The sequence below is a fragment of the Oryza brachyantha genome, chromosome 2 (genome assembly GCF_000231095.2).
Source record: "Oryza brachyantha chromosome 2, ObraRS2, whole genome shotgun sequence".
Classification (NCBI taxonomy): Eukaryota; Viridiplantae; Streptophyta; class Magnoliopsida; order Poales; family Poaceae; genus Oryza; species Oryza brachyantha.
Genome location: NC_023164.2, coordinates 11,137,286 through 11,209,374, shown reverse-complemented (window position 1 = coordinate 11,209,374; position 72,089 = coordinate 11,137,286). Strand labels below are relative to the sequence as shown.

At 42.8% G+C, this 72,089-nt stretch overlaps 2 protein-coding genes and 1 pseudogene across 2 annotated transcripts in view; all 3 read left to right on the top strand.

The window, feature by feature from the left end:
* LOC102720025 (probable long-chain-alcohol O-fatty-acyltransferase 5) overlaps positions 1–426 on the top strand; it is a 1,436-nt gene extending 1,010 nt beyond the window's left edge. The window contains exon 2 of the mRNA XM_006648543.3: positions 1–426. This exon is cut by the window's left edge and continues 875 nt beyond it. Coding sequence (XP_006648606.2) covers positions 1–168 — 168 coding nt within the window. The 3' untranslated portion in view covers positions 169–426.
* Positions 427–40,075: 39,649 nt separating this feature from the next.
* On the top strand, positions 40,076–41,101 carry LOC102720859. The gene has a single exon (XM_040521287.1). The coding sequence runs from the start codon at positions 40,155–40,157 to the stop codon at positions 40,839–40,841; it is 687 nt and encodes a 228-aa protein (XP_040377221.1). The 5' UTR covers positions 40,076–40,154; the 3' UTR covers positions 40,842–41,101.
* Positions 41,102–50,231: 9,130 nt separating this feature from the next.
* LOC102721143 lies at positions 50,232–54,487 on the top strand (annotated as a pseudogene).
* The last annotated feature ends 17,602 nt before the right edge of the window (positions 54,488–72,089 follow it).

The following is a 72,089-nucleotide window of genomic DNA, read 5'->3' as shown; positions in this document are numbered from 1 at the left end:
GCCGTGGCGACGGTGCTCGTCGTGGGGTTCGTCGCAGTCACGGCGTTCTCGCTCTTCTTCCCGGCGATCTTCGGGGATGGGGTGGATGACATTTTTCTCGCCGAGTTCGGCGCGTTGGGCTCATCTTTCGTGTTCTGTGGACAGCGGCTCTTGGGGCACGACCACTAGTGCAACAATGCTATACAACGACTAGCGTCAGTCTCGCTATACGTACGATCTAATTGTACTACCTGCATATGAATAAAACACTGTCACCATTGATTATGCAAAGAGGGTGCAAAGAGGGTTAAGTGAGTGGCACTGTAGCCTTTGACCAATTGAGTTGTATGTAAGTTGGATGGTGTAGAGTCGTATCCACAGTAATTTTTAGTGCGCAAAAGGGCCAGTCATCTCATCCATTTCAAGGGTCACTACTAATTGTGCACGTGCGAGGCACGTTTTGACATATGAATTAATTACAAAAATAAATGATCCACGGTATCCATTCCTAGTTGACTACCCGTCTCCCTCCTATATAAATTCATCATAACAGCGAAATATCATTTGTGTATAGGATGCGCAATTTGGAATATCAAACAATATAAAATCCATAATAGTTCACCAAATTGTTTTACAAACATGTGAGTTTCACATTTATTGATTCAAAGAAAGGACATACAATTCTACTACCAAGAAATATATTCCAACACTGCAACATATAGTAACCCCTAATAGTAATGACCAACTGACTCGCTCTCCATAGCAGCCATCATAGAAAGTGCAATATTGCAGGCATCGAAAAATTGTTTTGGACGGTAATGACCAGATAATACTCTCCATTCATGAATGATCATAAGTTGCTCTTTTCCGCATAGAGGTAAATGTATAATAAAGTAAATACATATGCTTCACTGATGCATCTGAATCAAAGTCCATCAAGCGTGCGGGTTGTGCTTTTGTCCGTGTATAGAAACAAAAGAAAGGGAAAGATGTCAATAGATCTATAGGACCAAAAACTACAGTTTTCCATCAAAATTACATAAATTTTGTCATAAAATTTACAACTCATATGAGATTCATGTTTCTACGCAAGAATAAGACCCTACAAGGATATATACAATTGAACACCGTACCATATCCGATGCATGTGTAACTGAAACCAACAGACATTTTTCTACAATACTTCTTCTAAAAATAGAAAACTTGCAGAGAGATACAGAGCAAAGCAACATAAGATCTTGCAATACCTTGAGCTTCAGCTAGTATGGGAGTGACATAGGCACCAAACACCATTTATGAGCACTTCAATAAGAAGAATGTTATATCAGGGTTGGATCTATACTGCCTTCGGAGAGATCTTTGGCATAAGACGACATTGACTTAACATCATTTAAGCACTTGAAAGCATTCATGTTGAGCCGACCCATTGCCATTATGAGTCCTAAGAAATGGCCATGAAAAAATTCCGAACTAAATGTTTTTATCAAGAATTCTTAACTAAACTTAATAATGGGATTAAAAATAAGTAGAATCATGCAAGTAAATCATATGAATTTTGAAGAGCAATTACGGTAATTCATTTTCAGGATACTTTTGCATCTGTTCTTTACATCATGCGAACGGAGAAAATCTCACATGAGGAGCAGTCATAATATCAAGCATGAAATGACATCTTAGTTATGGAAGAGATTGGCAACCCAACATACCATACATTGCATTTACAGAATATCAGAAAAAAAAACTCTTAGATTCTCTAAAACAATTTGAAACAAAATGAAATTGTCATATATTACTTTTACTTGCAGAAAAGGTCTTCCTAGGAACTATTACACTTAAAAAAACTGCATATCTCCATAAGTTCACTCATAAAAGGGAGGTCCAGAACTTCTCCCAAAACTTATGCAAGTTCATACCTTCTATGTAGTCCTGAAACTCATTTTGAACACAAAAGAAAGATCGTCCAATGGATCCAACTAATATTGGAAAGTATCATATTCTTGTCAGGTTATGATCTTCTTATCTTCGTAGGTTTATAAATATCTTATAGTTCAGGTTCATATAATTAACATGAAAGAGAATAAAAACTTCTAAAGGCAAATGAATTTTTTACTTAAATGGAATAAATTCTCTAGGTAGAGCCTGTATATGCCTTTTTTGCAAGTACATGGCAGAATATGGTACAAGAGAAACAGCTAGAACACAATATGGCTGACTTGCAAGAAACTGGACATTTTGTAGTCGATCATGTCTCCTCGTCAGCTTCCACCTACCGTGTACATGCTTAATCAACTTGCTAGGCTCATATGCAATCAATAATAGAAATGATACCCTAAATGTTCAGAACGGTTTGACAGTTTCACATTGGCTAAGAACATCTCATATACCAGCTTACCTGCACATTTCATTAAAAATGAACTGCGTAATTAATTGATTGAAATATGAACCGCTGATCCAAATTGGGATATCAACACAATGAGAATGAGGATATGTCCTCCTTTTGCATAGTTTCCTGATATGAGCACAGTGAGAATGTGGATATATATCAGATACCACAGCTTGGTTAGTTGACCAGCATGGTTGCATGTAGACATACACAAACATAAAAAGGGTACCCATCCCTTCACTCATACTTTTAAATAAAAAATGTGATGGCAGAAAATGAAACCAAGAGAATAATTAAATAAACCTTAGAACTAAAATGAACTGTCTAGTTTACGAACCTTGGTGTAAGCTGTGAAGAATAGATTTATCGTTGCTGTGGGAAGTAATTTACCAAATTAGAACTAAGGAGACAAAAATTAGGAGAAAAAATTTAGATATTGAAAACAAATTTTAATACTATATTGGTGACAAATGTACTCACTGCTCTAAAACCAGGAAATAGCTAGTATCTTTGTTTGCTAATCAGCATGTATCTCTGTTCAGTTTCCATTGATTTTCTAAAGCATGGGGAAATTTCTATGAGAGAATTGGCATACATGTTGACCATTCTCTATCGCCAGTCAACATAGACATACATTCATTGATTTCCTGCACGTACTACTGCTCATTAAAATTAAAATAATGAGAGCTATCGCTAGGAGCAACAGAGATGAAGCAACTGGTAGCTCACACGGCAGTTGCGATGTCCTCTACTATCCTCTTCATGCGCTATATACCGCACCCTCCCCTGTTTTCCCTCACCATCCACGTCGTCTTCTGCTGCTCCCCTGCTGCAAAGCAGATACATATGGGCAGCTACCACGTGCTGGCTTCTACTTATCTCCAGTACTTTGTAAGGACACTCACACAAAAGCAAATTAGCATTTGTATGAAGAAATCATCATGTTAATTTGTTATAAATACATTTAGAAATTTTGAAGAGCACAAATCTTTTCAAGTAGAGAGATGTAGGAGAATACTCAAGTGCAGAGAGAATGTGCATTTAGTACTTGAATTGAAGCAGTGGACATATTGCTTGCTTCCTAGTACTCGTGCAACAGCCTTCACCAAGAAAGATGCCATATTGCTTGCTAACTCTAGCTCAATATCACATTTCTCTAAGCTTGTGCTTCATGATCTTGTATGGGCTTTCATGAGGGAATTCGCTAGCTTTGGTACTAAAAGTTCTTGTTCTTGCCATAGGCAGCCTATGAAGCACAATCAAGATTGATCAACTGTGCTGCTTCACATATATAAGCAACCTAAACATTGCCAATTAAATAAAAGTTTCGTTTTGCAATAGATGAAAACATAAACATTGCCTGAAAGTTTATCAAACATTTCTAAATCATCATATCACAAATTGAATAATTAAACAATACTATTAGTCATCACCACGTTCAGCCAAGAGGTCAGTTCTTCACTTCTATTCCGACCTTTTCTAGCTTCCCTACAAATTAGAAATGAGTTGTACTATTTAGCACTGAATATGGTCAATGATCTGTAATCAAGAAACATCTGAATATAAACCAAGCAAATCTGAAGATGGAATTATTTTTATCAACAGGGCAGCATCATACTTTGATAGCCATGGTCGCTGGCACTAACAGTAAATAGGCCAACCCAATTACTAAACCCACACGCACACATTCTCTCTGCACTTAGCAAGAAAAGAAGGATGACTGTAAATCCAACAACGGGTATATGCATGTATTCTTGGTTGTCCTAGCAAAACAGGACATGGACATTATAGTATGTGGCAATTACAAGCAAAGTGTTTCATGAACAAGCTAAAAGCACATAGACCTGTGGTTTTGGATTAGAACCGATGAACTTTTGCTTTTCGCCCTCCTCCCGCTGTTGCCGTTAAGAAAATAAAAAACACTAATACATGCAGTAATTAGAATCAACGGACAATCAGTCAAAGTGAGAGGGAGTAATTCGTACCCGAGTTACTGCAAGTTGACCAACCCATTGCCGATAAGCGAAAGGGGATTGATTATAGAGTTTGGCTGAAGGCCATCCATGACGGCAAAGCCTAAGAGGAGTCCGAAGGCAAGACAGTTATAGGATTGGAAGGCGGTCCGGGAGAAGCATTGGGCGGAGCTAGGAGCGGCAGCGATGAGCTCGTCCACGTGATTGTGAGGAGTGCCTGGTGGCGTTACAGAAGGAGCACGATCTAGGGGAGCAGCGAGCAGAAGGAATGGCACTAGGTACGGAGCGGAGGAAACAACGATAGTTTTGCAGGCTACGGTGGTACTTGGCGAGGATTGCGGGAGTTGCACCAATCGCGGGGGGAGGGGGGAGGCGTTCGCCTTGACGTGGGATGTGTCCTTCGTTGGATTGCAAGACAGACCGAGCTAGACCCATTTCGAGCCATATGATGAGGCGATCCAACGACCGTGAAATGGTTGGGATTGTACTGCGTACATTTTGTTAGGTGGAGATAGATAAAAACTAACTCCTTATTTTTATATTAGTATATATATATATAGAAGTATAGATATAGATAAACGATTCGACTGTTGTTGATATTCGGTTAAATTTGGGGCGGACATTGCTCGTGAGTAATTTTCTCTTTTTCCAAACAAATAAATGCAATACTTTTTTAATATAAAATTTCTAGATTGCAGAATTCAAAGTTTGTTTCCAGTCTGGCCCGTCTCGCCAATGTTGGTGGTTTCATCGGATTTTGTTGTTAATCATAAAGAGATATATAATCACCGTCATGTCTCCCCAAGCGAAACGTAACAGAATAATGATTATTTCCGTGACATGTGGAAATGAACAAAAAGTTTTATTAAGAATAATCCCCAAAACCAACCGGCACGTGTTGACGCTGAAAATAACAATCAACGGTCACACGCATAGGCCTGGGAGTCAATCTCAGACAGCTCCAGTGTAGGAGCTAAATCCTAGAGTGCGCGGGCGTGCCATTCAGTTTGATCCTGCAACTGACAAGATAAGCAGCAAAACAAGCCGATCGGTTATCGAACCAATAGGTGACTAAATATCTAGCAATCGGATGTCTGCGTAGTAGTATTTAGCCGATAGGATGAACGATCGGTTACAAAAGCTTAGATCGGCTAGAAACTTGGTTGAAATAAACTTGAGTTAAATATTAGACCAAATTAATCTGCCAAGTTAGTTATTAATCTTAACCGATCGGACAAGCCACTATAACTAGATCGAACCGAACGTACATAGATCGAACTTAACCAAGACAATATGCAGTCGAGCACGATATAATTATAGGAAACACGAAAATCGATAAGACTAATAAATAAACCGATGAATTACTTGGAATAAACAATGAATCATGTGTTGCGATCGGCTAAAACCAACTTGCATGTAATTCTCATAAGCCGATGTAACATAAATAACTGTCGATCTAACTAAATCAAGCCGATTGGTATAAAAATAATGCAGTAAAACAATCGGCTACGCTATTGATGGGAATATAACGAACATGTAGAACGGCAAAGATCATCAGCTATAAAGGACTGACAAACGACCAAGATCTATAAGATATCTAGCCCAGATTACTAAGAATAATCATAGAAGATCGGACCCAACCGAGACAGTTCAAGATTACACCTAGCAATGTTAGGCTAGATACTAAACAGATCTAAATCACTATCAAGCCAACGAGCCGATGACCGATAACTTATCGGCTAGTACTATGATAAAATGATGAGAAAAATACATCAATCTAATATAAACCATCTGATAAACGAAATCTACTAGCAAACATCAAACCAACGTAGATCGTCCAAAGTGGTCGACCAGATCAACTTAAAACACGAAAGTGATCTAAGTTAAAACTGATACGATAAGTAGCAATCGCACAACTAGATTAGAAGATCGAACCGAACCAAGACAGTTCCAATCTAGTCGATACGATTACCTGTGCCTGGCAGAACGTAGGACTTACCCCTCCGCGGAGATCGAAGCGATGCAGCCCCACGTCAGGTGCCAAGTTCCGCCGGAGTTGAAAACCTCGTACAAGAGGGTGGCGATTTGCTGAGATTTGATTGATTTGATTGTATATGATTTACAATGACCCCGGGCATACATATTTATACCATCGGGTGGATGCTAGGCCGTGTTAGACATACAACTTCTAATAGATAAAAAGAAATAACAAACTCCTATGTAGATTCTATCTCTGACACACAAGTCCCGATAGGACTCTAACAACCTTAGAGATAAAGGAAAAAATCTAAACTAACTCTAATTAACAGATAAAATTAAATTATACGCTCTCTGATTGTTCCCGAATCTATCTGTAACATTATAGGCCTAATCGGACTCTATCTCTTACCCGATCCAGATTCCATCGGCTGAATCCGAGTCGTATTCCGCCTGGTCTTCAATCCGATTGCCCTGTTTCCTATTCGATTTGTTAGAAACAAAGGCACAAACGAGACACGAATTTAACGTGAAAAACCCTTGCGGGAAAAATCACGGACGCCAACCGGCAATAACCACTTTGAGGATATGATTGCAATGCAGGGGAAACAATGAGAACTCTCCTCTTCCGGTGCAGACTACAAGAGTATGTATAAGGGGAAAATCTAGGAGTCCTAATAGGATAAGGCGAAAGATTCCTATTAGAAAACTAATCTGACTCCTAGTAGGAAACAACTGGGAGAAACCTACTAGAAAACTAATCCGAATATAATTCCAGTTACAATTTGGCTCACATATTTAACAATCTCCACCTTGAGACGAATTTTCTCTTGTAGCATCAAAATCATCAATCACCAATAAACACCTCAAATGTCAAATTGATTACGCGCCAAATAGTCTCTTGGACTATACCGTAACACCAACCAAGCTTGAGCAAAGCTCAAACTTAGTGGCAGGAACTGACTTTGTCATCATGTCAGCTGGATTATCATGAGTACTTATCTTGCATACCTTAACATCACCATCAGCAATAACACCTCGAATAAAGTGATATCTGATATCAATGTGCTTAGTTCTCTCATGAAACATCTGATCCTTTGTAAGGCAAATTGCACTTTGACTGTCACAAAATATATTTATGCGAGACGTAACTCCACAAAGCTCAATATATAAGCCTCTGAGCCAAATAGCTTCTTTGCAATCTTCAGAAATAGCCATGTACTCTGCTTCAGTAGTAGATAAGGCAACAGTTGCTTGCAAACTTGCCTTCCAACTAACAGCACAACCTCCAATAGTGAAAACATAACCTGTAAGCGATCTTGTCTTATCCAAATCTCCAGCAAAATCTGAATCCACATAACCAACAAGTCCATCTCTAGACGTCCCAAACTGCAAACAAGCATTAGCAGTACCACGCAGATATTTGAAAATCCATTGAACTACTTTCCAATGCTCTTTGCCAGGATTAGCCATGTATCTACTGACAACACTCAATGCATGTGATAAGTCAGGACGCTAACATACCATGGCATACATAAGTGAACCAACTGCACTTGAATATGGAACTTCAGACATGTACTCAATATCAACTTCTGATTGTGGACAGGAATCTGAAGATAATCTGAAATGTGCAACTAAAGGAGTGCTCACTAGTTTTGCATCATGCATATTAAAGCGACGAAGGACCTTTTCAATATAACCTTTCTGGCTAAGATATAACTTGCAAGACTGTCTTTCTCTGGTAATTTCATTCCAAGAATTTTCTTCGCTGCACCTAAATCCTTCATCTCAAACTCACTACTCAATTGTGCCTTCAACTTTGCTATCTCTGATTTGTCTTTTGCAGCAATCAACATATCATCAACATAAAGAAGCAGATATATAGTTGAACCATTGACCTCTTTGAGATAAACACAACTATCAAATTGTGATCTTTTGAAATTCTGAGAAAGCATGAAAGAGTCAAATCTCTTGTACCATTCCCGAGGTGATTGTTTCAACCCATAAAGAGACTTATCCAAACTACAGATAAGGTTTTCTTTTCTAGAAACAACAAAACCTTCAGGTTGCTCTATATAGATGTCTTCTTCTAACTCACCATGTAAAAATATAGTTTTCACATCTAATTGCTCTAGTTCATAATCATGCATTGCAACAATACCAAGTAAAGTGCGAATTGAACTATGCTTCACAACTGGGGAAAACACATCATTGAAATCAATACCTGGAATCCGGTTATATCCTTTAGCAACTAACCTTGCTTTGTATCTTGCCTCATCAGTTGGAGATAAACCTTCCTTTCTTTTGAAAATCCATTTGCAACGGATAGGTTTCTTCTCCTTTGGCAATTCCACCAATTTCCAAGTTTGATTCTTTTCAAGTGACTCCATCTCATCATGCATGGCAGCTATCCATCTATTGCTATCATCAGAAATAATAGCCTCAAAATATGAAGAAGATTCTGCATTACCTTCGATTTCTTCTGCCACACTCATAGCATAAGCAACTATGTTCGCTTCTTCTATCAATCTTTGAGGGGCATTAATATTTCGTCTAGCTCTGCCTTGTGTAATAGAGTATTTTTGTGACTGCTCAACAACAGAAGAGTCTGACTCTTCACTAACATGTGCATCCTGGTTAATAGCAATATTCTCTTTTTCTGGTGCATGTCCTGAACTGATCAAGCGCTCCACCTGCACGTTTGCTTTCTGCTGACTCTCAACAGGAACATTAGTAGAAGATTTATCATTCAACATAACTAATTCATCGAAAATGACATTTCTACTAATCACAACCTTTTTGGTTTCAGGACACCATAACTTGTAGGCTTTCACACCAGAAGGATAACCAAGAAAAATGCACTTAATAGCTCTAGGCTCCAATTTACCATTATCAACGTGAGCATAAGTAGTACAACCAAATACTTTCAGGTCTGAATAATTAGCTAGGGAACCAGACCACATCTCAATTGGAGTCTTCTTATCGATTGCATAACTGGGTGAGCGATTAATGAGATAACAAGCAGTGGAAGCGGCTTCCGCCCAAAACCGTCTCGGTAAACCTGCATTTGATAGCATGCAACGGGCCTTTGAGATAATTGTTCTGTTCATACGCTCAACTACGACGTTCTGTTGAGGTGTATGAGAAACGGTGTAGTGGCACACAATGCCTTCTGACCTGCAATATGATTTAAATTGCCTAGAACATAACTCCATCCCATTATCAGTACGAAGGATTTTCACCTTCCTTTCAGTCTGTCTTTCGACCATAGTCTTCCACTCCTTAAATACTGAAAATGCTTCAAATTTGTGCTTTAGAAAATAGGGCCAAACTTTTCTCGAATAATCATCAACGATAGTCATCATATAGCGAGCACATCCAAATGACCTCTTATGAGCAGGACCCCATAAGTCAGAATACACATAACCAAGAATACCTTCAGTAGTATGTGTGGATATGGTAAACTTCACCCTCTTGTGTTTGCCAAAGATACAATGCTCACAAAATTTCAACTTTCGGATGTTTTGTCCATCTAGTAATCCTCTCTTACTCAATTCTGCCAAACCAATTTCACTCATATGCCCAAGACGCATATGCCAAAGATCAGTAACACCGGAATTCGATAATGGATCGGTAACCGCAGCAACATTACCTACTATCGTTGTACCTCGTAGATGGTACAAATCGGCAGTTTTAATATCAGCTTTCATCACAACATGAGAGCCTTTTGTTACCTTTAAAATTCCGTCTCCAATGGAATATCCGTATCCTTTGCAATCAAGAGTAGACAGAGATGAGATTTCTCTTCAAACTTGGAGTATGCCGCACATCTGACAATGTTCTAACACAGCCATCAAACATCTTGATCTGTATCGTACCAATGCCCGCAACTTTGCAGGGCGTATTATCACCCATCAAAACATTACCACCTTGTACAGGTTTATAGGTAGCAAACCAATCCCTATTAGGACACATATGATAGGTACATCCAGTATCAAGAAGCCACTGATCACTGGTTTGTACACAACCAGCATAAGCAACCAGTAATTCTGCATCTGGTTTATCATCAGTAGCAACTGTGGCTTTACCTTGCTCTTCTTGCTTACCTTTCGGTTTGTAATTTTCCTTTTGCTTTTCTTTGTTCTGTAGCTTCCAACAATCAGAAATATCATGTCCACCTTTCTTGCAGTATTTGCATGACTTAAACCTGCCTCTGGACTTTGATCTCCCGCGGTAGCTACTAAAACTTTTGTCTCTTGATTTGTTGTTCGTGTTCTTCTGTTGCCTACCCCGAACAACCAAGCTTTCTGCATGTGAATTAGAACCTTCAGAAAGTACCATCTTCTTTATCCTTTCTTTGGCATTCAAAGCATCATAAACTTCTTGCAAAGTTAGAGTATCACGACTATACGAGCTAGTATCTTTGAAATTTGCATATGAGTTAGGCAGCGAGCACAACATAATAAGACCTAAATTCTCTTCATCATACTTTATCTCCATGGACTCAAGGTCAGCAACAATTTCCTTGAAAGTGGAGAGATGATCCATCATAGACTCATCATCTTGCAACTTGTGCAAAAATAGCTTTTGCTTCAGGTGCATCTTGCTGGTCAGATCCTTTGTCATGCATATCTGTTCCAGCTTCAACCACAGCGCGGCGGCTGTCTTCTCCTTAAGCACCTCCTGCAAAATATTATTAGATAGATGAAGATGGATATATGCCATAGCCTTACGGTCTCTTTTCTTCTTATCGTCGGACCAATCACTTGTTCTTTTGTTGTTGAATCCATCAAACGCATCATCCAGATCTTGCTGTGCAAGAATTGCACACATCTTCACTTGCAACAATGAGAATCTTATGTCTCAGTCCAAAAGAGGTAGATCATACTTCAAACTCGCCATTGGGAATAAATCCTGAATCTGCTGGTATTAATTTGTTGAACCCTAGCAGATACGCGAAACTCCAATGCTCGAAACGATACACAATACATGATCTGATAGCTTTCGGGATACACAAGATTGGGTAAATGTAGCAATTAAATCCGAAATGAGGGAAAAAAATGGTACTATACTGTAACTGCTACAGTAAGCAAATTGGATGGATTAATCTGTTTGCTTCTCCTCTGCGTGCGTGAGAGCAGTAGAGATTTGCTTCCTCCGTGCGTGCGCGCGCCTGCTGGGTGAGGATGCCGACTCCGATTTGCTCTCGCCGAATAATGCAATTCGATGGAACGACGACTCCGTAGATTGCCGAGAAAAAACCCGGTCGGCAACAGCAGCGTAACGTAGATTAATCTTCGTGGCTCTGATACCACTTGTTAGAAATAAAGGCACAAACGAGACACGAATTTAACATGGAAAACCCTTGCGGAAAAAACCACGGGCGCCAACCGGCAATAACCACTATGAGGATATGATTACAATACAGGGAAAACAATGGGAACTCTCCTCTTCCCGTGCAGACTACAAGAGTATATATAAGGGGAAAATCTAAGAGTCCTAATAGGATAAGGTGAAAGAATTCTATTAGGAAACTAATCTGACTCCTAGTAGGAAACAACTGGGAGAAACCTACTAGAAAACTAATCCGAATATAATTCCAGTTATAATTCGGATCACATATTTAACAAGATTCAGTCTTTAATCACAGTTTAATCTCCAACGACAATTATCCAAATTCTGGCGTTAACGGCGCGTTATAAAAGAAAGGGAACCACCAAAATGTTTCCTAGCTGAAATGGACAAGGCCAAGCGCAGGTTTCTATGGGCGGAGATAAGGAATTGACCAGGGGAAAATGCAAGGTGAATTGGGCCAAAGTTTGCACCCCTAGGAACAGGTGGGACTGGGAATTCTAAACCTCAAACACTTTGCAAGGGCCCTACGACTAAAGTGGCTTTGGCACCAATAGACGGAGCCGCAAAAACCAAGCAAGCCACTAGGCACACCGTGTGATGGAAGCGATATCGACTTATTTGCCGAGACAACCAAGGTCACGGTGGGGAATGGTCAAAGGGCAAAGTTCTGGACCTCGACCTGGCTAGGGGAAAAACCTCTCAAAGTTATTGCTCCAAACCTCTACAGCCATTTCAAGAAAAAGAACCACACAGTATGTGATGCCCTAGCAGATGGAAACTGGATCCAAGACATCCGATCTGGTTTAGCACAAAGCCTAATAATGGAATTCATGACCATTTGGCTGTAAATTCGAGATAGCGATGCCAACCTCACGCCGGGCATGGAAGACTATATCCTGGAAGCTCACCAAGACAGGCGCGTACTCCGCGATCAGCTTATAGATTGCTTTGCACGCCAACTGATCCACCGGTGGCAATCAAGCGGATCTGGAAGACATGGGGTCATCGAAGTGTAAATTTTTCGCCTGGCTCTTGCTCAAAGATAGAATCTGGACTACTGATCGGTTGCAACGGAGGCAATGGCCGAACAACTACTTTTGTCAGCTTTGCTATAGAAGCTTGGAGTCAGCACAGCACCTCTTCAAAGAATGCTCAATCACAAACCGCATTTGGAGAGTTGGCACCCATCATCAACCAGGGTGCTGCGCAGGATGGGTTACTGAACTCGGACTCTTTTATTAAATGGTGGGAGCACTGTGCGACTGCCCAAAGATAAGAATCAAGCGAAGAGAGGTCAGTGCAGCTGATGATTGCCAGGGAACTATGGTGCGAGCGTAAAAGAAGATTCTTCAACGGACAGGAGATGCAAGCGCAGCAGCTTATTAGCAAGATCAAGGATGAAATCAAACTTTGGGGCATTTGTGGTGCGCAGCACTCAGTGAGAATTTCGGCCCAGTAGATAGGCCTTTCATGGCGCTCTGTAGGAGGACAAGCCCTTGTCTTTTTTTTTTTCATTTTTACCTCCCAAGCCAGACCCCTGGCCCTTGTAAATATTTCTACTTCTTCTTAATATAAACCAGCTCTCTTGGATCTTTGAAAAAAAAAGAACGGATTATAAGGCCATTATCAATGTAAGTTTCATGGATACGATTACCTAGAGTGACATGTCATCTAAAAAGTTTGAAACTAAGATAAAACACCCCTCTCTCATGCATAGTTTCATCTATTGTTGTTTCCTAGGTTACATGCAAGACACAAGCTCTCTAGGTAACAGCGCATAGAAGGTTTCACCTCCATGAAACTCATTTCATCTCTCTCTTCATTAATACTTTGCCACATTATAAAAAATATGTATATGACACCCTATTTATTACACATAAAACTCCATTGAGATGGTTTAAGGAATAATCCTCGAGGCTGGCCACCCGTGCTTCTTAGCGGTGGGAATGGGTCAAGGTCCGTGGGTTCTTTTACAACCCTATTTATTTCTTAAAATTTTTTTAACTTAAAACTCTATACAATTTTATTTTTAACATGTTTTAAACCCGACTCTTAAATTTTATAGATAAAATGGTTGGGTCCATTAGTCCATTACCACGCCCCTACGTGCCGGTCTCCGCTGCGTGTCCCGTGCCGATGGCTGGGTAGCTATCACACCCAGAGTTTTGTCCTAAGCCTTAAATCGTAAAAGAAACCCGTAAACAATAATCGGCTTAATTAACTCAGGAAGAATCTCTCTAAAAGAAATTAATTCAATTAAATCGAGGCTCGCAAATTGACTAACTGGATTTAAATTCAAATTGCAGAAGTATAAAATTTGACCAAACAAATTAATTTAAAACTCGGCAAAAGTGGGGTTTTTCTTTATCCCTCCTTTTTTCCCTTTCTTTTTTCCTTCCTTCTCAAATTGGGCCGAAGTCTAATCTTCCTCCCTTCCTTTCTTTTTCCTTTTTCCTTTTCCTCTCCTTCTTCCCGGGCCGGCCCAGCCGAGCCGGCCCATCTTCCCGCTCGGCCGGCCCAGCCGACCGGCTCCTTCACCCGCTCGCGCCTTCCCCCGCTTTGGCCACCGCCCGGCCCAGCTCGCGCGCCGCGCTCGCCCGCGAGTTCGCGCCGCCTCCCTCCTCCCTCGCGCCACTGACAGGTGGGGCCCACCTGTCAGCGACCGAGCCCGCGCTCGCCCGCGCCGCGCCGAGTCCGAGTCCGCGCCGCCGCCGCAACCGCCGCCGCCGCAACCGCCACCACCGAGACCGCGTCGCGCCCGACTCGGTCTCCAACCTCCGCCCCGCCCTAGCCGGCGCCGCCACCCTATAAATCCCGAGCCGCCGCACGCCGTCGCCCATTTTTCCTCTCCGCACGCTGCCGCCGTCCGCCCGAGCCACCGCTCCCCTCTCTGTACCCCTCTCACCGACTGACGGGGCCCACCCGTCAGCCGTCACCCGCGCCCTCCTCCCTCTCTCCTCCCGTGGGACCCACTCGTCAGCCTCTCCTTTCCCCTCTCTCCCACCGACAAGTGGACCCCACCCGTCAGCGCCTCCTCTCTCCTCGCTGACGTCAGCAGCCCCATTAATTGCGCAATAATTGATTTAGGACTTTTCTGTTTAGCTAAAAAACCCAGAAAACTTCTAAAATTCATAAGTAATTCATCTAGTCTCCGTTTAGGTCCATTCAAATTTCATTAAATTCATAAAATTGTCAAGAATCCATTAAAAATAGTTTCTTTTGCTGTTTCAGTAGAGTTTGTGCTTGTTTTATTTATTTTTATGCTTTGTCGCTTAGATTCGGACCCCGCCGAAGAGCCGGTTTACTTCGAGATCGTCGCTGAAGTTCCCCAGGGACCAGAGCAAGGCAAGTGGCACTCATCTTTGATCATATTGAACCCATTATTGCAAATTCCCCGCTTTGTTTATTCAAATATGCATTGTTTTAATTAAAGTATTTACTGTATGTTACTTTTCGGGTAAACCTTATTATTATGTCGTTGATTATCCAACTTTATACATTGTTAAACCAGAGGTAACTTGATTAGAGTTAGGCCTAGGTTAATGCTTAGCCGTGCTTAGAACAAGTAGCTCATGGGATCACATTTAATCATGCTTAGTTCTGAATAGATGAGATATTGATTCATCACCCGGTTCGGGTTAATGTCAACTAAAATATTGATAATGGTGGGCTGTGGGTGCATGGTTTTGAGAGTCGCACCCATGGTAGTTAAGGACCGGTTCACGGGAAACCCTGAAAGTAATTAAGTGCTAACCACATGCCGAAATGGGTAAGGTGGGATTTGAAGCATGACTTCGAACTATTTGACGTACCGAGGCAAGGGTAGGCGTGATGGAGTATGGACGGGCAATCGTGGTGTAACGAAAGTCTCTGCTGCTTCCAGATCTACCAAGACACAAGAGGGGACTGCCCGACTTGGTGTAAAGGAGGGGGTGAAACCTGAAGTGTGGTGCAATTAAATAGGGAGGGTTATGTGAAGGGTCCTATCACGGTCTCCTTTCTAGTATACCATGGTGGTATGTCGGCGCACGTTCAAGTGTAGTGGAGTCGTGTCTTGTGGGTACAGTAGTGCACCTCTGATCAGAGTATAAACTATTCGAATAGCCGTGCCCACGGTTACGGGCGAGCTCCCAGCTTCACTGTGATTAGTGAACCTCTAATAACTTGAGTAAATTGGTTCTCACTCGGGACTACTGCAACGTGGTGTAACGTTGAGTAGCGGTTGGGCCTGTTGCAACGTGGTGTAACGTTGGACAGTGTTGTGGTACTTTACAACTGTTATTTACTTATTCCTTACTGTATTCAATTACCTGTATTCTTTTTAATCTCGGTCATTTGTTTAACTGCTGCTTTATTGCAACTAACCTTAAGCCTGTCCTTGATAATCCCTATGCATCATTTATCTCCCCTTTTTCGTGTTACTTGTTGAGTACGGTGGTTTGTACTCAGCCTTGCTTAACTTTCCCACCCCAGAGCTGGAAGTTGAGTCCGATGGAGGTGCCTCTCAGGAGTGAGCTGATCTGCCGTCGAAGCTTCGCCTGTGGACTGGAGCCGTACCCGCTGGAGCTAGTCTACCCTTTTTCTTTCCGCTGCATTTCTGCTAGAATAAGTGTAATTTTCAGTTGTTTCTAAGAACGATGGTTATGTAATCAACATTGTCTTTTTGTGTACCCTGGCTGGTCCTGGACAGGGATTTAATACACAATTAAGTTCAGAAATTCGTGTGAGGAATTTCTGGGCGTGACAGTAGCGGACACCGATGGCTTCGTGCCCCTCGTTGTCAGGACCCTGATTTCTGGGAAAAAAAATTTGGTGGAGCTCGGGTGCAGGCTAGCCCCTCTGCACCCCCACCTAGATGGATGCCACATGTTTGCCCCCTATGATCTGATTAATTGCAGCTAATTGCTGCTAGCCCCAGAGGCCCAGATGCAGGGATGGCAACGGGGAATTCCCCGTCGGGGGTTACACCACCAGACCCGTCCCCGCAAAGGAGAATTTTCCCCGTCCCCGTCCCCGTGAAATGCAACAGGGCAACATTTTTCCCCATCACCATACCCGTGCGGGGAATTTTTCCCCGTGGAGCCTCCATCCCCGTCAACAATACAGCAGCAAGACAACAAGATAGCAATTCCAGCTATAGAAGTTCAACCCATCAGCAAGACAGCAACAATTGAATTAATTATACATGAACACAATTCCCAGTTTGCATGGTCACTCATCAACAAGACATGTTGTCCAGGCATAGTGCATGCATAAAAACATAGTTTTGCAGTAGTTCTTTCATGCCAACCGCCAAATATCCAAAAGCATTCCAGTTTGGCACAGTTTACAATTTATCATGGCATATAATAGGGGTTACAACTCATAAAAAGAGACATTAGATTAGACAGTAAAGACTAAATGAGATTGTTTGGAAGGAAATGAGCAAGATCCAAGCCATGTCCGTGCATTCATTTCTTCAAACAAGAGCAAGTCCCTAAATTCCAGAATTAGCAAAAGATATCGAAATTAGTCAAGTACTTGATATGGATATAACAAATAATGTCAGTAGGAGACTAGGAGTTTGATTGCTAATTTTTAGTTGTGAAAAGAATACCTCAATTCCATCTTGGATCTCTTGAAGGCAAGTCCAAAAACTTGTTGCTTCTTCATTATTACCTACAAGATAACAACAATGAGAGTTATTTTGCATCTATTACATTATGAAATCTACGTTAAGCATGATCTATAAATAAAACAACTTATGCACCTTTATACTTATTTCGCAGCCAATCTTGTGAACACATTAAGGCCTCTAAGAGTTCTGGAGTAAGCCGGGTGCGATGCTCACTAAGAACCCTTCCACTTGTGCTAAATGCAGATTCTGATGCAACTGTGCTAACAGGAATAGCAAATATGTCTCGTGCTACCTTCCTCAATGTAGGATAGCATGTTCCAGCCACCTTCCACCAATCAAGAATCTTAAAGTTTTCTGTATTAATTGAAACCAACTCATCATCTAGGTACTTGTCTAGCTCTGATTTAAATCACATTGCTGCTGGCCTCCTACTAGTAACACGTGCTGTGATTGAAGACAATAAATCAGAATTTACAAGTGGAGGAGCCGAAGATTCCGTGTTATCCTCATCATCTTCCGCTTCATACTCCTTCATCAAATCATACAGAGTGTCTTTCACCTCAGCAACTTTTGTTGCACACTCTTCACTTGACTCACCAGTGATGGTCTCAATGAACCCAACGAGGTAGTCAGTCTTAAACCTAGGATCAAGAATGGTGGCCAAGCCCATTGGCCCTTGAATATCTTTCCAGTACTTATCAAACTTCACAATCATTTCAACTGACATTTCCTCTATGGTAGAATCACCACAAACAGCCCACTTCCTAATTTGCTCTTTAGCCTCACAGATTTTAAGTAGCTGAATATTGGAAGTCACATAATTTGTTCCAGAAAATATTGCAGTGATGTCATTAAACAACTTGAGCCTATCAAGTACCTCACTAGCAAAAGCCCACTCTTCTTCACTAGGAGCACAATCATATAGCTTCTCAACCCGTGTTGCACGGTTAAAAACACATGCACAAGGTAAAGCAATACTTAGCATCCTATAGGTGGAATTCCACCTAGTTTTGCAATCAAGGCCTAACTTGTGATCCATTTTAACTTTTATGTGCTTTGCAATTTCCTCAAATTTTTCTACTCTTTTAGGTGTGGCTGTCCAAAAGGCAACACTTTCTCGAACCTTTGCAATTGAATCTTTAATCACATCTAAACCATCCCTCACAATCAAGTTAAGAATATGGGCAGCACAACGCATATGCAATAGTTTCCCCTCTAGCATGAGTTTACTTTTGCCAATCTTTTTGATGAGTTCAGAAATAACCTTATCATTTGTGGTGCAGTTATCAAGAGTTTGATATCTTCTCATCAAGATTCCATTCCACCAATGCTTCATAAAGATGTTCACAAATAACTTCAGCTGTGTGTGGAGCAGGCACATATATGAATCTACAAATGAAATATTGCAGCAAGATTAAAATGTGCAAATTTAAGATGATAACAAGTAGATTCTCATTTGTGAATCATGTACCTCATGATAATGCTTTGAAGCGTCCATGAATCATCAATGAAATGGGCTGTGATAGCCATATAACCTCTTCTTTGATTATCAGAGGTCCACAAATCTGTGGTAATACCCACTCTAGACTTAGCTCCAGCCATATACGCTAGTGCCCTTTTCTTTTCTTCCATATATGTGTCCATAATATCCTTCCTAAATTCAGAAATTAAACAATAGACTCATCAGTTAATCAAACTGCAGAAGTGCAAAACCAAAAATATAATAGATGAACTGAAATTACCTAATAGTGTTTCGAGTCACCATCTTAAATAATGGCTGAAGTGCACTAACAAATCTTCTGAAGCCAATATGATCAACAATAGATAAAGGATACTCATGTAATATAATCATGGCAGCAAGCTCTCTCCTAGCCACAGCTGGATCAAATGTGTATGTATCCACAGATACTTTCCCTCCCTCGATGGAATTGAACCTCAACGAAGATTGTGCAAGTGTCTTAGGTCCCATCTTGATCTTTCTCAATGTGCAAATTTTTAAATGATCATGTAGATGAGAAGTCTCATTGGTGCTCTTCCCTCCAAGTTGCTTGTGGCAGTGAAGGCACTCAGCCTTTACATCGCCACAAACTTTGACCCTCTTGAAATCCTTCCAAACAACAAAAGTAAGCTTCCTCTTTATGCCAAAATTCTCGGCTTCATCTTCCGGCTCATCATCCTCAATTTGTATTGGCTCAGAATCATTAACAGACTCTGCTTGTGGTGGAAGTGACTGTGATTCTTGCTGGCTGCTACTCCCACAACCAGTACCAGCTGTGGAATTTGTGGTAAATCTGACAATTGACAGATAAATATAGATGAATATATCTTTCAACCAAAATCTGAATACTTGAATTGAAAAATCTCTATTATGAATCATACTAAAACTTGATACACATAAATTAATAAATTTGCAACATATACTCCAAACACCTTATCAGGCACCATCTAAAAAAATCAAGCAAGGCGTAAAATAATAAATGGAATCCAATTTACACATTCTAAATTGTTAGGAGCTTAGAATTACAAAAATGGAGCTAAAAAAATATAAAGGGTTTGCGTGAAATCGAACCCCATGGGTTTGAATAAGCGCAGTCCGTCGGCGGAGGTTGATGCTTCTGGAGTTCTTGGAGCAGAAGGAGCTATTGCCTTAGTCAAAGCAGAAGGAGCTCCTGCAATCGCAAGACGGCTTTTTGGCCTTGTGGCGATCCTTTTTATAGGTGGTTTAGGTGGACGACTGCAAGCCTTTGCGCCGGAGCCAAAGGAACCAGATCTGCCCACATTAGCAATGGCAGATCCAGCAACAGGCACGACAGCAGGTGTGGCTGCAGCGTTTATAGCATGCGATGGCTGGTCCAACTACGCATTGGCGTCCCTTATTGTGGATCGCCAAATGTGAGTTAGTGACTCAATGAGATGAGGCAGCCATGCAGGACGAATTTAGTGGACGGGGACATAGTACTATAGGCACACAATCTAGGCAAGGCTGCTGATTTCGGACTTAGGAGTACGAGTGTTAGATGTGCTCACCTTGCATCGTCGTCGGAGCTTAGTGGCTGCGAAGGTGAAGCCATCGTCAATTGTCATGGCGGCGGTGACTCGGCCCCGGGGGCTGGCGGCGGCGACGACTCGGCGTTCGGCGGCCGTCGGTGGCAACGACTCGGCGTCCGGGGGCTGGCGACTCGGCCTCCAGCCAGTGGCGACTCGGCGTCCAGGGGCCCTCGGCGCAGCGACTCGGCGAGTCGGCGTCTAGGGCTGGCGGCGGGGACTACTGAGTACCGAGTGGCGAGAGACGGAGAGAGAGACAGAGAGGGATGAGCGGATCTGTGGATGGGTGGCTAGGGTTTCATTTTTCCTTATATACTTGGCCTCAATTTTATGGGCCATATGGGCCAGGCCATGTGCACATATATATTTCCGGGTCTCCATGGGTAGCGGGTATGGGGAACGGTTAACCATACCCGAACCCGCCAGACCCGACGGGGACTCTTTTGTCTCCATTTAATCCTCCATGGAGGCTTAATTTATACCATCCCCGCCTCCTAATAGGAGAATTCCCCGCGGGGAATCCTCTGACTGATAACCATTGCCATTCCTACCCAGATGCATCGGAGCCGAGCTGTGGCCGTCCCTAGGAGCCGAGCCGTGGCTGCCCTAGACGTCTTTGCGAAAGAATGATCAACGTCGCAGCGTTTTCTTGACTCCGTCGCCGCCGCCGACCTCGTCTCTCACGAAGAAGACAGATTGAAAGATCATGGTGCAACCGCCAGCTTCGTCTTTGCCTGATCGCCTACAAAAGTGTGACGACACGGCCGCCGCAACCGACGTTGCGGCCGCCGTCGCCGACACGGCCACCGTCACCGCCGCGGCCGACGTCGTGGCCACCGTTGACGTCGGACCACCACGGCCGCTGCAACCGACGTCACCCTGGTGGAAGGGATGTCACCAACTACAGGCAAGGGCGCCGCAAGGATAGTCGACCACAACCAACACTCGTCATTCTCGTCATCGTTGTCGATCCCACAGCAGTGTCCCACCTAGACTTATCAATCCAAGAAGCCATCATGGGTGCAGGCCCAACGTCATCCAGTGCTGCCTCAACACGTATTTTCTCGCATGATTTTGGCCATATGGTTACTATGCAGCCGGTGGTGCCATCCACCCTGACGGAGTCGACATCCACGTTGGACATAACTACTAATCAACCCAAAGGCATGGCACAACAAGCACCAGAGGTTTGTGATCTTAATAGAATGTTAGGCACAAAATATTCATATTGTGGATTCATGGTTACATGTATTTGACAGAAAACAGAAAACAGCTGCGAAGAATATGTTTCACTATAGGAGGAGATTCAAAGAATGCAACAGAAAACAGCTGCGAAAATGCTGCTCCTGAGCAATTTGACGTAAGACATGACTTAAACTATATTCACTTATCTGATTTTTATTTAGGTATAAATGCAGTTTGTATGAATAATTTCATATATATGTCACAGGATCTGACCATGGGTGCTAGTGCCATAACACCACATTTTAATATAGATGGGAATTCTTATGCCATGGGTGCTCCATATATCCAAGGAGGATATACAAGTCTGTTAATTGGAGTTGATCAAGCTGCCTCATTGTGCCCAACTGTTAGGAAATTAAATTTTCATGGAGCGCCAAATCATGAAAATATGTAACCTTAAGTTGCTTTGTAATGTCTCCATGAATTATACTACAGATTTGTATCACTTGGAGTAAAGTTTGAATCTGTTGGAAAAAACTGCACTCTGTTGGAATCTGTGAGGAATCTGTCATTTTTTTCTTCATGTGAACTTGTCATTCATTTGAGTGAACCATATTATTTATATGGCTTGCACTGCTCTTTTATCATAAATGAATCATGCATTTTTAAACCAAATCAGAAAATAGGATTGCATACTTGAAACAAAATTATGTATATTTCAGATAAAAAGATACACTTGTACATTGATCCCATGAAATCTTGGTACATATGGACACTCTGTCATTACAAGATATCAAGCTCACAGCCACCATCTAGCATTAGCTAACTTGATCTTCACACAATATCAGGCTCACAGCCACCCTCAAGCATCAATTCACATGTGACAGCATGGTTGTGAACATCTACATTGTTAAAACATTATAATTCAGATTGACACACACTCTGTATCCTGGTGGTGGCTCTCGGCCCTTGCACCCAATACTTGACACATTGCTCCGCTGAGACAGATCAATGTACCCAACATCTTTGCTCTGGTGTACTTGCACTTCCAATTGAACTTCTCAAACCTGTAGAGATCAACAATCAGCACCGTACATATATATAAAATTTTCAACAGATTTTGATTCTTGTGTTCCAGTAAAATTGTGTCCCCGCTATATCAAACTCATTTGGCCCTTCACAATTAGACAGATCAATGTGCCCAATTGTTGCCTCTCTGCTATACTGTGCTGCTATTTGTGGCCTACAAGGTTGCAATTCAGAAATTTTAGTAACATTCTAGTGCTGTATAATAAATATATAGATAAAATTAACATTTTGCTTGTCCCTGCAGTAGCAGCGGCTACTTGTCCCGGTGGCAACCTTGCTCGCTGCTCGGCAACTCAGTGCCTCAGAGGTTCGACAGAAAAAATGGTGTCGGCACTGTCCAATTGCTCTCACGCACACGCAGCGGCGCTTGGTAGTTGGGCAGGCTCGGAGCGGCGAGGGGTTCTATAGGGAGGTGCGGAGGGACATTGCGGCACGCACGCTGGAGCTTGGCAGTCAGGCGGGCTCAGGTGGCGAGGGGCTCTGGACGGAGGTGCGGAGGGACGTCGGGAGCAGTGGACCAGAGGCGTGGAGAGAGGCGACTACGGCGACCGCGATGAGGGAGTAGATCTGGAGCTGAGCCGACGTAGCACCGGAGGCGAGCTGAAGTTGAGCCAACAGCAATTAGCTGCAATTAATCAGATCGTAGGGCGCAGACACGTGGCATCCATCCGGGTGGGGGTGCAGAGGGTCTGGCCTGCACCCGGGCTCCACCAAATTTTTTTCCGATTTCTGCTGCTCGAAAAAACAATCAAATTTAGAAAGTTCAAGCTGCTGGCTACCTAATAGATCATCTAACACAACAACTAAAAGATAAATGAAAAATTGCTGAAATGTTGCACAAATCGAAATAAAATTAGATGGCAGCCACAAGATAGTATAATGGGGAATAAAACTAGGTTTCATTCTTGGATATCCTGATCTGGACTTCTCTGCGGCATCTAAAGAGTACGCTAGGAGGACGAAAAACATATGAGGTGAACATAAGAGCAATGCTAATAATATAACCAGCAAGCCGGTTGTTTCTCTCCCATAGTTTTTTGTGCTTGGGCCAGAACTGGGTGTAAGCTTACAACCTCCTCATCTCTTCCCTCCTATCCATAATTAATATGAGGTGAACATAGTTTCTTGGTGCTTATGTGGCAAATTATTTAATAAGCATAGAAACCATAATTAATATACCATTGATGCTGTCGATATAGCGTGCTATTAGCTCTAACGGACAAGAAACAGTTTACAGGGACGTGGACGCAGACTCCCACACGATATAGCTACTTAACGCTGCTGAAACGGTATCTTACGATCTCAGCCTTGTTGCCCCCCTTCTCCTCGGATTCTGCCTCCTCCTCATCTTCAGAACACTCAACCTCTTTGTTTCTCCACAGCCTCACAGCCTCAGACACTCCCCCGCCCCCATAGCCGTGGACAAAGTGGAACAAGAGGAGAAAGAAAGAAAACAATAGGCTAGGGTTATGATTTTTTTCAGCCGCCGGGGTATCCATCGCTCTCGCTGATCCCATCCATATCAATCTGTCTGATCGGATCAAATGCTGTAAGATGCGTCCTGCGTCGGGCCAGCGTCGCCTCACTCGACCAGGTGTGTGCTTGGTTGGGCCGGTGTGCCGGGGCCTCGATGCTAGCTAGTCAAAAACTCAAAATTCTTAGGACGAATAATTTCTTATTGAAAATTATTGTTTCTAATTATTTCACTCCATAGAAATTTCTTTATATGCTTTCTTGGCCATTTAAAATTTTATTAAAATACATTTGATCACTAAGAAATTTATTTCTAGTCAAATAGAACTAATAGGTTTGCTAGAAAGAATTCATGACATAAAATCATTTATTGACTAACGTTATTTATAGTTTCCTATCAATTTAAATTTGATTGATTTTTTTATGATTATTTATGCCCAACGGTGATATAATTACGAACTTATTGTGCAATTTTCCACGACCCCCATTTCATAATGTGAACAATATATATTTATATATAGATAAATCTAGGTACTATAGTTGTTGTAGACATGGTAGTTGATGTAGCCGAATATTTCTGAAGCTAAAAAAATTAGAGACGGGGATACGATCAGAGATGAGGCACCTTGCAGATGTCAGAGGATGCCATTGAAAACGTTTTTGCATATGTCAGAGAATGACCTTGAGTGATCTTGTAAATGTTAGAGAACGACTGTTGATGTCAGGTTACCAATTTTTGTTTGAACTTTATACACCGTGTAGGATATCATCCTGATAGTGATGTTATGTTGATGCAGTCTTTGCCCGTCGTAGATGACGGGGTCGATGCCATCATCGATGAAACATCTTGTAGAGATTCCTGTCAGAGGACGAAAGTTGTATGTTCATGATTGTGGACGAAACAGCGTCGTGTTGTTGCCATATTGATGTAGACCATCGGCGGTGTATCAATCATGTCACTTCGATGCATGTTGTTGACGGATGTGGAGGTTTGGTGAAGATGTCGGTTGCTTGCTACAGTTCTTGCTCGTTGGTTGATTGACGTTGTCGCTCCTCTGCTTCTGCCGTTTGGATTGGGGGATCTTTCCGTTTGGATTGGGGATCTTGTAGCCAGAAGAAAACTGTATGTGTGCTTCTGTGCTAGAAATTGACAATGCATGGCTGTTGTCCTCACTGTGGAATCGTAGGTCAGAACGTGTTTGCCGACAGGTTGGATGGGCTTGCCGGCGGCGAGTTGCCGCCGGCGTGCTGATATTGACTCGAAATCGATGGCTAGTATTAGGATCTAGGCTCTGATACCTTGAGGAAAATATTAAATAGAGAGAAATACTATGATCTGTTATGTATTGTACTGGCCCTCAGGCATATTTATAGTGTACCTAGAAGATAGAAATCTAGAGTACAGGGTAAATATCCTATGGTAAATCTCTCCGATTTTATCTTTCATCTTTAGAGTTTTTATTCAACTCTATTATATCTAATGGTATGTATCTATATCTCTAACCATCAGAGACTGCATTGCCCCATTATGGATATGTGTGGTGCCCGATGTATTCTTATGTAGCACTGAATCTCTCTTGCTTGACTGTTCGAGAACTTCGTTCTTCAACTGACCTTCTTTGTGGATATCTCTGCAGTAGATAACAAGTCCAGCTAGTCAAGATCTTGCACTATCATTGTTTGGCTTTTTCTACCGACATTATTTGCAAAAAAAATTGTATACATGTTCTCATAATTTAAAACCAAAATCTAAAAATAAATTAAGATAAAAACCTTAACTATAAATTTAAGTTTTGATTTACAACACTAAAGATAACTGAAAAGGTGAGCCTGGTTCTCGTGCTAACACCCACAGTAGCCCTCCTACAGTTGAAGTCAGATGGCCACATGGCGTTTAGAGCAAGTTTAATAGTATAGCTAGCTACTAGCTCTAATTTCTTTATAGCCAATTCATACAATAGTTACCTATAAACCATCATCCTACATGCCATACGCACATTTTGTCTTGGAACCCATGTGCAGCTAGCTACAAATTAGTAGCTCATCTCCCTCCTCTCTCCTCTCTTATCTTTTTAAAATATGTTTATAGCTGGCTTATAGCCTACTATTGTACCTGCTGAATAATGAAGCCTGCCAGTGGGAAACTGATGTCTCGAACGGCGTACCGTTCCTTTAGGCCATTCTCAACCCAATAACTAGCATGGTTCTATAACATTAAATAAATTGCCATCTAGTATGAAAAATGATATGACAAGTGAATAAATGAGGAAAGAGAATGAAAACATGTCTTACATGAGACATGGTTTCTACACAACATTGAAGATATCATGTGAGATAAGTAGCGTTAAATTGAAGTATGGAATAGTAGTGTTTGCATTGGAAGAGTAGTGTCTGGTACTAGTTTCTTGATGACGTGGAGTTTATGAAAACTACATCTAGTGCTATGGGTTGAAAATGCCCTTATTTCTTCTTATTTCATCTTTTTTTTTTCTTGAACAAGTCTTATTTCATCTTGAATAAGTAATAATACTACAACCTGGAACTAGTCTGCACGTACGACAAAATCAGCTGGGCAACCAGACCGTTCCTTTTATTAAGCATGACTACGATTTACGAGTAATCCATCAATATATAACACATTTAATCAAGCTTTGATCTGTGTAGTGACGATCTAGGTCAGTAGAATTATATGACTCATAATTAATTAAGTTCCACAAAAGATGATAACCACACAAAGTTTATCTGATAAGACGAAGGAAACATGCTGACAAGAGGCGTAGGTGGTAATTGGGGCAACTTGATCTAAACAACTCGCTTGTCAGCTTTCGCCGTTGCTCTGTTTAGATTTCATGCAATAACTAAATAATTTGAATAACATGATGTCAACTGAAATATTTAATTACATACTGACTAAATAATAAACATATACTACGTGCTCACTCCATATTTTTATATATGACACTGTTGACTTTTAGGATTATGTTTGACCCTTCGTCTTATTCAAAATTTATATCCAAATATACAAAATTATAATACATACTTAAAGTTTTTATAATAATAAATCATATTATAACAAAATAATTAATAATTATATAATTTTTTTAATAAGATAAATGGTTAAACATAGATCTAAAAGTCAATAACGTAATATAAAAAAAATATGAAGGGAGTACAAACTAATACCGGTTCCAGCTTGCTGTCTTCCGTCGGTACTGATCTAGCTAGGATTTGACCTTGATAGCTATAGAGCGCGAGCTCATAGGCAAAAATCGGAACAGTATTTTGCATCTTTAATTTGCCCTTCAACTTATCTGCAACATAGTGACCACATTATATATGAGCTCTTTTTTTTTATTTTTGCATCCATTATATATGAGCTGTTGATCACTGACTCACTGTGTGTTTGCTGCATGATTCTAAATACTCGCTCTGCAGAAAGTATTGATAACTGTAAAACCGTTAAGCCACATGTAAGTCCTGTAGCAAATGTTCAAACTGAAAACTTCTATCTGAACTTTAACCTGGTAACTGGTTCGGAAATTTTTTGACACAGCTAAAATATTTTCTTTTAAGGTTTCGTATACATAAGAAAGTAGATTAGAATGATCTTACATGTAATAATCCTTATAGTGACATGCATCTGGAAAAAAGTATTATACTACCTCCGATTTTTAATAGACAAAATTGTTAAAATTTATAGTAGTATGCAAAAATGTAAGTTGTGCACAAAGTATAAATAGTTTTAAATTTAGTTTCAAATTTGAATTTTATATTCAAAATTTATCTTAGCTTATGCTTATGCTTAAAGCCATAATTTGTATTTTTAACCTTAAATTAAGAGTTAATTTTGGATGTTTTTATCGTAGTTTATTTTTCAGCCTTTTCTTCTAGATCGCTAAGAAGATGTGCATAAAAGTTCTATTTGTAAAATAGTTTTCATGTGCAAACAATCATTTAGCTTTTCTACATGAAAGACTAATGATGAGACTGTAAGAAACTGATGAGAACACTTCATACTTATTTCTCTTGCTTGAATCATTTTCCTCACTAGTTTTTTTTTTCAATACAGTTGATTGGAAATAATGTTTTGATAAAAGAGTTTATTTCTTATAGAACTGCGGCTATATTCAATTAGAATAATCGTTGAGACCAGTTCTATTTTGTTTTTCTAAAATAAACCTTTTCACGACGAGTGCACAAGCATCGTGGAGTCAAAAGAAAAATAAAGAAATAATAAACCCTTGGTTTTTTATTTGACACCATTAGCTTTTAAATATGACTGCTCATCTTTATTAACTATTTATGTAGATATAAAAAAGGTAAGTTATACTGTAGTAATAAATCGAATTATAATTCATTATTAATAATATATTTCTTAAATAAGACAAATTGTTAGATCTAAAGATTAATAACGATAAATAAAAATTAGCGGGGAGAGTAACTAACGCCAAGTCAGTGACAGTTTGCGTAAGGTAGGGCTTTAGGCTTTAGCGTGTAATGAACGCAAAATTTTTCATCCCAGTTGCACCCCCGTGCCTCGTTTAATTAGGATGGACCAGCACTGCAATTGACTTGTAAAGTCAGAAACAATGGCCATGTTTATTAGTTCCTAAAAAGTTTTCTAAAAACATCATATCAAATCTTTGTACATTTAAACGAAGTATTAAATATTAATAAAAATTTAAACTAATTACACGCTTATGGAGAAAATCGTGAGAATAATGTTTTGGGCCTAATTAGTGCATGATTAGCCGTAAATGCTACAGTAACCAATATGTGCTAATGACGAATTAATTAGGCTCAAAAGATTCGTTTCGTGGTTTCCAGGTGAGCTGTAAAATTTATTTTTTATTCGTGTCTTTAACACCCGATCAAATGTTCGATATGATCCTTTTGCTAAAATGACCTAGTTCGCCGGGTCTGTCTATCCAGCAAGCATATCCTTCTCAGATAAGTACGGCGTCGTGTATCCTCCTAGCTAGCCCTGCCCTTCTCTTGTCGTACATAACGCGCACGGTAGTCCTGTGCTCCTTTTTTTTTGTCTTTTTTATCTTTATAAGTACGTACGCTGCGTTGCTATCAAGCACGACTGTATCCTGTGCCAGACTTTGTCAGCCATCGGGTGTGGTCTACCATAGGTTTCTCATTTGTGCTCTACCACGTACTTCGAATAAGGTCCGGTTTAGTTTAAAAAAAATTTAAAAAACATCACATCAAATTTTTAACATATATTAAAAGTATTAAACGTAGTCTAATTATAAAATAAATTTCAGAATCCGCGTGGAAATCGTGAGACGAATCTTTTGAGTCTAATTAATCTGTTACATGTTAGTTACTGTAGCACTTATGGCTAATCACGTCCTAATTAGGTTTAAAAGATTCGTCTCACGATTTCCCGTATAACTGTGTAATTAGTTTTAATGTTCATATATATTTAATGCTTCATTTACGTATCCAAAGATTCGATGTGATGTTTTCGCGAAAAGTTTTTGCCAACTAAACGGGGCCACCGTAGAAAACAGAGCAATTTTGAGATGTGGGCAAGCTGCAAAATACGAGTATGATTTTATCTCTATCCATGATTAATTTCTTAGCGCATTTAATTAGCATATCAATACTTTACTCCATTTAGTTCGATAATTCTTGGTTGATTGTTTGGTTTTATTACGAAAAAGCCAAATAACATATTTGCAAATTAAAATAATTTATCAATAAAAATTTTATATATGTATATTCTTACTTATCTAAAAATCTAGTCTGTAAAATAAACTTAAGTGAAAAAACCCAAAATATAATCTAAATTTAAGCTCGAAAATTTAAATTTTGGCTTGTAAATCTTGCTTAACTAAATTTATTGGAATATATATATATAAGTTAACTAAATGTTTAGGACTCTTTATGATTCATCTAGCTAGACATGTTTTTATAATGTTTTTAAACTAAATATTTTAGAAGTTATTAATATTCAACATTTTTAGTATTTGACCACATCTTTATCCAAAATGATAGGAACTATGTTACTGGAGGGAGTGTATTGTTTTAATTTTAACCACGACTATAGTTTTTAAATGATTAGGCCATGACTAACAAAAGAACAAAACTAATATATATCGAAAGGTTCCTAGCCTAGAGTATTGATCCAGGATGTGAACGGGTCAACCCACTATTAATACATGATTTGCTCTAGTTCAAATAAACAAATTGATTATTATTTTTAAGGCTAAACAAAACTTAGTCTATGCTTTTAAATTAGAGCGTGTCAAGTATTACCCTAGGAGTCAACCCGTACCAATCCCTATATTAATCCCTCGAAGATATCGATTGACATGGTCGTTTCTCTCTTGCCGTTCCTTAGATTGTCATTTCTTAAGCTGTTTGAAACAGAGTTCCAAGGAAAAGGATAAACGTGTGTGAAATATATTTATAAGGAAAAATGGTGTGAAATGGGGCACTATTTTCGTTTTACACTCAGTGATGATAGTACAACTATATCCGCTCAACACGAGCGGTTTTAGGCCTTATTCGGTTTAAAGGAATTTAAACCCAAAGTGATAGAAAAAGTGAACGAATAGGAATGTATGGCAACACCAATCCATAAATTTCAAGAGGTTTGAGTGGATGAAAATTTTCCTATGATTTCTCTCTATATTCACTAGGAAATGAAAATTTCCTTTGATTTTTCTATAGTTCATTTCTACAAACCGAATGACTTTTAAAATAATTCAATCCTTAGAAATTGAATTCTTTGGTTTTCCTTTAAAACGAATAAGCCCTTATAATTTAGATAAATTGCAAGAGGGATTATATTACATAGCGGATGACGATGCTTGTACGATATTGTCGTGTAGGTTCAATCTGCTGAAAGCTGGTGGAGAAGTTCAAATGCAACACCATTTGTGTACGGTACGGATCATACCAGCTCCAAGTTTTGTTTGAATCTGAAAAAAAAAAGTTGTGTTTCAATCAAACTAAATTATACACGTGGTAGCAAGGTCAGTCGGTCAGCCTATTATGTTCCATAATAAATGAGTGTGCTGTACACATCACTAGGCCAGAAATGCGTTTTACATTTGGACCGAGAACTATGTCGCAGGAAACTTACTTTTCGACCACCTGCAACAACCATCATCATCCAGCGGGGCCTGCAAAACCGCGATGGCAGACAGCGCAAGAGACTCAGTCACATTTGTTAATACCAGATTTTGAAAAATTGCCGCTATGAATTAAAGCTCGACTAAAGATCGAATCGGACAGGAAAAGGAAAATCGGCTAGAAGAATAGACTGAAGACGATACGAATTCAGCCGATAGAGATTGAATTGGATAAGGATTGGAGTTTGATTGGGCCCAAAAGCTGGGAGGTAGATTCAAAACTGGTTAGAGTCCGTGTAAATTAGTTTTGTCTTTATCTTAGAGTTTGTTTAAGATTTTATATCTAATTAGAGTCCGAGTGTAATAGATTAGTTATTAACATAGATCCATATCCGGTTAGATTAGTTAGATTCCGGGATATAAATAGGCTATCCCATAGCTTTGTAAAAACAACAAACCATTCATCTATTCAACTTTGGCGCATTGCCAACCTTTTCGACAGAGTGAGCTCTCGGCGCGAGATTTATCAGCCTCGCAATATAAGTTCGTGTTCGTCAACCCGTCTATTGGCTAGGACAGGACTGTCTCGATTTAGTTTGATCTCCTGCCTAGCCGATCGATGGCTTATCTATGTCTTGTTATTGCTTTGATCTGCTCTTAGTTTGAAGTAGTAATAGGTTCTCGATCAAGTTCTCACGAGTTATCTATTCGATTTGTCAGTATGAATCTATTCAACTTGATTCTGTCTCGGTTTAGTTCGATCAATTTAGTTGACTAGATTTGTATCATTAGGTTAGATCGAGTACTCGTGAGAACTTATCGCTGGAGTTCTAGCCTGCATTATCTTAGGTAATCTATTGGTTTATTTATTAAACTTATCGATCTTCATGTTTTCTATAGTTATATCGTGCTTGACTGCATACTGTCTCGGTTAGGTCCAACCTATGTAAGTTTGGTTCGATCTGGCTATAGGAGCTTGTCCGAACTGCTAAGATTAGTGAATAAGTTGACAGATTACACTGGTTTGGTATTTGATTACTCATACGTTCCAGTGTTTACTGATTTCGTGCATGATTACGTTTAGATCTGAAATGTCTTGATTTAGTTCGATCTTCTAGGTCTAGCGCGAGCATGTATGTGTTTAGTTATTATTGTTTTGCATTAGTAGTTTCTATAGCAATCCAATTTATCTCAAATTTCATGTTTAGCCTCCTATCGGTTACTGATTGTGCGTGCGATAAGCATCAGATTAGTTTGATCGGCTGATTAATGTTGAGACTGTCTCGGTTAAGTCCGATCTTTTCAGATTGATTAGTTGATCGAGCTGTTTGGTACTTATCCTACCCCGATTCAGCCGATTGGGCATATTTTCGCCTATACTCATGAAATTCTTATAAAGCTGATCATCTAGTTCATCGGTTAGGCTCCTGAATCGGTATCGGCTGTCCGGCCGATAGCGGTTTAGGTTTAACTGCTTTTTCTATGTTATATCTTGTCAGTTACAGGATCAAACTGACTAGCATGCCCAGCAATCTATGAATTTAGGTCCTGCACTGCAGTGTTCTTAGAGTAACTTCCAGGCCTTCGTGTGTGATACGTTGTGGTCATTTTCAGCGTCAACAGCATTATGTGAACTGATTTTCATAGGTGGCGCATGGTGTCAGTCTCTTGCAAAAGATGCATCTTTTGAGGTGGCTCAAGCCATGTGCGGCCTGCTCCTCCCCAACTAGTTTTTCTTCTTCCTTCCGACCTCACACCATTATAGGCCTTGACTTCTTCGGGAAAATAAAAAAAATAAGGAGGGTTTATTTTGAACCATTTAATATATTTAACTCTTCAAGGTTAGTGCTATGCATTTTTGCAGGGGACGCATACTACCACCACCTACAAAGTAGCAATTACCACCGGTTGAGAGAAACGCACCACATGCGCACGCGGTTTATGGGTGTACTACCTGCGAAAATAATTTTTGCAAATAACTCATAGGGTGTGTCGCATGCGATGACTATTTTCGTATATGGCTGTCGAGCCGACTATAAAGATGTTCCTTTTTGCAGGCGATATATTTGATTTGGCTCTTACCCCACATGTAAAGATTTGTTTTGGCCGGGCGTAAAAACGGTTTTCGGAGTAGTGCATCCCTGTGTCAAATTATAATCTTAGCTGAGTTTCGTTGAGTTATATAATTTATCCCCGGAATTAATGCTTGCGCCATGAGCAACAAATCTTCCTTATTGTTCCACATCTAGATACTTCGATCAGAACACGCTCAAAATAAAAATAAATTTATAGACAGTTTCTAAGTCCAAAATTAGAATTATCCGGATATTTAGCAATATTTCATTTCATTTGGCTAGGATTGCTTCGCAATGTCAATCGGTGAAGTCTCTCTATGGCACTCCTGGTGGCCCCGCCGCCCATGCCAGAGTTCAAGAAGACGCATTAATTGTTTGGAGTACCAGAAGTATACTCCCTGTACTGGCTTTGACATTTGCTACTATAATAAAAACCCTTTAAATTTTTCATACTGAAAAACATCAAATTCGGTACTATATTTTGGGATAGAGGGAGCAAAATGCTATAGCTATTACATGCTCTCACACGAGCAAAGTAACTCTGTTACTCATTCCCTTAACTAAATAATACAATAACACATTTTCCTCCATCCCATCGCACACAACCTCCCAACCCCCTCCCCTCCGCGTTTTTCACGTTCCTGCATAAACCTATTCCAATTGTTCTTGGGTTAGGGCTCTAACCTTCAGTCTTACATATTAGATGAAACTATCAAGTCGATTTGCAAAACATTCAATTCATACTATGAGAAACTCCAATTCAGCTTTGCAAATCTTCTAGTTCATTATCTAAAACTTTCAGAATGATATGCAACACTTTCAATCCACAAGATGAAGCCTTCAACTTGACTAGAAACTCAAAACCTTTATATCCAAATCTCTCAAAGTTTCAACTGAAACCTCCAATTTTTAACTCAAACAGCAAAATCACTATCTTAAAGAATCTGAAATTTTCAACCGAAGAGTAACCTATATGCACATATGGCAGCTCTCCCACGATGTTGTTTTCTAGCACTCTCGGTGGCGAAAAGGAAGAAGGGGAACTAAGTCTTGCCGAGGAAGGATAACCAGTGATGCTCAATGCGGAGGAAAATAATAGGGGTGAGGAGTGGGGGAGAATGAGATATGTGGGTTGAGGGGAGGAAGATAGCTGCTGCCTTGGGATCGATGTCTGGTCTGACGTATCATCTAGAGGTGGGCTGATGAGGTTTTGTGAAAAAAAAAGCAAGTGAATAAATCGAGAGTGTGGCGATAGATGGATGTCAATGCTCCCTAAAGTCCAATATTTTACCATTAATACTGGCATGCAAACAATCGAAATGATCAGTGAATCTAGTGATAGAGGTTATTACTAACCAAATTCCACGTGTCGATGAATAATTTGAATGTAGATATTTTAGAGAAACCACACCTAAAGTGAGAAGAAACACACTTCCGACCGATCACGCGCAAATACATGGACCGATGGGCCTACAAGTAGGTGCAAAACTAGCTTGAAAGTGCCAACCCAGCCTGTGACCGAACTAGGGGCCCACATACCAGCCTATGTAAAGTCTGTTGCTGAAAATTTGGACCCATAGGCCAAGCAAAGCACTAGATCGACCGTAATGGGATGGCATTCCCTCAGCACCTGCTTCCACGTGGACACTCCAGATAGATTCCCAATGACAGTTATGGGAGTTATGGACATTGTAAACATCATAAGAGACCTATAAAGGAGTTCACTTCACTCTCAACACACACTACAAAACTTAATAGGAGTTCCATTACTCTCATTTCAGTGCTACTCTTTGGAATTAGAAAACAGGTAGATAATGAGGAGAACTTGGAGAAGTGCCAAAACTGTTAGCACTCTTCGCTTGTACCTCAGCAAATGCTTCTTTAATAAAGTAAGTGTTCGAGATTTCTTTATGGTTCTTTAATTATTATAGAGTAGCAACAGATATTATCATATTTACAGGTTCAATGTCTAGTATTATATACTGAGTGCCATATTACTAGAGCTCTTGATAAAGAAGAAAGTTCCTGCACAACGATACAGTAGTAATTAATAGCATAGACGTGGTGTCTAGGTTAGAAATTACCATTTTTTGTTGTGTATTTGTTGATGTCAAAATGTAAATGTTGACGTGTCACACATAAAGCCCTGGGAGTCAATCTTAAACAACTCTAGTGCAGTACCTAAATTCTTAGGAGGTGCGCGGGTGTACCAGTCAGTTTGATCCCGCAACTGACAATATAGACAGTAAAACAAGCCGATTGGCTATCGAGCTGATAGGTAACTAAATATCCAGCCGATCGGATGTTAGTGTAGCAGCATTTAGCCGATAGGATGAACGATCGGCTGTTGAAAGCTTGGATCGGCTTGAAACTTGTTAGAAATAGACTTGAGTTAAATATTAGACCAACGTAATCCGCCAAGTTACTTATTAATCTTAGTCGATCGGACGAGCCCCTATAACCAGATCGAACCAAACATACGTAGATAGGACTTAACCAAGACAGTATGCAGTCGAGCACGATATAATTATAGGAAACATGAAGATCGATAAGGCTAATAAATGAACCAATGAATTACTTGGAATAAACAATGAATGCTTTGCTGTGATCGGCTAAAACCACTTTGCATGTAATTCTCATAAGCCGATGCAATATAAATAACTGCCGATCTAAATAAATCAAGCCGATTGGTATAAAAATAATGCAATAAGGCAATCGGCTACTCTGTTGATGTAAATATAATGAACATGTAGATCGGCAAATATCATCGGTTATAAATGACTGACGAACAACCAAGATCTATAAAATATCTAGCCCAGATTGCTAAGAATAATCATAGAAGATCGGACCTAACCAAGACAGTTCAAGATTATGTCTAGCGATGTCAGGATAGATACTAAACAGATCTAAATTGCTATCAAGCTGGCCGATAATTTATCGGCTGGTACTCCAATAAAACAATGAGCAAAATACGTCAACATGATATAAACTATCTGATAAATGCAATATACTAGATCGGACCGAACCGAGACAGTAGTAGATTGAAGATGTCAAGTAGCAAATATCAAATCAACGAAGATCGCCCAAAGTGGCCGACCAGATCAACTCGAGATATAGAAGTAACACAAGTTGAAACTGATATGGTAACTGGCAATCGCACAACTAGATTAGAAGATCGGACCGAACCAAGACAATTCTAATCTAGCCGATACGATTACCTTGGCCCAGCAAAACGTAGGACTTATCCCTTCGCCAGAGATCAAAGCGATGTAGTCATGCAGCCCCGCGTCAGGTGCCAAGTTCCACCGGAGTTGAAATCTTGGTTAGGAGGGTGGCGATGAGCCGAAGGTAATTGATCTAATTGATGTGTAGATCCTTTACAATGACCGTGGGCATACATATTTATACCCTCGGGTGGATGCTAGTCTATGTCGGACACAACTCTTAATCTGACACGACACGGTTTCTAATAGATAAAAGAAACAAACAACTCCCGATCGTACTCTAACTCATTTAGAGATAGAAAAAAATCTAAACTAACTCTACTTATTAGATAAAATTATGTCGCCATGCCTTGGTCTTCATGATTTCCTGTTGAATTCTAACTCTTCTGGATAAAATTTCTATCGGCAATTGCACCTTTCCTTATCCAAATCCAACATGGAAATTTACCAAATTTTGGTGTTAACACTGTCCCATGGAATGAAGAGGTAGGCTACATGTGATGACAATCCTAAATTTTGTCCCTAGCAACCCTCCATGTCCGGTTACATCATAAAACAATTGGCGGGTCTAAGCAATATATAGAGTTTTACTGTAAATTATAACTAGATAATTAACCCATAGGAATCCTCCATCATTAGCCTTCCTTAAAAGTTAGTGTCCTTGGACAAATACCTAAGATTATACACCCATGTTTCTCTTATTCAATATCCTTGGAATACTATAAGGTGAACTAGTACACTAGTCTGATGGTATAAGGCCAATCTCAATAGAGGTTTCGTAAAGGTGTCATGCAGATTATTTAGATGACACATCAACATAAAAGATAATATTAGCATGAAACTGTGAGAAGACAGAGGGAATTCGTTTTATGGCCCAGAAACGTTTGGGCACCGTTACCAAGTCCTCTGTAACACAGTGAAACTCGCATTGAGGGGCTTGAGGCATTTCATGCAATCAAACTTTCAGCACTGTGAATAGATATTTCATGCATCATTTCATCGAATTAACTATTTTGGAAACTATATAGTGAAACTGGCCTAAAATACCAACAATGGATAAGGTGTGGATGAGTTCAGTTGTTAGCCTTTAGGGCCTTTAGGCTAAGGAAAATCCTAATATGTAATCCTAATCCACATTTTTATTCCCAAAAGGTTAATTTTATTGGACGGAAATAGTGCGTATTTATGTAGCAAAATTCCAAAAGTAAACATGTGCTTGCCTTGGTCTACAGGACAAGTAATAAAACGGAGTTAAGTACATATAACAAAATGCATATCTAATTCACCATTATCTATACTCTTCAGATACCACACAAGAGAAGATTTAGGCATCCCAAATGTATATGGACTATTTAGTCCATATAGATGAGACACGTGTATGTGATCTTTTACTGTTTTTATTTGCATGATGTATAAAAGTAACAATGGACATAAGTTAGAACACACAAATCACATCTAATAGTTTTAGCTCTCCTGCACAAGAGAGAAAAGAGAAAGGAGAGAGATATAATGTATTTTAATCCATATGGACAGTACTTATAGCTACATGTAGCTCCTCATATTTCATTTCGCAATAACGCTTTTATAGTGGTAAATAGACTACATGGACTTATAAGGATCACTTTTTGACTTACATGATAGATGCCCTTAGAATGCATTCATTTAGATGTAACCAGTGGCGGAGCCACCAGTATGGCGAGGTATGGCAGCCGCCATACCTGGCTGCCTGCAAACCCCCTCGCCATACTTAGTGTTGTACGCCGCGCAGAAGATGATTTATAAGTTGTGATTCATATGAAGTACTATTACATGTTGATTTATAAGTTAATGCATTATAGCTTCATTTTATTTTACATATGTGGTTTTTATAAACAAATTAGAACTTAGGCCACGTTTAGTTTCAAAAAATTTTCTCCCAAAACATCATATCAAATCTTTGGACACCTAAATAGAGCATTAAACATAGATAAAACGAAAAACTAATTGCACAGTTATATGAAAAATCATGAGACGAATCTTTTGAGCCTAATTAGTCCATAAATAGTCATAAGTGTTACAGTAACCCACGTGCACTAATGACAGATTAATTATGCTTAAAAGATTCATCTCACGGTTTCCAGGTGAGCCGTGAAATTCGTTTTTTCATTCGAGTCCGAAAACTACTTCCGACATTTGGTCAAACGTCTGATGTGACATCCAAATTATTTTTCCCAACTAAACTGGATGTAACGATATTAAAACTTGTCGGGTTTCCATACACATGCTTGCCAACCTATTAAATAATGTATTTTGTTTTCATGATATTCTTTCCTTTCTTCTCCACTAATTCTCAAACACATCCTTAATTTACTAACTTATATTCTATAGTTTTTCGCAAGTACGTCTTTTGAACTTCAAAATGATATATTTTACAAAATTTCTCTATACGAGAACTGTAATAATAATAAATTAATATGTTTGACTAGAGCTAATATTTACTCGCTCCGTTTCTAAGATCTTTGAATTTTTTCTTGCAAAATTTAATCATTTGTCTTATTCAAAAAATTATGAAAATATTATTTATTTTTCTTGTGACTTACTTTATTATTAAAAGAGCTTTAAGCACGACCTATCAATTTTTTATATTTATACTAAATTTTTAAATAAAACGAATGGTTAAACATTGCAACCAAAAAGTCAAATATTTTACATTATGAAGCAGAGGTAGTAATAAATTATAACCTCCGTCCCAAAATAAACGAATTTCTAGGTTTTAAAATAGAATTTTTGACTCTTTGATTTATTTGAAATTTTTTATGATTAATGTTTTTATTGTTACTACATGATAACTTTACGTGCGACTAATTTTTTTTAATTTTTTAATAAATTTTTTAAATAAGACGGATGATCAAACGCTTAAACTACGAAATCTAAAATTCTTTTTGGACGGAGTAGTAAGCAGTAATGCTGGCATCATTGTGCGTGCTGGAGAAGTGTTCCCAGGACCCAACCGAAGAGAGAACACCATTCGAATTTAGAACCGATCGCATTGACGCACGAACCGACAAAGTTGTGCTTTTATTCTGGTTACCAGGTGCGCTACCACGTCTGAATGACTGGACGAATAGATGGATGGCCCCCGCCACCGGCCCACGCCGTCCGTCCGTCCGCCCCTTCCGCCCGCTGTTTCCCCCTCCCTTTCCACATTTATCCCACCCGGCAAGACGTGCCGTGCTTCTCGTCTCGCATTCAATGGCCCCCACCGCCTCCCACCACCTTACCATTGTCAACGCTGCGGCTGCGCCCCCACGCAGCAGTACCACCAATATATCCGCGCGGCCGCTTACAGCCAAGTTTAATAGTAGACTATAAACCGACTAAATCTTAATATAAAAGAGAAAGAAGAGAAGAGAGAGTATAAGCAGGTTGTAAGCTTATAGTTCACTCAAGCACAAGAATCAAGACACTCTGTAAAATAGACATGTAGGTCCTGCATTAAAGATGAATAAGTAACTATTATATAGATAAGCTATAAAAAAAACTACAAAAAATCTTATAGATAACTTATTAGCTATATTATTAGCCCTCCTCTTATACATCTCTTTCCCATTGTCCCCTTCCGTATGCTAGCTAGACTAGAGAGAGGTGTGCTTGTGTTAGTTCTCTTCCTTTCCTTTCCTCGACATATTCGTCGCCGAGGGCGAGGAAGATGAAGCTGGTGTGGTGCCCGGAGATGGCGTCCAAGGCGTACATCGACGGCGTCAGGGCGCTGGCCGACCACGACATGGCCGCCGCCGGGGCGGACGTGGCGGAGCTCGTGTCGGCCATGGCAGGAGGCTGGAACGCGCGGCTCGTCGTCGAGGCGCCGGACTCTACGGCTCCCGCGGCGGCGGCGGCCACGACCACGGGCCTCGCGCTGGCCGCAGCCACGCGGCGCACGGGCGGGCGCTACGCTCTCGTGCTGCCGGACAGGGACGCCGCCGCGGCCTACGGCGCGGAGGCTGGGGCGGCGTCGGTGACGGCCCAAGTCGTCGTCGGGGAGGCGGATGAGGCGATGGCGGGGCTACACGGCGTGGACCTCCTGGTGGTCGACGCGCGGAGGAGGGACGCGGCGGCGGTGCTCAGGGCGGCCAGGCCGGGGGCCAGGGGCATGGTGGTGGTGCGCCACGGTGGCGGGAGGCAGCGCGCCGCCAAGGACCTGGCGGCGTCCATGGCGGACGGGACGCGGGTCGTGCGGTCCGTCTACCTGCCGGTCGGCAAGGGCGTCGAGGTCCTGCACGTTGGCGTCGGCAAGGGGCCCAGCATGCAGAACCGCCGTGGCAGCGGGAGCACCAGCAGGTGGATCCGCCACGTCGACCACGACACCGGCGAGGAGCACGTCTTCCGGCGGCAGTGATCAACCCTCTTCGCTAGTTTATTGCGCCGTCCAGGTGAATCAGAGTTCCAGGCGAAGGGTAATTACTTAGGTATGGGTGTGTCGTCCAGATTCGTTGAATCCGCTCATCGTTGTACCGTCCGATGGGTGGAAAGTGTGACGAATTACGTACGGTGTAAATAGCCTCCTCCTACCAGCAGGATTGTTCGGCTGAAATTAAGCATGAATCAAACAGGTTTTGACAAACTCCAAAACTACCTTCAAATTCAAATTTTACAATTAAATTTTTGTTTATAAGTATAAGCATAAGTGAAAAGATACGGATTGGATTATATGTCTGCCGATAACCTTATCTTTTCACTTATGCTTAGGGTTATAAGAAAAATTTGAATAGTGAATCTTACATTTGAAGTTGATTTTAGGGTTTTTATTATTTTAAATTAGTACAAACACATATGCAAAAGTTTTATTTATAAATTATTTTTTATTTATAAATATATTGTTTTGCTTTTTCCAAAAAGACAAAAAATATGGCCTCATGAATTTTCATCAATGACTCATATGGGCTGCATTCTTTTACGTAGATAATCCACAAATTATTTTTCGGCTTTGATCAACACAAATATCCCCAGCCTATTTTGAGTACGAAATTGTTTGACGTTGTCTCAAGCTTTTAATACTTTGAAATGTATTATAGTATTAGTATTATTAGTAATAACGTGAACTTTGATGCGCGGCAAAATGTCAAGACGTTTGCACCACCCATATTGATCAGGGTTCGTGTAACCGGGTTCTTCGCCAGGACATGGCTTCGGCATGTCGCGGTTTCATCATACGAAACTGATTTGTAATGACGTTTGGTGAAAAAAAATGACGAAAAACCTAAATTTATGAATGAATAAAAATCTTGTACCTAAAAATGGTTGGGTAAATAAAAAACAGCATTGTTCATAACACATGTATTTGATACATGAGGCACATATTAAAATGTTCGTAACATTTAGTTGACTATGTAGTTGATACTTGATACACATGAGGCATATTTTTATATTGCATTAGCTATTTATGATGTAGATAGTAATATTTGGTTCTAGGCTTTTTATTCAATTCCAGTATCCAATATAACGTAAATTATATATGTAGTCACATGTTTGTGAACATGTAATAGTTTTACACGTAATATTTGGTTGTAGGTACACTTGCGATGCCAAAATTTATTAAGGATTTAGAAAAGATCATGCCAAAATTTAGTTTCTTCCCTATAATATGTCATAAATGTCACAAATATAACTACATACTATTTTTCCTATGTTTCTTATATTTTTACATATTTTTAAAATTAATTTGCATCCAACAGTCAGATTGCATTAACCGTGGTTTTCGGTTGAAACCGTACAGTTTTGACCCAAAACTGCACGGTAACCGTAGATTTTGAATTTAATTTTTTTAGATTCAAATTTGTCGTGGTTTTTGCGATGCCCATGGTTACCCTACAGTAACTGGGGCTCCGCCATGCTGCAACACGGATGAGAAGGACGGTTTCGGCAACCCTGATATTGATCAAAATTTCCTTGCGCACCTTGTAACCTTTCATTCCTGAATGCAAGTCCGTAATTTCTGCTTTATGGAGTTGTTGACGATCAACGTGTCACACACAAAGCTTAGGAATCACTTCTCAGAATGTTTTTGTGCAGGACCTAAATTCTCCTAAAACCGGGTGTGCCAGTCAGTTTTATCCTGTAACTGGCAAGATATAAACATGGAAAGCAGTTTACCTAAACCGGTATCGGTCGGATAGCTGATACTGCTTTAGGACCCTAGCCGGTGCGCTAAAGAATTGACTTTATAGGAATTTCAGGATAATATGTAAAAATAAACCCTATCGGCTGAATGTGAGTAGCATAATCACCAAATAGCTCAATCAACAATCTTGTCTCAAAAGATCGGACTTAACCAAGGCGGTTTTGAGATTAATGAGCTGATCGGACCGATGTAGCACTTATTGCACATGCAGTTAGCAACCGATAGGAGACTAAACGTGTAATTCGAAGTAAAACTGGATCGTTGTGCTAATTACCAACCGCATAAATGGTCACGCTAGACCTAGAAGATTGGACCAAAACAAGACAGTTCAGATCTAAACATAACCATGCATGAGATCGGTATAGCATTGCGATGTATGAGTAATTAAAACCAAGCCAGCGGAACCCACCAACTCATCTATTAAGCTTAGTAGATTAGACAAGCTTCTATAGGAAGATCGAACCAAACTTACGTAGATCAGACCAAATCGAGACAGTATGTAGTCAAGCTCGATATAACTATAAAAACCATGCAGACCTATAAGATTAATAAATAAACCGATGAATTACTTAGGATAATGTTAGATATAACTCCAGCGATAAACCCTCACAAGTACTCGATGCAATTCTGACAGTATAAACCCATCCAATTAGATTGATCGGACTAAACTGAGACAGAATCAAGTTGAATAGGCTCATATCGACAGATCGAATAAAGAATTCGCGAGGACTTGATTGAGAACCTATCACTAGTTCAAACCAAGAACAGAAGAAAGCAACAAGCCTCAGATAAGCCATCGACCAGCTAGGCAGGAGATCGAGATCGAACTAAATCTAGACCAGTCCTATTCTAGCCGATCGACGGGTTGATGAACACGAACTACATTGAGAAGCTGACGAACCTCGCACCGGGAGCTCGCTCTGTCGAATTGCGCCGAATATATATTTTTTGAACTGATTGTTGTGTTTTCAAGGCTGCGGGATACTCTATTTATATCCTATAAATTAACTAACCTAACCGGATACAGATCCGTATTAGCAACTAACATATTACACATGGACTCTAACTAGATATAAAATCCTAAACAGACACTAAGATTCAGATAAACCTAAATTATATGGACTGTGATTAGTTCTGAATCTATCTCTAACCATCTAGGACATATCGGACTCCAGTACTTATCCGATTCAGACTCTTATTGGTTGAACCCATATTGACTTCAATTTATTATTCTAGCCAATTTAACGGCTATTTGCCAAAATCCAACGTTAACACATGCCCCCCAAATTTTGGAATAATTCATTGTTCCCAAATTTCCTCTGTTGCAGACGATTTTTTCTCGGCTTGTTTTCTGTTTTAACCGCACAACCTAACGGCCCTCGTGTTACTTCGCACTATGCTAGTGGACACCTCTTCCCGTTGGCAACTTAGCCATTCTCGCTCTCATTCCTTCTCCAAGCTCATTGCAACCCCTTGCACACACTCCTCGCCTTCATCGCGCCCAACTCTCGTGGTTTGGGATTGCCGTCATCGCTGGAGTCCGGTTATGCTTCGCGCAAAGGGTTCCGCCGCTCAAGACTCCAATGCTCATCCCCGCAACTTCGCCGTCACATCAAGCTTCCAGTAACACCAATGGCATTGCCCTCTTCATCGACCAATACCCCCTACGAGGTCCCATGGGTAAAACTTCTTCCTTTGCCCTATTCTCTTTTCCAGCATTGCGCACCTCTGTCTTTTCCGACTAGGATTTACTGTACCGTCTTCAGTTTTCATATTTTCCTTTGATAGACTTCTAGGGCCCATTAACACGTGACCACTCTCTAGGACATCAACATTTTCCTTACACAACCAACACAAGTCTTTTCTGCGCACTTTGTTCTTACTCATGCGCACCGTCTTCAGTTTTCATATTTTCCTTTGATAGACTTCTAGGGCCCATTAACACGTGACCACTCTCTAGGACATCAACATTTTCCTTACACAACCAACACAAGTCTTTTCTGCGCACTTTGTTCTTACTCATGCACCGTCTTTAGTTTTCATATTTTCCTTTGATAGACTTCTAGGGCCCATTAACACGTGACCACTCTCTAGGACATCAACATTTTCCTTACACAACCAATACAAGTCTTTTCTGCGCACTTTGTTCTTACTCATGCGCACCGTCTTCAGTTTTCATATTTTCCTTTGATAGACTTCTAGGGCCCATTAACACGTGACCACTCTCTAGGACATCAACATTTTCCTTACACAACCAACACAAGTCTTTTCTGCGCACTTTGTTCTTACTCATGCGCACCCAACAATAACTTTCTGATTGGTCACCCATCCCAAGATTGCTCCAGGCCAAGCACGCTTAACCTCGGGGTTCTCTTGAGATAAGCTTCCGAAAAAGAAGTTGCAACTTGTTGGTATGTGTATTCTATCAAATCCTATTAAGTCTTGGGCTGGGATATTACATACATCCACCCTCAAAGGACTCGACGTCCCTGTCGGTCCAACATACCCACACTTGGGCAAACAACCAGGAACGTTCCCCTCTTGGCCAAAGGTCAAAGCAGTCGAAAACTGGAATTAAAACATATCACTTAGTCCCCTTTCAAAAGCTACCACAGTAAAACCATAACTCCTCTGCCCTTGCTTTCCTGCAATATAGATCATCATGACCTCCTCTACTCACAGTATTTTTGTCAAAAATTTCACCTCAGTAACCCACTCGAAATGTCTAGTCAAAGAGTCAACGTGAGTATGTAATTTAAATTTGAGAAAACTCAACTTGACCTTCTCTCACCCTATCCTATTTCACTTCCACTAGGTCCAGCCTTCCATGACGCTGCCATCCAGCTAGTAGGTGAGCCCAGGTCACCACCCACCCTTCCCACCTTCTCTTGCTCTCCCCCTATCCTTGTAGGCATTTTGTCAAACATGTAGCGTGCGTCTTCTTTTGGAGTGGAGAACAACACCACCCAACTTCCCACCACGCCAAGCAGAGCCTTCTCCACGAAGCCTAGGCATTAGCAGTCACTGCAGGTGGGCCTAGACACCGTATCTTTGTACCCATCGTCCACCTCGCGTCATTCTCCCCAATCATCACACGAGTACGACTCCATTGAGAGTAGATGAAGTCGTTCTGACGAAATCTCCGTGCCCTGACCAAATCTCTACGCCCCAACCAAATCTCCTCCTCCTTGCTCTTACTAGACACGAAGCAAAGCTCCTGACACGCCCACCCGTCCCATTCCATTGCCACACTACTCAAGAACGGAGAAAGAGTCAAAGGACATAGACTGAGATCATGGGCACCGCGTCCAAACTATTGAAAATATGGTCACATTTCGGCATATTTTAATCCAAAATAATAGAATAATATGCATGACATTCATAGGGAATAATCTAGAATATAAGAACATAACATCTAGCATTATGCTTAATTTGTAATAAGCATAACCATCCATGGCAGAAACAGAAACATGTAGCAATGAACCCATTGCTAATAGGCATTCTAAAACAGTAAACAGAGGGAGAAGGAATGTGATATACCCTGAGAAAGGCCCTCCGCTAGTATTTGAGGCAGTACTACCTCCGTTGAAGTTATTTCCATTGTCGCCGCTGTTGTTCCCATTGCCACCGCCGGAGCCACTGCCGTCACCGTGCGCACCTCCACTACTTCTGTCACTTGACATCGTGGGATGATGCGAGCAGTTGTGTGGATGCACTACCCTAAAATCTTAGCACCCGCCTCCCCGTGCAGGTACTCTGGCGAGAGGGGTTTCGGAGGCCTGCTCGTCCCGAACACTTGTGCGTGCAAGCGATTTGAACCGGGCAGACAGAGAGGAAGCGCAAGAACACGAAGAACCATAGGAGCAAAAGATTGGAGATGGATTTCCGCTGCCTCGGAAGGAAGAACCATCCCGCACCCCCGGATTCCGTTACGTAATTGCTGCGCAATCATATCACGCAATCACCGTTGCGGGAATTTCGGGAGGCAATCACGGAGATTTGAATTTGTTTCGTTAAACTCCCAGTCGTTGCAAAAAGGACGGGGCAGGCGGGCGCAACGGCCGAGCCGACGCCAACGCCGGATGAGCCGAGCCGCACCACGTCCCCGCCCGGACCGGCCGGCAGGCCGACGCGCGTGTGCGTGTGTGGCAGTATTCCTACCATTTCAACCAGTCAACAAAGAGTCTCTTCTATCTCTCTATTTAAGTTGAGATTCTTCACTTTAATTCTCCCAGGTGGTATTATTGTCTCTACCATTCATTGTGGGCTAGTGGAATTTTAATTAAACTTAATTGGGCCTAGCCCATTTAATTAACACAAACTCCACCTTTAAGCCTACCCTTGCGCCAACCGTCTCTCGTAGATCATGTTTTCATGTTTCAAGTGAACCCAGGCAAGGAAGTCCATTGGGACAGTCGAAACGCGAGCGCCCATGTCGATGCCAGCAAGCCCACACCACCATTAATTTCCCTCTGGTGAGCCTCGCGAGAAACTGTTCACGTCTTCTTTCTTATCATCCCTCACGAAACACCACCGGGCAGCACCGCCTCTCCGACGTCCTTCGCGTCGGCCATAACACCGACGTCGATGCCCTCACCATCGATGGAGCTTTTACGCTTTGGCCGGCCACATCGTAAGCTCCTTGGAACCTCTAGGAACCCATTTCATGCATCATACTGGCAGAATCAATCAAATATAGAGCGACATGCAGCGCCGCCGAACTGACGGCAGCCGCTCACCACCGTCGCCGATGCAGCACAGGCCTCCATCGTCGTCGGCATGACCACCTATGGATTCGCCTTGACCTCCTCTATATTTTCTCTGTTGAGCTCGACCCCATCCGAGCTTCGGTTCGTCGCCGGCGAGCCCTACATCAAGGCAGCCATGGCTGCTCCTTGTGTGAGCTTGACCGGGGACCTCTTGTGAAGAATTTGAGTAAAGCTAGGAACCATTTTGTAAAACAACCAAGACTCAAAGCGCTGTAGCTTGGACTATTCTGTGATATCTAGGAAGTCCGAGGGCTCTTAATGAAAACTGTATTCAGCATGTGCTGAAATCGTGCTAATTTAGAAAATGCCTAGAATATTCATTTTAACTCTGTTTTGAGTGAACAAAATTTCTGTGTAACCCTCATAAAATTTCCTTTAAAATGGTTAAAAAAATATTGAGCAAATATCATGCAGATGTACAACTAAATTCGAATTTTCAAAACAGTGAGTAGTAGTCTTTGCAATTTCAGGATTTTAAACTTTGAAAGTTTATATCTAAGGCATATGGACTCGGATTCAAATGATTCTTTCACCTAAATTCATATAAAATCATCCCCTATCTACTGTAAAATAATCATGCATATTTGAGAACACTTAATATTTGGTGTTTATTTGGTGTTCATCCGAACTTCGTTTAAATTTGAATAGACAACGAAGTTGCAGCTGTAGAGGAGCGCGTGCAGGAACCTGAGACTTGTGAGGAGTTCACTAAGCAAGGCAAGTCCTATTCAATTCCTCCTTCAAACATGTTGAATCCTATATTTTTGCAAATGCTATATTGTTAGAAACTCCTACTTGCTGCACTTATTATCCTTGATTATTGATTACCTTACTGTTGATACATCTAGGAATGGCTGTGGTACTGTCCAAGTTCCAATTTGGGTATATTGGTGCTACTAATATAGCTATTGCTTAGCCAAGCTTAGAGTTTCATATGTTACAAATGATGGATCATTCACTCTTCAAAAATTAGGCTATTTGAAAATATTGTACAGAGGTGGTGCCTCTGTTATTTGTGAAACCAAAAACTGAAAAGTTATAATTTTAGACTTGGGCAGGAAGTGGTGTGCATATGGTGGTAGTTGCATACCAATAGGGGGTGTGTTCGCCCGAGTCAATTAAGGACAGAGCTATGTGTCACTAGCTAAGATTTACAGTGCAATCACATGTGTTATTTATGAGGTAACCTTAGTTATGAAGTTGCTTAACGTCTAACCTTGTATTGGAAGGCCGAAGTAGTATGGACTAGTTGGAATTATGGTTTATAGGAGCTACCTACTGCGGTTTGTGCCTACGCATCTGGTGGAAAATTGGTGATGACTTTACCCGGTGTGGGCTGAAAGTAAAGTGGTTACTTGCTATCATGGAGGGCTCAACGATAATATTAATATGATGCCCATGTTACTACTGCTATTGTTTACTTATTTCTTTACAAATTTCGTTGCAATCTATTACTACTTGCTATTGTGAATCAAAATTTGGTTTATGCTGAAATTTAGTCCACAAACATAGCCTCATTTGACCTCAGCTTGCAATAGACATAGGCTTCCCGAGGTTTGAGTAGGACTTGCCAATACGTTTATATTGACCCACCTCTTGTTGTCGTTTTTAGACGTTGATGGAGAAAATGAGATGCCTAATGATGAGTACTTTGCACTGGGTATCAGAGGTTTTGAGGATGGTTCTTTCTAGGTTGATTCCTAGTCGGTTGCATCTGGTGGTTTGGTAGATGGGCATACCGAAGAACTTATATATTTTGCTACTCTTATTCCGCTGCGTTTAAACTCTTTTATTTGGCTGGTCGGCCCTATCTATATTGTATGACTTGTGCACTCGCTAAGCTATGTGAACCATGTTATCTATTTGTATGTTTATCTATTTGTATGTGTATTATGTATGGATGTGATGATAAGGTTGTGAATGCGTGTACTAGCCACTGATCATGGGACTAGTATGGTATACCCTCCGGGTATTCGGGAATTCCATCCCTGGGTGCCGACACGCCGGTCGGTCGCCGCTTCCGCTGGCCAGTCGCGGTCATCGCCATCACCTCTGCCAGTCGGTCGTGACTTCGCACGGAGAGATCCGGAGAGGGCCGGGTCACCGCTTCTGGGTTGGTAGTAGCAGCGATGACCTAGATGGGGAGGACCGGTCCCCCGCAGCCATCAGCGCGCCGGTCGCCCGCTGCCATCGACTGCCATCGCCGCGCCATCCACCTGCCGCCGTCAACTCCAGCCAGTGCCGTGTCGGCCACTGTGCTCAGCCACTGTCCATATCCAGCACTGAGTAATAAAGGCATTTTGGTCAATACGAAAATACATTAGTCTGTATGTGCGCCCAAATGCTCTTAAGGTGTATAAAATGATATGTTTCTAAGAGATGAAAAATTGTAATGACATATTTACAATTAGGTGAAATTAGGTAAATTGTAATGGTATTTTTCGAAACTAACATATTTGAAAATGTATGGATCTAATTAACCCTTAATGAAATGCCGAGCTTCAGTCTTTATCAAAAAAAAAACTTCTAACCTAGTATATCAGTACAATTTAATTCCGAAGGTTCAAAATTATGAATATCGTTTCAGTCTCTTCCGTTTGGGATAGAAATTATATGAAAATACAAAAGGAGAGTTCTGTTGGTGACAGTTTTCATCCGTGTAGTAAGCAGGTAGGAGTAATGGGGAAGTTGGAAGGCGGAGGGGCGCCTCGAGTTCCCCGACGCGTCTGTCGTTTCCACTTCCCAACACTCACTCGTACTCCACTATATAGTGCTACCAGTAGTGGCTAGACAGCTCCATCCCAGTTGTTCGTTTCAGCTCCCGGCCAGTTCTTCCCTCATGTCATTCTGGGGTACTATCCTTACCCTACCACTAGATCCATTTCCATTATGCACATACACTTGTTAATTCTATATCCAATGTTGCATTGCATTGCAGGGGCGGAGATCCGGGCGGGAGAACCCTACGTCATACCACCCTCCGCTGGCCGCCACCTTCGCCTTACCCAGGTACTAGCTTCCTTCCTATTTTCTTTTCTTTTCGACTTTTGCATACATTCCAGTAATATTTCAGTTTTCTGGGTTTCCTTTTCGATCGTGTCCTGTGTCTGTTCTTGAGGAATTTTTTTAACATGCTTACCTGTCTCTATTGTCAACAAAACTTTATTTTCATGTCACATATGTGCGGGCTTTGTAACTTTGTTGTTCAAGATCGTGTGTTTTTTGGCTTTTCCCCTTCATATGCTCCAGATTTCACTATTGTCCAAACACCATATCTTTCGGTTTCAAAAGGAAAAAAAATATAGGGTTCATGTTCGTAAATACGTATATGTGGATTACTGCTTGTATACCAACTTATATTGTAATGTGTACCCTTGCAGTTTTGTGCGTTCGCACTCATTCAAAAGAAACAAAAACTTGGATTTTTCTTTTATTCTTCTTCTCTAATCATACATATGCACCCTTGCAGTTCTGTGCGTTTGCACTCATTCATTTCTATCGTTAGATATGCCATTGTAATAGTATATTTTCAACTATATGGATTTCCATGGTTTGGAAATTGGAAGAGTAATACTGACATGTTTATTCTACAACATACATAATTGATATAAACATTCTATGTGATCCAGGTTTAAGAGGAAGAGAAACACCTTTGATCTTTTCCATAAAAGTGGTTAAAATGTATTTGTACTTCCCTATTCCGTTTTGTCCTATGATTTGGTTGTTATTCTTGTTAATTTCAGTTTACTGTGACAAATTTGTGTTTCCATTGTAGTTTAGAACTGGTGCATGGACTAAAGAATCCATATAGTGGCGCAATAACGACGTGTGAAACCGTAAATGCCATGTAATCATCCCTGTCTCAGTTCAGGATGGTCTTTTTGTTTTGGAATATTCAACCAACTGGAAACTTGGAAACGAAAAAAAAAACACTTTGGGCTTAGTCTGGTGGTTTTATTTTTGTTTTTGTTTGGTAACCTCGTTGATAAAATCTTAAAGTTTCAACTGTGCAGTCTTCACTTGCTACAATCAGTAAGCGAAGTGCAATGGTTGATGATCATGCTGTGGGCTAAATTAGACCACTGGTGCTACTTGTACGTTTTTATCTCTGAGACAAAGCATTAACTGTAGCGTATGGAAACATAAACAGATGAGACATTTATGCTTGTCATCCAGTAGTCCCACGTTTATAATTCAACTTAAAAAAAAATTATATTCTAGTGATTTAGCTTGCTGGTGGCAAATTGCCAGATTGCTTGCATTACTCATCGAACCATTTACATAAATTAATGGCTATTCATGTTTTCACTCCTCATTGTTATCAATCCAGTCAAGCATTATGCGGCCTTAGCAAACCATAACTTGTACTACTTTGCTGTACAGACAGAATTATACATGTTTCTGTTTATGCACTAAACCCCAACAAATTAATATTCAGGTTTCCTGGTTTATTATTTTCAGGCTACGGTAGGCAACTTTCACCATTCTGGTTGGGTACTTGTTGAATGCAAGATTGGTGACCAGGAGCTCGTAAAGATTGGCGCTGTAAATCCTGAAACTGCTCCAGTTTGCCACCTAGAGCTGGAATTTGAGGACAAGGATGTGGTCTTATCAGTCCTTGGGCAGAACTCAGTACACCTATCAGGATACTACATCTGTTCTGACAAGGGTGACCATGGTGAAGATAGCAAGCAAGCCACCAAAGAAATGTAATGTATCTTCTGAATCCAATCTTCAAGTTCCTTGGTCAACGCAGAATATAAAATGCAGTGGAATTTACTTTTTGTTTGAAATTGTATAGCTCTTTTATTAAACGTGCAAGCCGTATTATACGTAAGGATTCATTGGGGATAGACACCCCTCGAAGGATAGACAGGTGCTGTGGACTTGGTGTGATGAGAGGAGACTAGGTTGGGAAGGGAAACTTGAGAGAACTTAACTAATTCTGATTCATTGCTTAATGAAAATTGATATGGTCCTATCCTTATATAGATGGCATGACTTAACCTTATCTTTGACTCTAACCGATGCTAACAAAATTGATGCTGCAGTACCTTCGTGGTACTGTTCATCTGCCTGAAATTGGGCTGCTCCTGGGCTACCACCTCTAGACCCAATGCTCATAACAGGCAGGGCGCCCAGTGGGTCTTGTGAAAATGTCCTATATGGGTGTTCACAGTTCAGCTTGTTTGCATCCCTAATCATTTTAGGGGGGTTTATTGGAGGGTATGTAGGAAGTTAGCTGGCCAAAACAATTCTATTGATTAGGTGAATGATAAAATGAATTCTAAAATCACGCAAAAATATATTGTAATAGTCTGGAAGATTTGACTGGCATTTGCCTAATTTTAGATTGGTGCTCTTTTATAATGTCGTTTTCTTCAATAGGGAATTCAAATCCAATGCAATAGATGGAGAAACATCTCTTGGCCTTGAGCATACTCTGGGAGGCAATGTGCTTCAAACTGGTAGTTAGGAGCAAAATGCTCCACGCACTGATGAGGATAAGGATGCTACACAAAATATCATCCAACAAACTGTACCACCTATCCTGTAATGAACGATATTTGTTGCGTCTCTTGTCAATATATTCTCTTGGTTCGTAACTATCTGTTATGACATAGTTTGTTTATATCCTTGTAGGATCTTGGACGACAATGCTGATGCTGAAAACAGTGATGGAAAACAATCTGATGAAGCTAAACTGTCTGAAAATGTGCACGTAGAACTGCGTCCTGAGCACACTAACATACTTGATAATGGTATGACAATGGAAGATCTGACCAAGGGAAATGCTGGTGCCAAAACTGCAATTAATGGCAAAAAGGTAATATTGAACATTATTCTACATTTTTGCCAGACTCTGATTAGGATAGACAGATACTAAACTGTATTAGTCAGGAATTCACTAGTTCTAAAAGTATCTCTTTCTTTATATGTGATGAAGATTCATCAACCAAAAAAGGAAAGAAATGTAGTATGTTTAACCAATTCAACAATGCTTCTTCAGGTTTATGTGAAGTATGTTTGTCAATTGAGCAATGGTGATCCTGTTGATCCTACCGGTCAAAGTTCCACTTGCAAGTTCATACTTGGTACTCGATTTGCAAAAGCTCTCAGCCCCATCGTTTAGTTGCTTCTTATGCTTATAAACCAAAATTTGAATTTTTAACCTTAAATTTGAGGTAAATTTTGGGGTTTTTCATCATATTTTATATTTCATTTGTAAATATGTTGTTTGGCTCTTTCAAGACAAATCAATCCCTCTGTTTTCTGCTCTGTTGTTGATTTGCTCAATACCCACGGAAGAAACTTTCTTGTTGGTTGCAGGTGCTGGGGAAGTCATCAGTGGATGGGATCTTGGTATTAAAGGTTACATTCTTGACAATACAACTAGAAATCTTTTATATGGGAATATAGTAGTCTGAAATCTTATCCATTTTGAATGATTATTATTGGAGTTAAGGTCTATTCTACCCTTTGTAGGCATGCATGTAGGTGGAAAAAGGAGACTCCACATTCCCCCCATCTAGGTTATGCATTTGATATTTTCCCCCCTTCCCATTGCTATTATTTAATTCATAATTTGTGAACAGTTCTATTGATTATGACAACATTGACTAAAATTCATTAGAACAATGCATCATGGTTATATATATATATATATATATATATATATATATATATATAATGGATCCACAAGAGTCAATACACTACCCTGTATTTTCGTTTAGTATTCTTTAGCCAAAATGGTGATTCGTGAATCACAACAGTTATTTTGATTTACAGTCTACCTATCAGTGTCTAAAATGGGCTTTGAAGGTGCTGTTTACTTTTGTTTGTACATTTTCTGATTTCATGAATCATGACCGCATTAATTGGTTTGTAAATATTTGGGCGGAAATGAAAGATAGCACAATGTTTTTCTTGGCCGTACTTGTCTTCAGGTATGGGGATGTTGGAACAGAAAACATACCACCAAACTCGTGGCTCATCTATGACATCGAACTGCTGAAAGTCAAGGGACGCAAAACCGCACCGAAAGAAAAGAGGGCCAGAAGAGTGGCGCCACAAGCTTCTACAACTGCAAGCTAGATGAATCCACAGGATGCAATCTTTTGTTCTGGCTTAATGTCATGTCAGCTTCTGCAAATACCTTCTCCAGTAGTCGTCGACCAGTACTCTTAATTACCTGCAGGCTGTTAATGGATGGTAAACTTATAGTAGCAACCATCCTTCATTATCTTTTGTGCTATTTTGAAGGAAAATGACGACACCATGCTATGTTAATCGGTTATGGCCATTGAAGTATCTAATGGTCTCTCTAGGACAGCAAGTGGTTTTTGCTTGGATGTTTTGCCCTGTCGAGGATTGGCAAAGTTTCATTCCCATCAATATTTGGTATTTTTGGGATGCATTGCCAAGTTTTTATTTCGTTTGCCTGGGCTGTTGTGGTACATGTTTTGGCTGTTTGGTTATAAGTTCTCTAGATGGGCAAGGTATATTTTATTTGGTTAGAACAAGAGTTTGACGTGAGACGAAAGTATAATAATAAAATATATTTCCAAATACAAATATAATAATATTAATTATATTCTAATAAAAGAATCTTTGTTAAAACTCTTGAGAGGGAGCATGTTTTGAGTGCACCAGTGATATGCACTAGCTAATAAATGTGACAATTTTATATATACTTCCAATGCTATTCTAAGAAAAAAAAAATATGACCCTTTACAAGAGACCATTTTTTTCCTGCAATTTATGTATAATAAATATTGAGAGTCAAATTGGTAACAAGTGCCAAGAAGAGGTCAAAGAAATGAAATTAGGAATATATTCCTGTGCTTGATTAGGTGGAAGAACGACACCGGTCAGGGAAGGAGGTGCTTGAGTAGGGGGACATTGCAGGGATGATGGTTTGTCTTTTTTTTAATGGAAAAACACAAATGAGATATTTACCAATAGAAAATAATTTGTCAATAAAAAATCATGTACATGTTATTAGCGATCTAAAAGCCAAGTCTTAAAAATAAATTACGATGAAAAAAAATCCTAAAATCTAATTTAAATTTTAGCCTATAAGCATAAGTGAAAGCGAAAAATGGGGCTGCCAGGTCAGATGCTTATATCTGGGTGTCGCTTTCTGGTAATCAAAGTAAAATTCAATATACATTGCATTGCATTTGAATTATTCATGCATTTAGTGACCTAACCATATTGGAAAAAACGATAGAAAAACCAATCCTTGTTGACCAACTTTCATAAAACTTCCTGGAAAAATACCCAACCAGGTTTCATAATTTCTTTCAACAAGTTTAACTAGCCCATCACCCGAAGTCATCTGTTTAATTTGTAAATAATGTTACTGTAAAGAGGACAAAGTTTTCTCCTTTTTTTTCTGTCTGGCTAGCCCATGGCGCCTATATGACATATTGACAACAGGAACTAGGATAAATAGGGATGAAAGCGGGTCATAATATTTTCGGATTCCTGACTAATTTTTGGCAACGGAGATTATGAAGTAATAATATGTGAGATATGTACATTAATTTATAACAATTTATAAACTATAACATTTATTTAGTATCGAGACAATCAACACAATAATCTATGAACTTAGTTGTAATGATAAAAAGTGGTATGATTAGTTGCTAATATTCAAAATTTTTGATCAACTGTTCTAAGAAAATTGGAAGGTCGATTTCAGGGTTTCTATAGTACGATAAATTTCCGTTACTGCATTCGCTTTGATTCATATTCGTCCCCTTTTTATTCAATAATATTTGATTCCATTTTAAGAGTAAAGTTGTCACACCGGAGTTTTGTCCCAAGCCTAAATTCGTAAAAGAAATCCGTAAATAATAATTCGCTTAATTAACTCAGGAAAAATCCCTCTAGAAAAATTTAATTTAATTAAATCGAGGTTGCCAAATCGATTAACTAGATTTAAACTCAAATTGAAGAAGTATAAAATTTGGCCAAACAAATTAATTTAAAATTCGGCAAAAGTGGGGTTTCCCTTTTTTCCTTCTTTTTCCTTTCTTTTTCCATTCCTCCTCAAATTAGGCCGAAGCCCAATTTTCCTCCTCTCTCTTTTGCTTTTTCCTTTTTCTTTTTCCCCTCTTCCTTCCCGGGCCGGCCCAGCCGAGCCGGCCCATCCCTCCGCCCCTCCAGGCCGGCCCAGCCGAGCCGGTAGCTCTCCCGTGCGCGCCTCCTCCCTCCCTGCTGGGCTGCCGCCTCGGCCAAGCTCGCCTGCTCGCCCGCGCGGCGCTCCCGCCTGCGGAGTCCATCCTCCCTCCTTCCTCGTGCCACTGACAGGCGGGGCCCGCTTGTCAGCGACCACACCCCGCTGCACCGGCCGCGCCCGAGTCCGCCTTCGCCCTGCCTTCGCCGCGCCGCCGCAACCGCCGCCGCCGAGTCCGCCTCGTCGCCGACTCGGTCTCCAACTACCTCGCCGCCCTAACCGCGCCACCTTCCCCTATAAATCCCTCTCTCCCGAGCGCCGCCGCAGCTTTTCCCCGTCCGACCCGAGCCGCACCACTTCGCCGCCGCAATCGATCTCGTCGCTTTCGCCTCGCCACCCTCGCCGTCGGCTGTCACCCCGTGTCCCGCCGTCTCGCCGACCTTCCGCCGCCCCCGTCGACGCCGGTGGACACCCGAGCGCCCTCGTCACCTCCTCGCCCTCTTCGCCGCCATGCTTGACGTCATCGCCAACGCGCCGCCATCTGCGCCTCGCTGCTGGTCGTTCCCGTGGGACCGCGTCATCACCTTCGCCTTGTCCTCGCCGTGCTTCCCCTTGCCTTCGCCTTCGTCGGTGAGCATCTCCCTTCCACCCTCCTTCCCCTTTCCCCTCTTCGGTCGCCGCCGCCGACGCGCGTGTCGCCGTCGCACACGCGCGCCGTTCGCTGCTGCCGACGCACCGCGCCAGCTCCATCGCCTTCACCTCGCCGTCGCCGCGCGGTTGCCGTGCCGCCGCGCCATGCACCGCCGCTATCACCGCCGCCGATTGCCGCCGTCGGCCGAGCACCCGCTCCCCGCTCCCCTGCTCTCCTCTCTGACCGATGGGCCCCACCCGTCAGCCTCACCCTCTCTCCCTCGCCCCGTGGCCCACCTGGCAGCCGCTCGCCCCTCTCTCCCTCTCTCTCCTCCCCGGGCCCGCTTGCTAGCCTCTCTCTCCCACTCTCCCACCGACAGGTGGCCCCACCTGTCGGCGTGCCTTCTCTCTCCTCGCTGACGTCAGCAGCCCCATTAATTGCACAAAAAATGATTTAGGACTTTTCTGTTTAGTTAAAAAATCCAAAAAACTTCTAAAATTCATAAGTAATTCATCTAGTCTCCGTTTAGGTCCATTCAAATTTCATTAAATTCATAAAATTGTCAAGAATCCATTAAAAATACTTTCTTTTACTATTTCAGTAGAGTTTGTGCCTGTTTTATTTATTTTTGTGTTTTGTCGCTTAGATTCGGACTCCACCGAAGAGCCGGTTTACTTTGAGATCGTCGCCGAAGTACCCCAGGGGCCAGAGCAAGGCAAGTGGCACTCATCTTTGATCATATTGAACCCATTATTGCAAATTCCCCGCTTTGTTTATTCAAATATGCATTGTTTTAATTAAAGTATTTGTTGTATTTATTTTTTAGGTAATCCTTATTATTATGTCGTTGATTATCCAACTTTATTCATGCTAGACCAAGGGTAACATGATTAGAGTTAGGCCTAGGTTAATGCTTAGCCGTGCTTAGAACAAGTAGCTCATGGGATCACATTTAATAATGATTTGCTCTGAATAGCTGTAATAATGATTCATTACCCGGTTCGGGCGAATGTCAACTAAAATATTGATAATGGTGGGCTATGGATGCATGGTTTTGAAAGTCGCACCCATGGCAATTAAGGACCAGTTCACAAGAAACCCTGGAAGTAAGTTAGTGCTAACCACATGCCGAATGGGTAAGGTGGGATTTGATGCATGGCTTCGAACTATTTGACGTACCAAGGCAAGGGTAGGCGTGATGGAGTATGGACGGGTAATCGTGGTGTAACGAAAGCCTCTGCTGGTTCCGGATCTACCATGGCACAAGAGGGGACTGCCCGACTTGGTGTAAAGGAGGGGGTGAAACCTGAAGTGCGGTGCGATTAAATAGGGAGGGTTATGTGACGGGTCCTATCATGGTCTCCTTTCCGGTATACCATGGTGGTATGTCGGCACACGTTCAAGTGTAGTGGAGTCGTGTCTTGTGGGTACAGTAGTACACCTCTGATCAGAGTATAACCAGTTCGAATAGCCGTGCCCACAGTTATGGGCGAACTCCCAGCTTCACTGCGATTAGTGAACCTTTAATGATCTAAGTAAACTGGTTTTCACTTGGGACTACTGCAACGTGGTGTAACGTTGAGTAGTGGTCAGGCCTGTTGCAACGTGGTGTAACGTTGGACAGTGTTGTGGTATTTTACAACTGTTATTTACTTATCCTTTAATGTATTTAATTACCTTTATTCGGTTTATTCTCTGTTATTTATTTTTATTTAAGTGCTGCTTTATTGCAACTAACCCTAAGCCTGTCCTTGATAGTCCTTATGCATCATTTATTACCCTCTTTTCCGTGCTACTTGTTGAGTACGTTGGTTTGTACTCAGCCTTGCCCAATTTCCCCCTCCAGAGCTAGAAGTTGAGTCCGATGGAGGTGGCTCTTAGGAGTGAGCTGGTCTGCCGTCGAAGCTTTGCCTGTGGACTAGAGCCGTACCCGCTGGAGCTAGTCTACTTTTCTTTCCGCTGCATTTTCGTTAGAATAAGTGTTATTTTTAGTTGTTTCTAAGAACGATGGTTATGTAATCAACATTGTCTTTTTGTGTACCCTGGCTGGTACTGGACAGGGATTTTAATACACAATTAAGTTCAGAAATTCGTGTGAGGAATTTCTGGGCGTGACAAGTTGGTATCAGAGCCACCTTTGACTGTAGGATAAGCCCAATGGAAACCGTAAGAGCCCTCTGCTTTTCATGTGTTGTGCATAGTTTGTGAAAGTTAGAGTTGATTTGAAAATGGGTTAGTGCTTTTCAAAAGCGTGAGTCATTTAAAAAGACAAAACCCCTTTGGTTGAAAAGCGTGAGTAAATTGTTTTATGGGTAAAACTTTATTTACTTTGTTTCTTTTATGATTTATTTATCTTGAAACGAAATTTTGCATCCATTGATTCCAAATCCTTGTGTTCTTTAGATGGCCAACCACCCCTTGTATCATCGTGGACATGGAATGGCTGGATTTGTGGCAAAGTTGGCAAGAGTGTCCTTCACGGTAGGATACCCCTATGAGCCAGAGTACACCACGATCCATCCTCTCAAAGGCGAGTTTCCCCATAGTGTCAGGTTGGAGCTACACGGAATCCCCTGTTACCTCCCTAACTTGGAAGCAGAAGGAGCCGGAGGCTCGCATGAGCATGCCTGCCAGGATGCCGCCTACAGTCTGATGACAACACTCAGGGCCAGGCACGACCTGACGTTTCGGCATTCGGCATACCGGTATCACCCTGGTCATGGACCCAATTCCATGGTCAGTAGGTTTCGGTCTGCCCGGAGTGAGCAAGACCCTACCTTCGGTAGGATGTGCCCGGTGCTGCAAGGCCTCGACCAGATGCATCACGACCTCCATGAAGCATCCAAGGCCTTGAACGACGCCAAGCTCACTCAGATCGTCCGTCTGCAGGATGAGATCGACCGTTTGAAGAAGGAGAACGCCAGGCTCAAAGGACTCCCTGAGCCCGGTGGTGCAAGGCTTCGCACCACGGCAAGGAAGCGAACCCGTGGGCCACCAAGAGTTCAGTCTTACCCCGGTGCCCTGGATGTACCAAGACCACTGATGCAGATGGTGCTGACATCCCCGACCCTAGTGCCCGAGGAAGGTGTATCCCCCTTCAACACTGCGAGGAACCGCAATGGTACCGTCACAGTCAGTCTCTAGTAGCAATGAGTCCACCTCTGGTGAAGATGAAGACGGTCTCCCCAACAACTCTAGAAGCCGATCCGAAGGCGAGGAAGAAGATCCGTCCCCTGCCGTCGACTGTCTCTCTCCCTCCGCGCACTAGACGTCACCTTTAGCTTCGTTCTTAGTCGTTGTGTGCTAGTTTTGGTGTGTTAGGTTTACTTCGCTTGGGGCTAGTGGTGAACCATAGCAGTAGTGGGGTTATGGTTGTACCGCCAGGAGTTGTGTGGTTTTTAAGCATGTTTCTTAAGCAAGACAATTACAGTTCATTAATTAAATAAAGCCCCTGTTTTCTTAGTCGTTTCTTTTTCTTCTTTCCCTTTCTATTCCCTCCCGCTCCTGCAGATGGTGAACAGTCGCAACGTTAACCGTGACACCGACCAGTCTAGCACCGGAGGACCTCCACCTCCTCCACCAGAGAACCCGTCACTTGCTCAGATCCTCGCTAGCCAGACACAGATGCTCACCCTCATGATACAGCAGATGCAGCAGCAGCAACAATAGCATCAACAGGTGCTATAGTAGCTTCTGATCCAGCACCAGAACAACCAGCAGCAGCATGGACCACCCCCTGTGCAGTCAAAGTTACCAGAGTTCCTCCGCGTCCGTCCCCCAACCTTCTCAAGCACCACCAACCCCATGGAGGCAAATGATTGGCTCCATGCCATTGAGAAGAAGCTCAACTTACTGCAGTGCACTGACCAGGAGAAAGTCTCATTTGCTACGCATCAACTGATGGGTCCCGCCTCTGCTTGGTGGGATAACTTCTTCGTTACCCACACCGCTACCACAGAAGTGACATGGGCGGAGTTCTGTCCCAACTTCCACAAAGCTCATATCCCTGACGGGATAGTAACACAGAAGAAGCGTGAATTTCGTGCTTTGCAACAAGGTACCAAGACAGTGACAGAGTACCTTCGTGAGTTCAATCGCCTAGCGCGATATGCCCCCGAGGATGTCCGCACTGACGCCGAAAGACAGGAGAAGTTCCTCGGAGGTTTGGATGATGAGTTGAAGAAGTAGTTGCTTTTGGGTGATTATGCTGACTTTGAGCGGCTGGTCGACAAGGCCATCCGTCAGGAGGACCAACACCTCCAGATGGATAAGAAGAGGAAGGCCTCCCAGTTCAGGTCCAACCAGCCGCACCCGCAGAAGCCCCGGTTCCACACCGGCCCACATCCTGAGAATCAGCAGCATGGGCAATCGACCTTTATTGTCCGCCAACACCATCCCTACAACCCCAACAACTTCTACAGTGGTGGCTCGTCCCATCGTGCTCCACCTCAGTGTGCTCTCCCTGCACCCGCTCCTCGGCAACAGAATGCACCTCCACCAATAGCTCAGCCTCCTCCCGCTAGGAAGGATATAGGTTCTAAGCCTGGGGTGTGCTACAATTGTGGCGACCCAGGTCACTTTGCCGACAAGTGCCCAAAGCCGAAGCGCAGCGGGCAGAGGTTCGTGCAAGCTCGCGTGAACCACGTCACCGCAGAAGAAGGACAGGCTACGCCAGAAGTAATACTGGGTACGTTTCCTGTCAACTCCGTACCTGCTACAGTACTTTTTGATTCTGGTGCTACACACTCTTTTATTTCAAGAAAGTTTGTGGGATTGCTTGGGATAAGAAGGGAAGAGTTAAGAAACCCGATGCGGGTTAGTACTCCAGGGCATAGTATGATTTTGAACCTTTATAGCCCTAATGTGCCATAGAGATCCAAGGGACATCTTTTCTAGCCATTCTCATCCTTCTCGAATACAAAGACCTAGATGTCATTTTGGGAATGGACTGGCTTATCAAGTATCAAGGAGTGATTGATTGTGCCAAGCATAGCGTCACCCTAACTAGTAAAGGTGGTGAAGTTGTGACATATCAGTCGCCGGAGTCAGTGATAATTAGGACTTGTTTGAATCAGATGGAAGCTGAAGAGCAACCCTCGGAAACAGTCAAAGATCCGAAGAAGTTGGAAGACATACCAGTGGTTTGTGAGTATCCGGAGGTGTTTCCAGATGATCTCACAATGATGCCGCCAGAAAGAGAGATCGAGTTCCGTATCGACTTGGTACCAGGAACTGCACCGATGTCACACCCGGAGTTTCATCCTAAGCCTAAGTCGTAAAAAGAAATCCGTAAATAACAATTGGCTTAATTAACTCAGGAAAAATCCCTCTAAAAGGAATTAACTCAATTAAATCGTGGCTCGCAAATCGACTAACAGGATTTAAATTCAAATTGCAGAAGTATAAAATTCGGCCAAACAAATTAATTTAAAACTCGGCAAAAGTGGGGTTTTCCTTTTTCTCTCCTTTTCCTTTCTTTTTCCCTTCCTTCTCAAATTGGGCCGAAGTCCAATTTTCCTCCCTCTCTCTTTTTCCTTTTTCTTTTTCTTTTTCTTTTCCTTCCCGGGCCGGCCCAGCCGAGCCGGCCCGTCTTCCCGCTCGGCCGGCCCAGCCGAGCCGGCCTCCCTCCGCCCGCCGCGCGCGCCCCCGCCTGGGCCGCGGCCTCGGCCCGTCGCCAGCTCGCCCGCTCGCCGCACCGCGAAGTCCGCGCCGCCTCCTCCTCTCTCCCGCGCCACTGACAGGTGGGGCCCACCTGTCAGTGACCGTTCGCCGCGCCGCGCCCGCGCCCGCGCCGATTCCGACTCCGTCCGCCGCCGCGCCGCAACCGCCGCTGCCGCAACTGCCGCCGCCGGGACCGCGTCGTCGCCGACTCGGTCTCCAACCTCCGCCCGCCCTAGCCGGTCGCCGCCACCCTATAAATCCCGAGTCGCCGCGCGCCGTCGCTCGCTTACCATCGTCGCTCAAGTCGCCGCCGCGCTGCCGCCGTTCGCCGCCGCCGCGCAATCTCGCCACCAGTCACCGGTCGTCGCCGCCTAGCCGCGTCACCACCTCCGTCCCTCTGTCGCCGGTTTGTTGCCACCCTCGCCGTCACCAGGGAGCCTCCTCGGCGCCGCGCGTTCCCTCGTCGCCCGGCCGCCGCCGCGTCTCGCCCGTCGCTGCCGCCGATCGATCTCCACCGCCACCACCGATCTCCCGCACCCGCCCGCGTCGCCACCTTCGCCTCGGTCTCGCCGACCCGTCCGCGCCCTCGCCGCCGCCGGTGAGCCTCCGCACCCACCTCCCCTCTTTCTTCCCCCTTTCCGGCCACCGCCGCCGAGTCGCGTGCCGTCGCCGGACGAGGCCGAAGCCCGCCGCTCCCGTCGGCCACCGTGGTCGTCGTCGCCTCCGCGTCGCCGACGCCTGGCCGCCGTCTCTTGCGCCCGCGCGTGCCGCGCTGCCGCCGCTCCCGCCGGTCGCCGCCGTCCGCCGAGCCGCGCTCTCTCTGTTCCCTCTCGCTGACGAGTGGGTCCCACTCGTCAGTCGCTCCCCGGGCCCGCGTGTCAGCCGCCCATTCCCTCTCTCTCTCACCGACAGGTGGTCCCCACCTGTCAGCCGTCAGTACCCTCTCTCCTCGCTGACGTCAGCAGCCCCATTAATTGCGCAATAATTGATTTAGGACTTTTCTGTTTAGTTAAAAACCCAGAAAACTTCTAAAATTCATAAGTAATTCATCTAGTCTCCGTTTAGGTCCATTCAAATTTCATTAAATTCATAAAATTATCAAGAATCCATTAAAAATAGTTTCTTTTGCTGTTTCAGTAGAGTTTGTGCCTGTTTTATTTATTTTTGTGCTTTGTCGCTTAGATTCGGACCCCGCCGAAGAGCCGGTTTACTTCGAGATCGTCGCCGAAGTTCCCCAAAGGCCAGAGCAAGGCAAGTGACACTCATCCTTGAACATATTGAACCCATTATTGCAAATTCCCCGCTTTATTATTTCAAATATGCATTGTTTTAATTAAAATACTTACTTTATGCTATTTTCGGGTAAACCTTGTTATTATGCCGTTGTTTATCCAACTTTGTTCGTTGCTGGACCAGGGGTAACTTGATTAGAGTCAGGCCTAGGTTAATGCTTAGCCATGCTTAGAACAAATAGCTCATGGGATCACATATAATTATGCTTAATTCTGGATAGCCGAGATAATGATTCACTACCCGGTTCGGGTTAATGTCAACTAAAATATTGATAATGGTGGGCTGTGGGTGCATGGTTTCGAGAGTCGCACCCATGGTAATTAAGGACCGGTTCACGGGAAACCATGGAAGTAAATAAGTGCTAACCACATGCCGAAATGGGTAAGGTGGGATTTGAAGCATGACTTCGAACTATTTGACGTACCCAGGCAAGGGTAGGCGTGATGGAGTATGGACGGGCAATCGTGGTGTAACGAAAGCTTCTCCTGCTTCCGGATCTACTGAGGCACAAGAGGGGACCGCCCGACTTGGTGTAAAGGAGGGGGTGAAACCTGAAGTGTGGTACGATTAAATAGGGAGGGTTGTGTAACGGGTCCTATCACGGTCTCCTTTCCGGTATGCCGTGGTGGTATGTCGGCGCACGTTCAAGTGTAGTGGAGTCGTGTCTTGTGGGTACAGTAGTACACCTCTGATCAGAGTATAAACTATTCGAATAGCCGTGCCCACGGTTACGGGCGAACTCCCAGCTTCACTGTGATTAGTGAACCCTAATAACTTGAGTAAAATCTGGTATCACTTGGGACTACTGCAACGTGGTGTAACGTTGAGTAGTGGTTGGGCCTGTCGCAACGTGGTGTAACGTTGGACAGTGTTGTGGAATTTTACAACTGTTTACCTATTTATGCTTCACTGTATTTAATTACCTCTATTCTTTAAGCTCTGTTATTTATTTAAATTGCTGCTTTATCGCAACTAACCCTAGCCTGTCCTTGTTAATCCCTATGCATCATTTGTTTTCCCCTTGTCCGTGTTACTTGTTGAGTACGGTGGTTTGTACTCAGCCTTGCTTAACTTTCCCAACCCAGAGCTAGAAGCAGAGTCCGATGGAGGTGCCTCTCAGGAGTGAGCTGTTCCGCCGTCGAAGTGTTGCCTGTGGACTGGAGCCGTACCCGCTGGAGCTAGTCTACCCCTTTGTTTTTCTTTCCGCTGCATTTCCGCTAGAATAAGTGTAATTTTCAGTTGTTTCTAAGAACGATGGTTATGTAATCAACATTGTCTTTTTGTGTACCCTGGCTGGTCCTGGACAGGGATTTAATACACAATTAAGTTCAGAAATTCGTGTGAGGAATTTCTGGGCGTGACAAGTTGGTATCAGAGCCTCCTTTGACCGTAGGATCAGCCCAATGGAAACCCTAAGAGCCCTCTGCTTTTCATGTTTGTGCATAGTTTGCGAAAGTGGGAGTGTTTGGAAAATGGGTTAGTACTTTTCAAAAGCGTGAGTGATTTAAAAAGACAAAACCCCTTTTGTTGAAAAGCGTGAGTAAATCGATTTACGGGTAAAACTTTATTTACTTTCTTTCTTTTATGATTTATTTATCTTGAAATAAAATTTTGCATCTATTGATTCCAAATCCTTGTGTTCTTTAGATGGCTGACCACCCTTTGTACCATCGTGGAAACGGGATGACTGGATTCGTGGCAGAGTTGGCAAGAGTCTCGTTCACCGCAGGATACCCCTATGAGCCGGAGTACACCACGATCCATCCTCTTGAAGGCGAGTTTCCCCACCGAGTAAGATTGGAGCTACATGGAATCCCCGGTTTCCTCCCTAACTTGGAAGCAGAAGGAGCTGGAGGTTCGCATGAGCATGCCTGCCAGGAAGCTGCCTACAGTCTGATGACAACGCTCAGGGCCAGGCATGACCTGACGTTTCGGCATTCGGCTTATCGGTATCACCCTGGTCGTGGATCCAATTCCATGGTCAGTAGGTTTCGGTCTGCCCGAAGTGAGCAAGACCCTACCTTCGGTAGGATGTGCACGGTGCTGCAGGGCCTCGACCAGATGCATCACGACCTCCACGAAGCGTCCAAGGCTCTGAACGACGCCAAGCTCACTCAGATCGCTCGTCTGCAAGATGAGGTCGACCGCTTGAAGAAGGAGAATGCCAGGCTCAAAGGACTCCCAGAGCCCGGAGGTGCAAGGTGTCGCACGACGGCAAGGAAGCGAACCCGTGGACCGCCCAGAGTTCAGTCCTACCCCGGTGCCCCGGATGGATCAGCACCCCTGATGCAGATAGTGCCAACCTCTCCGACCCCAGTGCCCGAGGAAGGTGTCTCCCCGTTCAACGCAGCAAGGAACCGCAACAGGGTCGTCACGGTCTCCAGCAGCAGTGAGTCCGCTTCTGGTGAAGACGAAGATGGTCTCCCTAGCAACTCAAGAAGCCGCTCTGAAGACGAGGAAGAAGATCCGTCCCCTGTCGTCGATCGTCGCTCTCCTTCCGTGCCCTAGACGCCGCCCTTAGCTTCGTTTTAGTCGTTGTGTGCTAGTTTTGGTGTGTTAGGTTTGCTTCGCTTGGGGCTAGTGGTGAACCATAGCAGTAGTGGGGTTATGGTTGTGCCACCAGGAGTTGTGTGGTTTTTAAGTGTGTTTCTTAAGCAAGACAATTACAGTTCACTAATTAAATAAAGCCCCTGTTTGCTTAGTCGTTTCTTTTTCTTCTTTCTCTTTCTGTCCTCCCGCCCCGCAGATGGTGAACACCCGCCACGGCAACCGCGACACCGACCAGTCCAGCACCGGAGGACCGCCCCCGCCGCCCCCGCCGCCCCCACCAGAGAACCCGTCGCTTGCCCAGGTTCTTGCTAACCAGACGCAGATGCTCTCTTGGATGATGCAGCAGATGCAACAGCAACAGCAGCAACACCAACAACTGCTACAGCAGCTTCTAAATCAAAGTCAGAATAACCAGCAACAGCAGGGACCACCCCCAGTGCAGTCCAAGTTGCCGGAGTTCCTCCGCGTCCGTCCCCCAACTTTCTCAAGCACCACCAACCCCATGGAGGCAAGTGATTGGCTCCATGCTATCGAGAAGAAGCTCAACTTATTGCAGTGCACTGACCAAGAGAAGGTTTCCTTCGCCGCACATCAACTGATGGGTCCCGCCTCTGCTTGGTGGGATAATTTCCTGGCTACCCGCACTGCTACCACAGAAGTGACTTGGGCGGAGTTCTGTCTTAACTTCCGCAAGGCCCATATTCCCGACGGGATAGTCACCCAGAAGAAGCGTGAGTTCCGCGCTTTGCAGCAAGGTACCAAGACAGTGACAGAGTACCTTCATGAGTTCAATCGCCTAGCGCGATACGCCGCCGAGGATGTTCGCACCGACGCCGAAAGGCAAGAAAAATTCCTTGGAGGTTTGGATGATGAACTGAAGAAGCAGTTGCTTTCGGGCGACTATGCTGATTTTGAGAAACTAGTGGACAAGGCCATCCGCCAAGAGGACCAGCACCTCCAGATGGACAAGAAGAGGAAGGCTTCGCAGTTCAGGTCTAACCAGCCGCCTCCTCAGAAGCCCCGATTCCACACCGGTCCCTATCCTCAGAATCAGCAACACGGGCAATCAACCTTCATTGTCCGCCAACATCGTCCTTACAACCCCAACAACTTCTCCAGTGCTTCGTCCCAGCGTGCTCCACCTCAACGCGCTCTTCCTGCCCCAGCTCCCCGGCAACAGAATGCTCCTCCACCGACAGCTCAACCTCCTCCAGCCAGGAAGGATGCGGGTGCAAAGCCTGGGGTGTGCTACAACTGTGGCGACCCAGGTCACTTTGCTGACAAGTGCCCGAAGCCGAAGCGCAGTGGGCAAAGGTTTGTGCACGCTCGCGTGAATCACGTCACCGCCGAAGAAGCACAGGCTGCGCCAGAAGTAATACTGGGTACGTTTCCTGTCAACTCCGTACCTGCTACAGTACTTTTTGATTCTGGTGCCACACTCTTTTATTTCAAGGAAGTTTGTGGGAATGCTTGGGTTAAAAAGGGAAAAGTTAAGAGACCCGATGCGGGTTAATACTCCAGGGCATAGTATGTTTTCGGACCTTTATAGCCCTGTTGTGCCCATAGAAATCCAAGGGACACCCTTTCTAGCCAATCTCATCCTCCTCGAATCTAAAGACCTAGATGTCATTTTGGGAATGGACTGGCTTACCAAGCATCAAGGAGTGATTGATTGTGCCAAGCGTACAATCACCTTGACCAGTGAAGAGGGTAAAGTGGTGACTTATCAGTCGCTGGAGTCAGTGTCAACCAGGACTTGTTTAAATCAGATGGAAGCCGAAGAACAACCCTCGGAAAAAGACAAAGACCCAAAGAAGTTGGAAGACATACCAGTGGTTTGTGAGTACCCGGAGGTGTTTCCAGATGATCTCACAACGATGCCGCCAGAAAGAGAGATCGAGTTCCGTATCGACTTGGTACCCGGAACCGCTCCGATCTATAAGAGACCCTATAGGATGGCCGCCAATGAGATGGCAGAAGTGAAGAAGCAAGTGGATGAACAGCTTCAGAAAGGTTACATCCGACCGAGTACCTCGCCTTGGGGTGCCCCGGTTATTTTTGTTGAGAAGAAGGACAAAACTAAGAGAATGTGTGTGGACTATCGTGCTTTGAACGATGTCACTATCAAGAATAAGTATCCTCTGCCAAGGGTTGATGACCTATTTGATCAGTTGAAGGGAGCCAGAGTTTTCTCCAAGATCGATTTGAGATCAGGGTATCACCAGTTGAGAATTCGGGAAGAAGATATCCCTAAGACGGCATTCATTACTCGCTATGGCTTGTATGAGTGTACGGTAATGTCGTTTGGACTTACCAATGCCCCGGCATTCTTCATGAATCTCATGAATAAGGTGTTCATGGAATACCTGGATAAGTTTGTGGTTGTCTTCATCGACGACATTCTTGTCTACTCCAAGTCAGAAGAAGAGCACGAGCAACATTTGCGGATTGTGCTAGAAAAGCTAAGGGAACACCAGTTGTACGCCAAGTTCAGCAAGTGTGATTTTTGGCTGCATGAAGTGAAGTTCCTTGGCCATGTGATCAATGCCCAAGGTGTAGCCGTAGACCCCAGTAATGTGGAGTCAGTGATCAAGTGGACCCCGCCTAAGACGGTTTCCCAAATCAGGAGTTTCTTAGGACTTGCGGGCTATTACCGCCGGTTCATTGAGAATTTCTCAAAGATAGCCAAGCCAATGACACAGTTGTTGAAAAAGGAAGAGAAGTTCAAGTGGTCAAGAGAGTGCGATAGGAGTTTTGAAGAGCTCAAGCAAAGGTTGGTTTCGGCTCCCGTGTTGGTTTTGCCGGATCAAGCGAAGGACTTCCAGGTTTACTATGACGCATCCAGATCAGGACTGGGATGTGTGCTAATGCAAGAAGAAAAGGTCGTTGCTTACGCCTCTCGTCAGTTGAGACCACATGAGGGTAACTACCCGACTCACGACTTGGAATTAGCAGCTGTAGTGCATGCCCTAAAGATTTGGCGACACTACTTGATCGGTAACAAGTGTGAAGTGTATACGGATCATAAGAGTTTGAAGTATATCTTTACACAACCGGATTTGAATCTCCGTCAGCGAAGATGGTTGGAATTGATCAAGGATTATGATCTAAGTATCCACTACCATCCAGGCAAAGCGAATGTGGTTGCAGATGCCTTGAGCCGGAAGAATTACTGCAACGCTGCGATGTCAACAGAAGTTTGTGAGCGGTTGCAGCAGGAGTTTGAACGACTAAATTTGGGTTTAGTCGAAGAAGGTTTTGTGGCAGCCCTAGAAGCGCAGCCCACTTTGGTGGATCAAGTACGCCAATCCCAAGCAAATGACCCGGAGATAGCCGAACTAAAGAAAAATATGCGAGTTGGTAAGGCTCGAGATTTTTCGGAAGATGAACATGGAACAATCTGGATGGGAAACAGGTTGTGCGTACCAGATAACAAGGAGTTGAAGGAGTTGATACTCCAAGAAGCTCATCAAACCCAGTACTCTATTCACCCTGGGAGTACTAAGATGTATCAGGACCTCAAAGAAAAGTTTTGGTGGGTTAGTATGAAGAGAGAGATTGCAGAATACGTCGCCTTGTGCGATGTTTGTCAACGAGTCAAAGCAGAACACCAAAGGCCAGCAGGACTATTGCAACCTCTCCAAATTCCAGAATGGAAATGGGAAGAAATCGGGATGGATTTCATCACTGGTTTACCAAGAACTGCCGCTGGTCATGACTCGATTTGGGTAATTGTTGATCGATTGACAAAGGTCGCTCATTTCATACCGGTTCACACCACCTACTCAGGGAAAAGATTAGCCGAGATTTACTTGGCTAGGATCATGTGTTTACATGGAGTACCGAAGAAGATTGTTTCTGACCGTGGGAGTCAGTTTACTTCAAAGTTTTGGCAGAAGCTACAGGAAGAATTGGGAACCCGACTGAACTTCAGTACAGCTTATCATCCCCAGACAGATGGTCAGACAGAGAGGGTAAATCAGATTCTTGAAGATATGCTCAGAGCTTGCGCTCTCGACTTTGGTGGAACTTGGGATAAGAATCTACCGTATGCAGAGTTCTCATACAACAACAGTTATCAAGCCAGTCTGCAGATGGCACCTTTTGAAGCATTGTATGGGCGAAAGTGTCGTACACCCCTCTTCTGGGATCAAACAGGAGAACGTCAAGTTTTTGGGACTGAAGTTTTAAGCCAAGCGGAAGAAAAGGTCAGAATAATCCGTGAAAGGTTGAAAACGGCCCAAACCAGACAGAAGAGTTATGCGGATAATCGTCGAAGGGACTTAGCCTTCGAAGCAGGAGACTATGTGTACCTCCGCGTCACACCTTTGCGAGGAGTGCACCGGTTTCAGACCAAAGGAAAATTGGCACCACGTTTCGTGGGACCATACCGGATAGTGGAACGCAGGGGAGAGGTTGCGTATCAGTTGGAACTCCCCGCTAACATGGCCGGAATCCATGACGTGTTCCATGTGTCGCAGCTCAAGAAGTGTCTCCGTGTGCCTGAGGAACAAACCAACTCCGAGCACATCGATCTGCAGGAAGATCTAACTTATGTGGAGAAGCCAGCACGGATTCTAGAAACTAGTGAAAGGAAGACTCGGAACCGTGTGATCCGATTCTGCAGGGTTCAGTGGAGTCACCACTCAGAAGAAGAAGCAACATGGGAAAGAGAAGATGAGCTCAAGGCCGCCCATCCGCACCTCTTCGCCAGTGCCTCCGAATCTCGGGGTCGAGATTCTGTTTAAGGGGGGTAGGTTTGTCACACCCGGAGTTTCATCCTAAGCCTAAGTCGTAAAAAGAAATCCGTAAATAACAATTGGCTTAATTAACTCAGGAAAAATCCCTCTAAAAGGAATTAACTCAATTAAATCGTGGCTCGCAAATCGACTAACAGGATTTAAATTCAAATTGCAGAAGTATAAAATTCGGCCAAACAAATTAATTTAAAACTCGGCAAAAGTGGGGTTTTCCTTTTTCTCTCCTTTTCCTTTCTTTTTCCCTTCCTTCTCAAATTGGGCCGAAGTCCAAGTTTCCTCCCTCTCTCTTTTTCCTTTTTCTTTTTCTTTTTCTTTTCCTTCCCGGGCCGGCCCAGCCGAGCCGGCCCGTCTTCCCGCTCGGCCGGCCCAGCCGAGCCGGCCTCCCTCCGCCCGCCGCGCGCGCCCCCGCCTGGGCCGCGGCCTCGGCCCGTCGCCAGCTCGCCCGCTCGCCGCACCGCGAAGTCCGCGCCGCCTCCTCCTCTCTCCCGCGCCACTGACAGGTGGGGCCCACCTGTCAGTGACCGTTCGCCGCGCCGCGCCCGCGCCCGCGCCGATTCCGACTCCGTCCGCCGCCGCGCCGCAACCGCCGCTGCCGCAACTGCCGCCGCCGGGACCGCG

What these genes read in the sequence shown, in the direction of transcription:
- LOC102720859 (XM_040521287.1), top strand. Translation starts at nt 40,155, where the DNA reads ATGAAGCTGGTGTGGTGCCCGGAGATGGCGTCCAAGGCGTACATCGAC.